We start from the raw sequence: 72,089 nt of genomic DNA on the forward strand, positions 1-72,089 counted from the left end.
CTTATCACCATGGAACATTACAGTGTAGGTTCATGCGTTTATTTGTTTATTGTCTGCCTCACCAGAACTTAAGCACCATAATAATGGCGAGGATTTTTGTCTGTTTTATTCTCACTATAATGCCAGTCCAATGTGCCTGGCAAACAGTAGGTATCAACAAATAGCAGTGGTAACGGCAAATGAGCTCAAAAATGAGTTCAGCAGAAAATGAGGAATTCTCTTCTTTGTATAAAACAGCCAAGTCACCAAGGTAGGAAATACAGGTAACAATAGGCAAGATAGGGATTTTTCAGAAAAAGACAGGTGAGTAAATTAGAAATTAGTCCTGTCTCCAGCCAGGATGAAATTAACCTAGTCTCAACAGCTCTCAATCTTGTCATTTTGCAAACAAGAAACAGCATGTGTCACAGTAGTTTGGGAAGGAAAAATATGAGGTTACTGAAAAAGTTTTGAACTTCTCAGAAAGAAATAATTTCATCAATTCGAGGTATTGTTAATACCTCATCTGACTGATGAGACAGATATTTGGATTCCATGAATTTAACCACTTGCTAATGTCACTTCTAGATTCTTCAAATGAGCTCCTCTGTTCTGTTTTCATCCTCCAGGTGTCATAAAAAAAATCTGCCCATTATGAAATAATCTTCTGGCTTCATTACCCCCCAAAGTCCCTGCTTTTTCTGTTGTTGTTTTTTGTTTTTTGTTTTTTTTGCGGTACGCAGGCCTCTCACTGTTGTGGCCTCTCCCGTTGCGGAGCACAGGCCCCGGACGCGCAGGCTCAGTGGCCATGGCTCACGGGCCCAGCCACTCTGCGGCATGTGGGATCCTCCCGGACCGGGGCACGAACCCGTGTCCCCCTGCATCGGCAGGCGGACTCTCAACCACTGCGCCACCAGGGAAGCCCCCTGCTTTGTTTTTATTTTTGTTTTGTTTCATTTTGTTTTCTCAAGCTCTGAAACTAGAAGTTGCCAGAAAGAATTGTGGAAAAACTGCAAGTTTTTAAACAGAGGATCAAAGTTGCTCAGAACCTAAAGAAGCAAAATGTTATACTCCTCCCTCCATGCCCCTCCCCCTGCTTGGCCTGCCCAGCTGAGTTCCTGGAGGCCCATCTGCTCTTAAGAAGACGTGAGTCCAGAGCTTAAGAGAACACACTCAACTCCTTACATCAGCTGGTTGATTGCATCCGATTCTCTGGATTCTTGGTTGAAAATACTGACCATCCTGCCTCCTAAAACTGAAGGTGTGAGCATAAACCAAACTCTTGGTGTAAGTGTGGACTCAGATATGCCACAATCAAATGATTTCTCCCGAAACCCAATTTCATAAAGTAAAAGCCTGATGAAAACCAGTGAAGACTGATACCATATTACTCTTGTCTCTCAAAAGCAGAGGTCTGAATGGGTTCCCCATGCAATCTACATTCAACAGATTCTTAGTGAGTTTCTGTTCTGTGCCAGGTACTGCTCTGGGAATGAAAGGGCACGTGGAGGCATTTCCTGCCTCTAAGACACGTAGAGTCGAGTAGGAATGATCAGACGTGTCTCCAGAGACCCTGGACACAGTTGTAAATTGGGAAGTGCCCTGAGAGTGATGGGATGTGGCAGGAGACCTGGGGACCCAGACATGACACCACTCCCAGCTAATTTTAAGTGTGGGCATTTCACAACCACAAGGAGAGTCTGTCTTCATTTGTAAAATGGAAATACTGATAGTACAGGGACCTCATCCAATTTCTGTGAGAAGTAGGTGGGATAATACATATGAAAAGCTTAGCTCGGTGCCTGCCCTGTAGCATGCATTTCATCAATGTCCGTGATTATTATTGGTATTACTGAGACATGGGGAAGAGAGGGCACGTCCAGACAGAGGGATTAGGTGAGATTCCCTTTAGCACAGGTGTAGTGTTTGAGCTGGATCTTAAAGAGTGAGTTAGATTTGGACTTAAGGATTTGGCAGACAGAACCAAGAACAGAGGGGGCCATGCTAGGGGATTAGTGAGCAGTTGACGATTTTCATTTTGTTGTTTTTTCTGTAGCAGAGACAGCATGAAGGAGAATGGGGGGAGAGAATTCACATTGGAGAGATAGGCTAGGGCAGATGATGAAGGATCTTGAATGCCAGGCTAAGGAATCTGGGCTTAATTTCAAGGACATTAAGGACATTTCTAAGATTCTAAGTTTTTGATAAAAGAAGGGGGGAAATTACCGTGTTCTTCAGAAAGATTAAGCTGAACATAATGGGTAAGAATTACGGAGGAGTAAGAGGTAATAATACATTTGAGCCAGGGAAGCCACTTGGGAACCTAGGTAGAGGTCTAGACAAAAAATGATACAGGGGGGCTTCCCTGGTGGCGCAGTGGTTGGGAGTCCGCCTGCCGATGCAGGGGACACGGGTTCGTGCCCTGGTCCGGGAAGATCCCACATGCCGCAGAGCGGCTGGGCCCGTGAGCCATGGCCACCGCTGAGCCTGCGCGTCCGGAGCCCGTGCTCCGCAACGGGAAAGGCCACAACATGAGAGGCCCGCGTACGCAAAAACAAACAAACAAACAAACAAAAAAATGATACAGGTATTCCTACATACCCCGTCCAAATAACCACAGCCACTGAGCTCAGATGGGGCCCAGAATCTGCTCCAGGCAACTATTGGTAATTGATCAGCTCTGGCTTGAGAGATAAAATGCATTACTACCCATCCCTGAACTAGAGCCACAATGGAAGAGGTGAGGGGGTTTTGCTGATTTCCATCTAGCAAACATATCCAGCTCTCAAACAGAAAGGGAGAAAAGGAGCGTCACTTTTTGACAACCTCTGTGGCATCCAATAGGAATAGTCTTCATAAGCTACAAAATGATAGCAAAGTCAATTTTTAACCATTAGAGACAGAGGACTTGGTTTTTGATTCATACACACCAACTGTTCGCTCCCAGGATTTTATGGGCAGGGCAATTCACAGCAATCAAACAGTTCCTTAGAAACTAGACATGTGAGTAGGGGAAGAGGAATTTGATTCAAAGTGGATTTTGATTTTCCACGGTACCCTTCTACTAGTAAAATCTGGTGGAAATTACAAATTGTAGAAATTCAACTCAGCGTCTCAATAACAGGATGTACCTGTAGATTTCGTAGAATTTGCAGCAGCATTCTCTTGACACCAGTTTGAGAGAAATAAGACTGTTTTCACAGAACCAACTGGGGCCAAATCTGAAGCAGCATTACATCAATACTGCTCATCCCCTCAATGATGGCAGGCACCAATCACGGCAGATACAGTCCACCATCTAACAAACACGGATTGGAGACTTCTGCGTTTGGGCCTCTCTTGCATTGATTGATTCTCTACTTGAGGGATTACCAATCTGACAGATATGTTTGCAGTTAGCTGGGAGCTTTTCTGATTCTCAACCCCCAAAATTAGATGGTGGGCTCTTTGAGAGCACGAACACTTTTAAATTCCTTTGTGTATCTCCCAGTACTCATTGAATTGAATTATACTAAAGAATGCTCCCCCAGAGTGCATGAACTATGGAATAAAGTAAATTGTGGGACCTCCAGTGGAGATTTCAGGTCCACACCTAAGAGATAAGGGGCAGAGAAAGGGCTGGGACACCACAGGCCTGAGAAGACCACCTCTTATGGAACCGCATAAGGCATACCCACTATGTAAACAACAGGTTCCCTGTACCACCTGTGGTCACCACACTGCCACTATCCAAGAAGGCAAAGGTTTTCTTCTCTTGGATTCTGACTCTGAGACCACAGCTCAGCACATCGCTCTGCTAGAGAAAGGAGGGTGTGAGATGAGAGAGCAAGGCTGCTTTCATGTGGTGCAGCTGGGTTAGGCAGGGCAGGCCTGGGCGGCTACGCGTCCCTGCAAACCCATCAGTCATTTCCCTTGTCAAGGGCCCACCTCCTTTTCTCTTTGAGTAGATCGTGAGCACCCTCTGAGCAGGGATATGCCCTCATTTCTTGGATTCCCCAGGTCCTATCACAGCACTTGTTTAACTATAGGTACTCAGTCAACATCTGTAGATGGATGACTTGACAGAAGTAAAATCCTTTTATCCAAGTCTCACCTTCTCTCTTTCTTGGACTTCCCTTGAAGATGTTAGACAAAATGAAATGGTAAAAAGGGCAGAAGCAGGAAAGAAAGGGGAGAAATCATGTGATTCTGAGCTAAATAGGTTTCCCTCTTGTCCCAATCTCACACAGAAAGCTGTGCTCAACATTTGAACGCATCTTCAAAGCGAATGCAGCTCCGGAAGGCATGAACAAGACATGGGCATTTGACTCAAGATTTTTGTGGAATGTTGGGGAAAAGGGTGAACATTGCAAAGCAAATCGCGAAGTGTTATCCTCCAGTGATTTTTAAAATCTCTTCTGAGCTCTCTATTATCCCCCCAAAGTTTCCCTTAATTTTTCACTCTATCCTAATCCCCTCTCTGCCGCTTTCTCTCAACCCTCCTTCCCCCTCATTCATCCACCGTTTCTTTTTTCTGTGGAGCAGTTTTTCTCACCCTTGGCTTCTCTATTGTGCATACTTATACCCATCCTTGCAAGGACGCCTTGGAGAACTAGCGTTTTAATACCCGAAAACAGTAATATGTGGATTCAGTAGAGAGCTCACCCTAGCAAAGTTCAGTCTCCAGGATGACCCCCTCCCATGAGGATCAGGGGCTAGCATCACCAGGTGGGACTCACCATCGCTCACTGTGGTCACTTATCTCTTTCTTCCTTACCCCGGCCTTCTCTTATTTCATCCTTTTTAATTTCTGCATTCGTTCTTTCATGACCCACTTTTTTTTTTTTTTTTGCGGTACGCGGGCCTCTCACTGTTGCGGCCTCTCCCGTTGCGGAGCACAGGCTCCGGAAGCGCAGGCTCAGCGGCCATGGCTCACAGGCCCAGCCGCTCCGCGGCGTGTGGGAATCTTCCCGGACCGGGGCACGAACCCGTGTCCCCTGCATCGGCAGGCGGACTCTCAACCACTGCGCCACCAGGGAAGCCCTCATGACCCACTTTTTAAATCTTTCTTTCATAGGAGAATCTGTGCCACTTGGGACTAGGGGCATTGTTGAAATGACCATTGACAAGCCATAATGGCGAGTGAAGGAAAAGTGAAAGAAGGTGATTGGTTTCTCACCGCCTCTTCCTCTTTCACCTGCTACTCCTTCACCCCCTCTTCCCCAATCTAGATTCTGATCAGTAGAAACAGTTTGTTATAAGCTCTTCATTAGTGGGAGGGAGGGAGAGATTGGAGAGCCAAGGCTTAGGACGCTCTTGATGATAAATGACAAAGACAAAGTTCCTGTCTTCAAAAACCAAACAGGAGAGTGGGAATGAGAGAACAACCAAGAGTGAACAACGAACCTCTATCCATTAATCGAGCTTTTTGGAGCTCGCCTAACCTCAGCCCCACACACCTGGATTGAATCATCTGCCATCGTCTTCCACCTCCCCTCCCCCCCCCGCCCCACCCCCCACCCCGCCGCCCTCTTTTTTTTTTTTTTTTTTTTTTTTTTTTTTTATGCGTTACGCGGGCCTCTCACTGTTGTGGCCTCTCCCGTTGCGGAGGACAGGCTCCGGACGCGCAGGCCCAGCGGCCATGGCTCACGGGCCCAGCCGCTCCGCGGCATGCGGGATCCTCCCAGACCGGGGCACGAACCCGTGTCCCCTGCATCGGCAGGCGGACTCTCAACCACTGCGCCACCAGGGAAGCCCCCGCCGCCCTCTTTATTTCACATTTACTAGCAACTTTGCCTGGGAGTGTTCAAGGGAAGGAAAAGATGAAACTCAAATCAATGAATTTCACTTCTGCCAAAGCTCACAACTTCCATCCTCTACCTCTTGCTTCCAAATACCAGGTATTAAAAACTGCATTTTGGGGGGGCTTCCCTCGTGGCGCAGTGGTTGAGAATTTTCCTGCTAATGCAGGGGACATGGGTTCGAGCCCTGGTCTGGGAGGATCCCACATGCCGCAGAGCAGCTAGGCCTGTGAGCCGCAACTACTGAGCCTGTGCGTCTGGAGCCTGTGCTCTGCAACAAGAGAGGCCGCGACAGTGAGAGGCCGGCGCACCGCGATGAAGAGTGGCCCCCGCTTGCCGCAACTAGAGGAAGCCCTCGCACAGAAACGAAGACCCAACACAGCAAAAATAAATAAATTTTTTTTAAAAACTGCATTTTTCCTTTGCAAGATATTCTGACATCAATCCTTCTGCCATTCCAATTTGCATCATCACCTCATTCGGGTCCTCATTATTTCATGCCCGAAGAGCATCTCAGCATCTCTGTCCCTCTAATCTCCCCTGCAACTTAAATCACTCCTGTACCAGCTCAGGCTAATTATGTCACTTGAATTATGTCCCACCCCTCTTTAGACATTATCAGTGGCTCAAGTCCAAACATCTCATTCTGTCCTTTGAGGTCCACCTCAGTCTAAATCCAACTGACATTTCTACCCTTGGCTCCCACCACCTGTCTACCTACCTCTGTTTCTATTTGGCCATAGACCAGGCCTTCCCACCTCAGTATCCACCTACCAAGGTGACAGCCATGCTTCAAGGACAATTCTTAGCCAGTCCAGATCATATCAACCCAGTAGTTTTCCCTTCCTGAATTTCTATTGCTCTTATCATGATCGTTACTATTTGTCACCTTTTACTGCTACAAAATTGTCACAAACCTCAGATAAGTCAGTGTGGGTCAGAAATGTGTTGTCTGATGCAATGAACAGTCCCTTCTGGGAAGTACCAAGTGTTTCTGATAATAGAATTGAGCAATTTCCTGAAAAATTGAGATTCAACTTGCACAGTTAACCATCTCTCCTGGGAGGAACTTAGTTACCTTTAACCAAATGTTCCTTTCTTGAACATAATCAGTGTTAACTAGCCACCTTTTCTTCCATAAAGAATCTCTACCAGGAAAGAAAACTTTGACCTGGATTGATTGGAAATTACCTCCTTGCAGTAGGCCTGAAACAAACCTTCAACACATGCTCACAAAGAATTTGTCTGAAGTTGCTTTAATAGATGCCAGTTATATTTTTATGGGTATGTATCTTTAAAAATAGCAGTTGGATACCCACGTGTGTTACACAGTGTGTTGGGTCACATGAGTTCAGCTTCCTAGAGGCCCATAACTTGGCATGAAGATCTTTAATCTGAGGTCCTCAAAGTGACCGAGAGTCTCCTGAAACGGCCTGCCAAATTCCTGGGGATGTGCTGATGTACATTTTTTCCAAGGGAAGAAATCAGAGATTCCATCAGATTCTCAAAAGCCTAATCACCCCTCCCCCCACCAAAGATTAACCACCAGACTAGAGGAAAAAAAGGCGTAGGAATAGTGGATGATAGAGTCAGTTTGTTACGGAACCAGGTTCATCTTACCCAACACAGCAAGACAAAAACGCTGGGACGCTGAGGTTTGAAGCAGAGAGGGATTATTCACAAGGCAGCCAGGCGAGGAGATGGAAAAACAAGTCTCAAATCCAGCTCCCCTAAGGCAAGGAGCCGGGGCATTTATGGGATGAAGACTAAAGGAGCAGGGTGATCTGAGGCGTAGGGAGCGTGGGGAAAGCTGATTGGGAAAAGGTGTGATGATGGTCGTTCTGCGCAGGCATAACTAAGCTACAGGCCTCTGCATGTTCAAAAGGTCACCACGTGGACACGTGCACCTGCCCAGTTGAAGGGTCAGTGGTCCTGTCTAGTCATAACCAGCTCAGCTTGAAATAGACACAGCTGACTCCAAACTCCTAAAAGACAACTTGGGCAAATATCTTATTGTTTAGGCTACATGATGCCACTTCAAGGACGTGCAAGTCTTAAAATGACCTTGATGAGTGAAGATGGGTGAAATGGATTTAACCCAGGGTTTCGAGGCTAAAGGATTAGAAAGTGTCTTTCCTTCTTAATCGTAAATCCACTAAGGGCAGCAGCTTTGCTCTATGGAGCCTCAGTACGAAATTTTACAAAATTCACGACAGAATGGATCTGCTTTCTCCTCCTCTCCTCCCATCTCGGCCTTGACACTGCGCTGTCAAGATCAGGAGACAAGACTGAAAGTTCAGCTCAGTGCAAACTGTAAAAGATAACCAAGTTATTTGTCTTACATGAGTCCATCTTAGCGCCAAGAGACACCTGGTCTTCTTATTTTGTTAGAAAAATTCAGGGGACTTTGTGATATATTTTTAAAGCTCTTCATTAATATGAATGTAAATATTTCATCATTGCAATCCATTAAATACTTAAAGATATTTTTTCTGCTGCTGTACTAGTGGACTAGGTGTTGCTTAGCTACTTGAACTTCAGCAACGTCTTGGTTCAGAGGTCAAGATGTTTCTGTGAAACTTTAAAATAATATTAAGAAGAAACCTGGATTGAATAACATGTCAAACAATTGAATCATTTAGCTAGATTTAGTGTTTAGAGCCCTACATTTTGAAAAGGTAAGGTAAAACATTTTTGGTTAGAAGCTCACAAAATGCTGGGGTTTTTTTCTATTTATGATGAGTAAGACTGAGGCTATTATGATGGTTGTTCTTACGGGATTTGAGAATGGATGAGTCCTTCCTAAGCAAGCCTGCTGCCCCAAGGAAATCACCAATACAGGAGCACGTGATGTTTGATCGGTCTACTGGGACCAATGATATTAGTCAGGGTAGGCTAAGCTGCTGTAACAAAAGACCCAACAAGAATGTGACTTGATGTACAAAAAAATCTACCACTTTCCTATACAGCAATTTGAGGTACATGTTCCAGGTCATAGGTAGCTGTGCTCCAGGCATTCAGAAACCCAGGTGGGGCACCCAACTTCCACGATTACTCTGGTCACAGCATTCCAGCCAGCTGGAAAGAAGGGAAGCCAGGCAGAGGTGCTAAACATCACTTCCGCTAACATTTCCTGGCAAGAACATCACCACAGAACCACACCTAGCTCCAGGAGGCTAGGGAATGTGTTCTAATCATTCGTCCAAGACGAAGGGAAGGATGATTTGGGGGACCTGCTGGCCGTCTCCATCCCACCAACTGTCATGGTGTGGTTGTCAACTTATTGGTCTCTAGTCTCTGTTCTGTAACTGGGGTTTTAATTTCATCACGTGTTTATGATATTATTCAGTTTAACGAATCCCCACATTTACATCATGTTGACTTGGCTCTGTGACTAAAAGAGTTTTAACATGGTTCTCCCAACGGGACTGACTTAAACAACATGTCCTAACATTTCAAAGTGAAAATGAAAAATTCCAACCTGAAATTTCTTAAAAATGGAGAAGTGAGCTTCCCAAGATAAAACAACTGATCATGTTTTTGAGCAGTGTGCAATTTCTACATTCTTCCTTTTTCCTCAGCATTCCAGTGCAGGATAAGATGTCAAATGTGAGCCTCTGATACGAGGCTCTAATTCAGCAACACCACTCATAAAAATTATAGTCATTTGGGCTTCCCTGGTGGCGCAGTGGTTGAGAGTCCACCTGCCGATGCAGGGGACACGGGTGTGTGCCCTGGTCCGGGAAGATCCCACATCCCACCTGCGGAGCGGCTGGGCCCGTGAGTCATGGCCGCTGAGCCTGTGCGTCCGGAGCCTGTGCTCCGCAACGGGAGAGGCCACAACAGTGAGAGGCCCGCGTACCGCAAAAAAAAAAAAAAAAAATTATAGTTATTTGACTAAAAAGACCCCCCAGACAACTACAGGAAGAAAACCTCCAGTTGAACTAATATGAAACCCATCTGCTAATTGGCGGTGGGGGTGGGAATAAAGTTTCTAAATTATAAAAAAGACCCCCCAAATCACTATTTCTGTTTTCATAGTTTGTATATTATTTTTAATAATAAAAAATGTAAAATAAAAGATGTTTAATCTATTTTGCTATTATTTTGTTACTAATAAAATGGATTTAACTCTTCTAATTATTGTGAGGAGGGGTTGAGGGAGGTTCTGTTGTAAAGCAAAAAAAATTACAATTCAAGTTTTGATTATTTTACATAGCAGTGAATTAATCTGTGAGACTAATGTTTGCTACTTACTTCAGTCCAAATGTACCTTATAAGTCCTGGTTAATATTTCTTTGATCCTCAAAAATTTGTAAATATATATCATTAAATTTAATTTTACTTTAACTTCATAGAAGAAAAAGAAACTGATATAAAACTGAAGGTTTTGAGGACCTCCCTGGTGGCACAGTGGTTAAGAATCCGCCTGCCAATGCAGGGGACACGGGTTCGAGCCCCGATCTGGGAAGATGCCACATGCTGTGGAGCAACTAAACCCGTGCGCCACAGCTACTGAGCCGGCGCTCTGGAGCCCGCAAGCCACAACTACTGAAGCCCACGCACCACAACTACTGAAGGCTGCGCGCCTAGAGCCCGTGCTCCGCAACAAGAGAAGCCACCGCAATGAGAAGCCCGCGCACCGCAATGAAGAGTAGCCCCCGCTTACCACAACTAGAGAAAGCCCGCACGCAGCAATAAAGACCCAACATAGCCAAAAATAAATAAATTTTTAAAAAATAATAAAAAAATAAAACTGAAGGTTTTAGTAAACTTTAGGTAACTGTTACTTTCCAAGAAGAAATATTAATTCCTAAGACCCTCTAGAGTTTAAAAACATATGAAGCACCTTAAAAGCTTGGAGGTCATTATGGTTTGTTTGCTCCTTCATTGCACGTGTGCTCATTCTCTGAGCTTGGCTGGACTGCACATTTTGGCCTCATTTTCCTTTTACGGCTTTACTCTTGAAGTGTGGGCACTAACCGTCCTCTTCTCCTTCCCTTTCTGAATAATTCAGCTAAAGCTTTCTGGTGGAGCAAAGGAGGGGAGACAACTGTGTGTCCAGTGGGAGGTGACACTGTAGCCCAGAGTTGGGGGGCGGTCACAGCCCAAAGAGGGTGAGGACGGTGTCTTTATGGGGAGACCATCCAAGATGAGGAGTCAGGGTCCAAGCAGAGCGGAGCAGGGGTCCCCACAGGGAGCAACCCAGTGGGGGGAGTCAGAACCTGATCAGGTGGGGGGGGTCCACAAAGACAGGCAGATACACTAGTGTTATCGGAGTCCACGCGGGGGGAGGGGGCTGACACCCAGTGCTGGTGGCAAGGTTGTCAGAGCTCACACAAGGGGAGGAGGTCATTCCCAAGGGGAACGACTTGGGATGGGGGTGCAGCACCCAAGCAGGGTCAGAAGGACATCCATGGGGGCGGGGGGGTGACCTGGTAAGAGCTGTCAGAGCCTGATCAGGCGAGGGGACCATTCCCTCGGAGTCTGGGGGTGGGCTCAGAACAGGGATTCAGAGCCTGAGCAGGCAGGATAGGGTACCTGTGTGGGGAAGGGGATGGCGGCAGAGATGAGAGACTGGTAACATACAGGGGGACTGATCAAATGTAAACAGACAAGGGCTAACGAAGCCGATTTCCCACCATCAGGGAAGAGAGTTACCAACACATACAGAAAAGGAAATAAACTAGAATTCAATCCTGTGGCGCTCAGGTGGAATTGGGATGTTGGGATGTATCAGTGTGAACTCATGGTTTCCAATATGTATAGATGGATACAGAAATATAGATATAAAGGGTGTGTGTGTGTGTGTGTGTACATGCATGTATTCCTTACCTCTGTCCCTAGCTCTGTTCATTGGGGGAGCCTAGGAGTAGTGCCACCCCAATAGCAATGAGCATATCTTGGCATCAAAACACTATTTCCCTCTGAAGGAACCTGGACTCTTTGGATTAATGGCTGATTCCAGGGCTGGGACAGAGAAAGTACAAGATGAGCCTGGAAAAATCTCCTTATGCTCCCAAAGCAAAGAAGTACAGAAAGAATGATGGGGATGTGTCAAAAGGACACAGAAGCCACCTTGAATGGACTCACAGTGGACAAACAGGAGACAGTTTGAGCACTGAAATAAATGACAGCGCTAGATTATAACCCAGTGAAAAAGATAGAAAATCCTCAGTCTGTACACACAAATAAATGAATAACTTGAAAGTCTGATGTGTAACACGATATTTACTTCTTATCACCAAGTTCTTATTTATTACAAAGAGGGTTAGGGTTAGGGTTATAGTGACTGTAAAGTGGGGGCCCCTGGGAGACACCACCTGGATCAAGGGATCAAAGTGAACATTGTCAATTCTGTATTTGGAACATCACAGTGGCAGCTACTCTTCCATGGTTTGTGGGGAGGAGTTATTTATATTAGACTTCCAATTTTTTTGTAAGTTTATTTCAAAACTATACGATGATCACTGTAGCCAGGCAAAGTCTCCAGCTTAATAACAGGGACAGCCCGGCAGATAACAGGAATTGCCACACTCATCACATGGTTGAAATGTTTCCAGCAATGAGCGTAAGCCTAAAAGATAATCCTGTCACATTTCGACAAAGTATTTCACTCCCGGAAAGAGATCAGTTCATGCTTTTCTCTGCAAACTCTGGTACTTAATCTGGAAACCACTCTTGGTCCATGTGCAGCCTTTCAAAGCCCTTTTCAGAGATCGTAATTACCTTTCTTAGAGAATATCAGGATGTTTTTAGAGAATTATCAACAACACATATTGGAACCATGAATTGCTTTGGCTTGCCTGGATGGTTCTTCCTTTTGTCAATATTTTCACTTGCTTTCTAATATCTTTTAAATTGTATTTTACTATAACTACATGATCACACGAATTTCCACTTAGCAAAACATAGTCAACCATTTCGTGAAAATCAGAAGATAGCTCTGATCTCTAACGGAAGGGACTTCCCTGGCAGTCCAGTGGCTAAGACTCTGCGCTCCCAATGCAGGGGGCCCAGGTTCGATCCCTAGTCAGGGAACTACATCCCACATGCCGCAACTAAGAGTTTGAATGCTGCAACTGAAGATCCCACACACGGCAACAAAAGTCCTGAGTACCCCCAACATCGAAAACCAAAGTCCACATTTTAGTAATGATCCTTGTTTTGGGGTCTTTTTTTCACAAATTTATTTATTTTTGGCTGCATTGGGTTTTCATTGATGCGCGCGGGCTTTCTCTAGTCGTGGCGAGCAGGGGCTACTCTTCATTGCGGTGCGCGGGCCTCTCATTGTGGTGGCTTCTCTTGTTGCGGAGCACGGGCTCTAGGCACGTGGGCTTCAGTAGTTGTGGTGCATGGACTTAGTTGCTCCGCGGCATGTGGGATCTTCCCGGACTAGGGCTCGAACACGTTGTCCCCTGCATTGGCAGGCGGATTCTTAACCACGGCACCACCAGGGAAGTCCCCAGTAATGATCTTTTAAGAGAAAGACACATCTGGTGGCAAAACATCTTATAAAATGACAACTCACATGCAGGAACCCAGAGCATCATGGTGAAATAATTATGGCTAGTACTGATTATAAATCTTGGGAGAGTATTCATGAGTTCTGAGTATGGAGACCCCACCCGGATGCCCACTAGACTTTTTAAAGGGATCCGTGGTCAGACAGCTTTAGGAAATTCCCGTCCAGGACCAAGACTGCTCCCCCACACTCCTGGCATGACCTTGCCCCCCATCTTGTGTGGCACCTGCCCACTCCTCCGGGAGCTGCAAGTCTGGGGAAGGACCTCAGTTTCACAGTGACACCAGTTTATGAAACTCTAGCTGAGACCACTGCCAAGAAGTGCTTACTCAACCCTCCTTCAACGGCAGGGGGAATCTCCCTCCCCTTTTCAGGGGGACGCTGAAGAAAGGATTCATACACGAACCCCAATCTTCTCACCAACCCCGGCCCACACCTCCCAGCAACTGAACTTGAAAAAAAAAAAAGCTGGTTAAAACCACTTCCTATATTTGAGACTAGAGAAGAGAGTGGTAGGCACGATTTCCTGACTGAACAAACCAGGCTAATACTTATATAGAGCAAGTGCTGACTGTCCTAGAGACGGATGGACCAGTGAGGATGACAACCTGGGCGGATTGATCCTCCCCCCAGCCTCCCAGCGCGATGCCAGCAAGAGGCTGAAAGGAAACCCAGCATTCTGCAGAGAAGTACCTTTTCTTCCTGGCCCTCACATCGGCAGCTGATCCCAGGGGCCCGGAGGATGGAGCCAGGCTTGCTGATGTGGGGATTCTTCGTATTCATCGTCGTACCTGGCTGCGTGACAGGTAAGGGGTCACTGGTGTCCTCGGAGTCCTGGGAAGGCTAAGGATGTCGACTCTCCCCAGCCACAGAATCCGAGAGGCACCTAAGTAGAAAGTACGGGGAAGGGGGTTGAATCCTGGGTTCTACCCCTATGTCCACAGCCCACCAGGGGCCCGTTTTATGCCTCAATTATCGCCGACCTATAAAGAGAACTTGGAACGGTGGGCTCTCTGTCGCTCAAAGTCTTTGACGGCTGATTCTGGGAAGAATAGGGTGATGTGATATTTGAATGTTAGCATACTAATAAGCAGAGTCCTCAAGAACTTGGATTTTCCACTGAATTCAGTTTTCCACCGCACCCACAAAGCTGTAAGATAATACTAAGAATCCACTAGGAGTCTAAGACCAGGTGAATGTCTGGCAGACTCACATATGAAACATTGGGATCATTTAAGATCTCAGAAGAGTTAAGCCTCAAGGATGTATACTTTGTTTTTTACTGTCTCGGGAAATAATACCTAGGAAGTTTCTTATATGTGTAACTTTATAGAAGTTTTTAAAAAATAAGCATATCACTTTCAGAACATTAATTCTTATGTTCTTATGTGTATATATGCATGTATGTATGTGTGTGGATATATACATATGTATATATATGAAAGTTTTGAATTCCTTTCATCCTTTCAAAAGGGTTTGTCAGGTTTTTTTTTAAGCAATAAGAAACCACCAACTTCTACCTCAAACCTCCTTCTTAATTGAGTGTGAACTTTCTAATAACATCTTCCCTTGCTTATGCAGGAAAACAGGTAAGATATCAGAGTCTATGATATTATATCCTTCGTTTCTAGATATATAATGGTGCTAAGTGGCCACAGAAAGATATGTTAAGAAGTGAGACAGGATGATGCATAAGGAGTCTTTTTTGCTCGTTTAGGGGAAATGACCGGGTCACTGGGCTGTGAACTGACCCAGGTGTAGGATCTTCTTTACTTTAAAGTGAAAAGTGGACATGATTTTAGGAAGGCTCATAATGAGATTTCCACCTCCACAGGGTCTCTGCAAAGTGGGAGGTCAAGCCAAGCCAGAACAGAAAAGTCTTTACAGTTAATCACGCCTCATCTCTGGGAAACACATTTCAAGTAAACGCGTGTTATTGCCAGCCGATGATGACTTATCTGAAGATTTGAATGGTCTTGTAGCAGTGAGGCCTCCTTCATACACTCACATCTTCAAAAATCTATCCAATACGTCTTGTTCCCCTTTTCAACACTGGAGGAAATACTAAAATGAACAAGACATAGCCTCACTCCTTAAGAGACATATAACCTAGTAAGGGGAAGAAAGGCATAGATATAATAACAGCAGTATGGGTGGAATGGGATAAGATCTAGGGGAGCAGGGGTATATCAGGGAAAGCTTCGTGAAAGCAGCAGCAAAAAGTGCCCTGAGGGGGCAGTGAATTTCCCTGAGTGGAGATTCCAGATAGAGAGGCCCACAGGAGCAAAGACACAGCAAAGCATCAGGGAACAGCCCCCAGCCTTGGACGGGGATGTGGGGTTGCTGGGGATTAAGACTGGAAAGGTAGGATGGCGTCAAATGAATGACCCAAGGCCTTCGTAACAAGTTTAAAAATTTAAAGTTCATTTGGGAGTCAATAAAAGACTACTAGAAAGTAAAAATGACCATTTATAGAGTACCTTCTATGTGCCAGACGTATAAGTCTTCTTTTCCTCTTCATAGCCCCTTTGCAAGGTGGATGTCACCAACCCATGAGATGAGGAAGACCTCAAAACTCAGAGGTCACACAGGCAGTGACAGAGCCAGGACTCAAGCCCAGTTTTCTCAGCCATGTGTTCTTTCTGGTCCCTGCAGACAGGGTCCGAGCTCTACAGAGATGATTCCGTAGAGAGAGTAGGTGCACAGACAGGGCGTGAAATGGTCCCATCCAGAGGCAAGTGAGGACTTGGTAGCTAAAGAGAATGATACGGGCTGAGTTTCTGGGATCCACATATGGCTTAGGAACCACTCCAGGGTGAGAAATAATCTCATCTCAGGCTTCTTCCTCCCAGGGGAACCCAGTCTTCAAATAAACAAATCTTTTTATTCCTCAGAAGGGAGAGGTTGCTAACGAAATCAATCAGACTGTCAACAGATGCAATTTCTAGCTGATTCATAAGGCAGATTTTCAGTCTGAAAATTTCCAAAGCCACCATTTAAAATTGTGATGGGTGACAGGGGATGTATTAGTCAACGTGAGTGTTTTGAGTCTCTGTATTACTGGGTCCTGGGATGTGGTTGAAAAGAGAATTCTCCTGATGTTGCCAACAGGCACGTTATTGAAGGTGCCTTTCTCAGCATTGTGGAAATTCTGAGAGTTTATCTATGCCTTGATCATCTTTCTTTCATTCTAGGAATTCTGTGATCAAATCTTCATGCCCTAGACTCAAAAAAAAAAAAAAAAAAACACAATGCGGAAACCCATTAAGATGATATTTTTGTCTAATTATCCCTTCTTGTAAAGATGACTGCCCACACTGGAATTTCCATCTTCACATGTATCATTAAAACACAAAATGTTTAACTCTGCATATTTAATCATTCAATTTCTCTAGATCCCAAGGTGTTATTACCACTGTTTCCTTGCTCATCTTTAAGATGTACTTTGGAGAAGATGTATATATATATATATATATATATATATATATATATATATATATATATATATATATATGGGGCTTTGGTAAATTAGGAAGTACCTCATGAAACAGTTGCTACTTTCTTTAAAAACAGCATGTCTTAAATAGGCAGTTCTGTTTATCACCCGTACATCTGCTCCTTTTGAGATCTGAGAGAATTAAGGCACCAAAAAGAGTTGACTTCACTGATGGACAGTCAGCTAGAGATGCTATAGAGGACAGCTGATGAGCTCTACAGCTCCTATCCTCAACTTCACTCATCCGAAAAGAAGACTTCTTAGCTTCTTTGGCTAAAGCCCTGAGTAGTCTGGAGGCTTCTGTGTTGTTTCTTGTTGAAGTCATTCCTATCATAGCGACAGTCACACTTAAGTCAGGCTAGCCCTCAACGTGGTGGTCATTCAAGTTCATTTTCCGCTCCCTTCATTTCCAATGATCAGTAGAAACTGTAAAAATAACAGAGTTCCTTTGGGAAGGGGGGCCATGTCACCTGAGGTCAGTGGATAGAAGAGTCAGGGATACTCAACTTCGCAGGGAACAGAAAGTGGTCCAAGGCACCTCCGAACGACCATCGTTGGAGGAGGTGAAGGGCGTGATTTTTGGCAAATTTCTATACCTCCCTGGGCCTCGGTTTCTCTGAAAAATGAAAAGGTTGATGGAGCTGATCCTGAGACTGACTTCTAGCTCTATCGCTCTATGTCAAGAATTCTGAACAGGAAATAAAATAAGCTCTGTCGAAAGGCCTTTTCAAGCCGGCGTACTTTTGGATGAAAAAGTTTCCAAACCGAAGACATACACAGCAGGGTCTGGGTTAAGAGACCTTTGCGGGCCCAAGTGCCGAGGCTGACGTATCATTGTAGGTTATTTCCAACTCCTGGAAGGTACCGTGCAGCACTCAGGCGAGGTTGTAAACGTCAAGGCAAAAACACTTCTCACTGCTGGGTGAGGCTCCTGCTATTCGCTTTTCGGGCATTTTTGCCCTCAAATGATTTCCTTGCTTCTCACAGGGGAGGACTTACATGAGTGGGGACCTCCTTCTCTTTATCCGAGGCCATTCCCTATGAGTAAAGGAAAGAGGACCTTAATTCAATCGATTGTTTCAAAAAGCTATAAGCCCTGCATCCCTGAAAGTGGTCAAGGCTTTCCAGCCACGTCAGGGGAGCCACAGAGGGGCGCGTATGCTGGCTGGGAAGATGGATGGGGCGGAATTCCAGTTGTTCTCTGCTGCCCTCCAATCTCTATGTTTTAACTTCCCCTCCTAGAAAGTGAAATTAGGGATATGTGTCTTTCATACTTTTCAAATGAAAGAGCACCCAGATGGCAAACCAGTAGATTCTTGGCTTTAGGAGAGGACCTTGGCTTTTGTTCATCATCTGCTCCCCTGCCCCAGACTTTAGGCGGCAGTGAGAATCAGAAAAGGAAGGAGACTTGAGTGGAAAGGTGACAGAGGCTGGGTGGGGGATGCCGCTGAAAAGGTAAAACTTTGGGAACTTCCCTGGTGGTGCAGTGGTTAAGACTCTGCACTTCCAACGCAGGGGTCACAGGCTCGATCCCTGGTCAGGGAACTAAGATCCCACATGCTGCGTGGCAAGGCCAAAAAAAAAAGGTAAAACTTTGAACTGTGGGTTTATTCGTGTTTGGTGAATGTCCAACAGCCAAACAGAGTAAAGAGTTCCTCTATCCTTTTCCTCTCCATTAACCCCTGGGCTCCCTTTCTCTGCAAGTGTTTAAGCAGAGCCTAAATGAAAATTTGTCAAAAGTGGTGTAGAGATTTCCCAAGCCAGGCAGGAATGGCCTCTGATCCCTTTGGACTTAGAACCTAGGATTCCTCCTCTCCAGGCTAACAATGTGTGTCACCTTGGTACCAGTCATGGCCCACCCAGGGGCCCTCTGAAGCCACTGGGGGTATCTAAACTTCCAGACACTCTCCTCTCTTGTTCTTCACCCAGGCAGGTATCAGGGGAAGAGAGATTGGAGACCCTTAATGAGCTCCCTCATCCCCTCTTTGGCCACCCTTTCTAGTAATTTCTTCAGGAAGTTCTGCTTCAGTGGAGTCAGCCGCTGCCCCAAGTATTATCCAGGGGGCAAAAAAAATGGTCCATAGAACCTCACCACATAAAGACAGACCTCATTTGTCACTCCTATACATACATCCTGAATCTCCCAACAGGAAGAACAAAGTGATAGCAAGACTCCATCTGGCTTAATCTTTCTTGAGTGGTGAGTCCTTGAGCAAATTTGATGAGTGCTGTTAACTGTCTCCTTAGAAAACTGTACATATGCACAAAATTTTGAGGATAATATTTAGGGTTGTAGCCTCCCTATCAACCAGGGTCTCCAGGAAGGACCTCCAATGAGGTTCTTTAATATCTGAACAGCTATAGTTGTGAGCACAGAGGATGAGACACAGGAAGTTATGTTCCCTGGTAAGGGAGCTATAGTTGGCTTGGCAAAAGCAACCTAAAAGGCCCTGGGTGCCTAGACAAGATAGTAAGAAAAAGGTACCAAGGACACAAGGCAAGCAGGAAAAGTGAAGAGCCAGGACTAGAATCCAGGCTTCCCAAATTCCAGTCCAATATTCCCCTTAGGTCTTCACGTCGACTCTCAGTGACATCCATCCATCCATCTTTCCATCCATTGATCCATCCATCTTTCCATCCATCCATCCATTCATGCGTTAGGATTACCAAGATGGAAAAGGTCTTTGCTCTTAAACTGCTTCTGGCTTAAGACTGGAGATAAAACATCTGCTGAGCAACTCCCACCTTGAAGACTTGCCAGTGGAGGCAGCAGTGTTTGCCAGTGAGTCAACAGCCATCACTGAATCCCTCCCCCTCTCAGGCTTTCAAATAAGTCACCCATTTAGGGGAAAACAATAATAGAATCATCTCTAGGTATTTTCCACTTTAAGATTACTCAGGAAGTTTTTGGCTGTTTGACTTGTTTGGAGGTTACTCTGGGATTTGCCTCCATCAGGGAGAAAACACAAGTCCAACTGGGAAATGTATTTAGAGCAGTGGTTCCTAGCACAAACTGCACATTACGTGTGCGTCTGGGAAACTTTAACAAATGATGCCCAAGCCTCACCCAAGACCAATTAAGACCAATTAGGTCAGACTCTCTGGGGATGAGAATTGGACATAAAGATAACATTATTTTTAAGCTCCTCAAATGATTCGAGATGCGGTTAGGATTGAAATCCACAGAATAATGATTCCATGGTTGGTCCAATTCCATTGTTTTATTTCTATTCACTAGGAATAGGTGCCCTAGCACAGTATTTCCCGAAGTTTAATCTATTACAGATCACCTAGGGGCTTGTTGTGAGGTAGATTCTGACTCAGGATGTCAGGGGTGGGGGCTGAGATTCTGGTTCAGGCTCCCTGTGAGGCCCATGTTGCTAATGCCCTAACCCCATTTTGAGTAGCAAGGCTGTCACAGGAGAGAAGAAATGTGTGCTGTGTCCACCCCACACAGAACTTGCAAGTAAAATGGGAAAACCAGTCTGGGAAAGACACAAGATCAAATATTACAAAGTGGTATGTAGCAAAGTTGACACATGCCACAGCGACCAAAGCAGGGTAAGGTGCTTCACGGGGCGTTCAGAAAGGCTGCTTGGAGAAGGTGGCTCTAAGCTTGTGCTTGTGAATCTCAGAAGACGCTGGAGGGTGGTGTTTCCTAATGATGTTGCTACAGTTGTATACGTGGGTCATGCTCCTTGAGTAACAACTGAAAATTGAGGTGTTAATGAGAGCAACGAAACAAATGACGCATATTTCAAATATTGAGTTGGCCAAAATGTTTGTTTGGGGTTTTCCGTAAGATGGTACGGAAAAATCTGAACGAACTTTTTCATATTTTGTGTTGGCTGCATGCAAGATGAGGCTCAAATGGCTAATGATGATCTGATAAAAACTAGTACTTTTGCTCCGACAAGAAGCACCTGTGTTCTCCTCCTCTCATTTTGATCCTCTAGTGTCTACACACCTTGCTGGGGTCTGGTAGACTTCATTCCCACAATGGGTCACTGAATCAGCATCACCAGGACCACATGACACCTCTGGGTAACAGTCAAGAAGTCCAGGGTCTTATTCCCCTACATCCAAATTGTGCCCTGACCTAGCCCTGGCCAACGGCACACCACAAGGCCAGAGCTCTGGGACCTCCATCCTGACCGCCCACGTGACACTTTGCCCCCACCCACCCTGGCCACGCGGCTTTCCATCAGCCATGGTGCCTGCACTCTGAACCCAGCGTCAGGTACCCAGGAGGATTTCAGGCAGCAGAAACACTAAGGCACCAAAGTGTGGATGCCATGGGTGGGGGGTGACCAGAAGCTCACAAGGGACCAAGTAAGGTGAACAGCCTGGGTCAGACTAGTCAGACCTGCTTCTTGGGTTGCTTTCCCCCCCTTTTCCAATCATTCTGGATGCAGTGAAAGGCCAGGCTGGCATCAGGAGGCTAGGAACAGTTAAATAATTTTTCCCAAAAGAAGAAGAAGAAGAAGAAGAAGAAAGCAGGTTTCTAAAGAATAAAAAGTAAGTGCTAAGGAGGCGACTGGTTCCTTTAAAAGAAAGAGCGTGGAAAGCCCGCTGGTCTTCAGGAGGCCCTCTTGAGAGAGAAAGCTGAGTGGTGGGCGAAGCTGTGAACTGGAGAACAGACGGCTAGCTGGGGCAGGCCTGGCACAAACCCTGATCCCAGTACCCACTTTTTCCTTTGAGGCTTATTTGCCTTCAGCCTTGTTGCAGGAAACTTTTTTTTTTTTTTTTTTTTGGCTATGCCGCGTGGCTTGTGGAATCTTCGTTCCCCGACCCGGGACTGAACCCGGGGCCACGGCAGCGAAGGCACCGAGTCCTAACCACTGGACCACCAGGGAACTCCCCAAGAAACATTTTAAACACGAATGATAATAACAAGAGCTAATATTCACAGCCTACATGCTCTCTTACAGGCATTATGTGAAAACGTAGTGTTCCTTCCAATAATCCTGAAAATCAGGTCGGCCTTGCTCTCACCCCCATTTTGCATCTGGTAAACTGAGGCTCACAAAAGTGAGTAAGTTAGCCCATGGAACACAACCGGGGTGGGGAGCGAGGATGTGAACCAGGCTGGAGTGGTGCAGAGCCCTCTTTCTTGATGATTCTCCTGAACCCACGTTAGTAAACAAGTTTACTTTCACTTTTTTAAAAGTGGAAGAGTCCGCTCTGAAGAGGTCCCGCTGCTGCTGTGGTTGTGCGTAAGTGAACGAGCCTGTTCCTACAGACTCCGACCCCAGATGCCCAGCAGCGATCCCTCCATCTCCTCTAGGAGCTGACCTCTTTGGGCACACAGAGCCCCTGCAGACTTAAATTCTCTGAATCCCGCTCTCCCCCTCCTTCTATGCCCCAAACAGCAGCTCGGGGTGTCTTTCCTGCATTTGACTGTGCTTGAAAGAAAGCACTCGAGTCGAGCCACGTCTGCCCCAGACGCCCACGAAACAGAGGAAATTCTGAGCACCTCCGGGCATGAGTCAACCCCACCACGTTCAGGAATCTCTGCCCACAGAATCACCCACTCTTTTCTGTTTGGGCCCAAAATAGATACCTCCTTCAGAAGTCTTGCTTCTTTTTGTATCCTCAGCAATAAGAAAACAAAGGTGAGGATAGGTGTGCCTCTGAGGCATGATGGTGGGAATCTTCTCTGCTGTGAAGTTTTTCAGAGTGAAAACAGTGCTGCCAAGGTAGACAGACAGGATGGGTGTGACAGGTGGAGGAGGGACACAGGAGGATGGATGGGGACAGTCTCACCTGTGGCATCACCTTCAGGCACTGCTTCATTCCTTTGTTGATTCATTCATTCGGCAAATATTTATTGAGCAACTACTATGTGTCAGATACAGGGTTAGGAGATGAATGTAACCCAGTCCTTGGCCTCCAGGAACACACCATCCAGCAGGAGAGAAATATATCGCACAGATAATGCCAACATAAGCTGAGATCTAAAATGCAAATACAAAGAAAGAGTGGATGGAACACACAGACAAATGTTTGTTCCTATACGAGTCCCCGTACCTCTTTTTTTTTTTTTTTTAATTTATTTATTTATTTTTTTTCGGCTGTGTTGGGTCTTCGTTTCTGTGCGAGGGCTTTCTCTAGTTGTGACGAGCGGGGGCCACTCTTCATCGCGGTGCGTGGGCCTCTCACTATCGCGGCCTCTCTCGTTGCAGAGCACAGGCTCCAGATGCGCAGGCTCAGTAGCTGTGGCGCACGGGCTTAGTTGCTCCGCGGCACGTGGGATCTTCCCAGACCAGGGCTCGAACCCGTGTCCCCAACATTGGCAGGCAGATTCTCAACCACTGCGCCACCAGGGAAGCCCTCCCTGTACCTATTGAATCAAGAACTGCCTCACCTTTACACTAACATTTGGGACAGAAAGGAGGGCTGAGAGCATTACTTGGTCATTATCAACTACTGAAGTTATTAAAATCAAACACCACAGATTTTGAATTTATAACAACATAGAGGATGTGCAGAAGCTTTCTTTTGCTCGAGAAAGTCCCTGACCGAGAAAGTGGGAACATTTCAGGTGGGAGTAGTTACATTCCTTGAAGAAGAAACTAATGGCTCCCACAGCCCCCAGGTATTGCAGAAGTACCATTTATACACAGTGCTGACCGATGGCACGTCCTCAGCGGAGTGTGAACCATTCCCCAATTCTAAACGCCCAGGAAGGACCTTCCTCTCCAAGGAAGAGATGAAGGGAACCTAGTCAGTCCGGTTACCTTATATACTTAAAAGCAAAGCAACAGTGTTTCTTTAAAACATATATATATATAGTATGTGTTTATGTGTATACATGTTTGTGTATGTATACACATACATATATATACTATGTATATATACATATAAGTGTATATATGTACGTGTGTGTACATATACACACACATGTATATAATATGTGTATATATGTGTGTGTGTGGATAACTACATATACATAGTTTCATGAAATGAGGTCCTTGGAGCAAATTGGCTCATCTCCTCAGAGAAAGATCATGATACCAAATAAAGGGCAGAGGAATCATTTCTAAGTTTTGCTTGAAATCCCCGAAGGCTAAGTTGACGTCAGCTTCTTCCTGCCTCGGGGCTCTGTGAGTTTCCCGGGAGTTTCGGGGGAGGCTGCGCATCTGGCATCTTTCCTGGTTGCGGCCGGGGCTGTCACGGGGTCCCCGGCTGATGAAACCCGCCAGAGCCTGCACACCCAGCTGAATGTGGTATCCGTTTCCGGTCCCTGTGGTGGTGACACCTCTGTTCAGAGCCTGATTTAGAATAAAAGGATCTTTGTGAAGAGAAAACTCCTTATTTTAAGTGGAAAGCAAAACAAACAACTACAAAAAAAAAATTACAAACCCCAAAACCTTTTAAAAATAAAAGGGCAGTTTCCGCTGACACCCTGCTGACACCCAGGAGAGCACAGTACCGCAAAGGGTGAGCATTTCGGCTCTGATGTGCAAATGGGTCGTTGTTTATCTCACTTTTGGCTTTCAACGCCTTTCACTGGCCATCAAGTTTCACTTTCCCTCTTCCCAGGGTTTCGTTAACCTCACTCCTCTAGCCTGAGTTTGCAGTGGGCTTGTGCAGAGGGTCTGCGAGCAGAGCTGTCAGGACACCTCAGCCTCCCGCCCTCCTCCTCCTGGGAGAGTAAGTGTGTGCGCTGCACCTGTTACCTCACAGAAGCCTCACAATGACCCTGTGAGTCAGGTACCACCATGATCATTCCCATTTTACAGATGAGGAGACTGAAGTTGTGAAGCAGTCATTCCTGCGCCCAAGAAAGTGATGGAGGCGGGCTACCGGCTCCATCCCTGTACAAAGGAAGCACACAGTCAACAGGTCTCATTAACTCCCGTGGGCTTCTTAGGGTAAGCCTTCCAGGTCTCATTTTAAGTCACTCTTTGATCCATCCCCAAATTAATTCTCCTGAAAACAACTTTCGTGATGCCTTTCCGCAGATCAAAGAGCTCAAATCATTCCCCGCTGCCTGTGGGGCACACTTCCTCTGCCTGGCATCCCATATTCTTTCTGACCTGGACCATCTGCATGTCTTCTGCACATCAGGCCCCCCAGCTCCAGGCACCCCAGCCCGCAGGTCTCCTATTCTGCAACCGTAGCTTCCTCACCTATGATTTCAAAGCCTAGGGGCATCCTCGCCTCTTATAATCTTCCACGTCTCGTCGGCCTATTTGGAATTCTTCCCAACTGGAAAGCATCTTGGGAGAGCAGAAAGGGCTCATGAACTTGGGATTCTGCAGGCTTGGATTCAGATCCTGGTTTGGACTTGTGTGACTCTACTTTCCTTTAAAACAATCGCTGGGTACCATTCTCTGCAGGCTCCAGCAGGGTGGGGGCATCTGATGGACACGGTGTGGCAAGCACTGTGTAAAGAAATGGCGGGTAGCTTGGGAGTGCAGCGGAATGCCCAAAACCAAAGAGACAGGTCCAGGAGGCTTCCCAGAGAAATGTGACAGCAAGGGAGGCCTGCAGGACAAGCAGAAGTCAAGAAGGTGGAAGCGAAGTCGTGAGCAAGGTTAACGACAAAAGACAGAGCATAGTCCACCAGGCTGGAGAGCTCAGGCGGGGGGCAGAGGTGGAGGCTGTTGAGGCTGGGCTGTGAGCTATGTCATGGAGCCTTGCCAAGTACAGGGGCTTCGACTGTATCCTGGGAGGAATGGGTACCACAGAGCGGTGTGGGCAAGGGAAGGATGCAGTCTGGGCTTTAGAGCATTGGCTCTGGCATCCGTGCGTATGACAGCAGGCGGGACAGGGGGAGGGGGTGCAGCCTCGGGGGGCGCTGAGTGACCTAGTGGGGAGCTGGTCATGGGCAGGTTCTTCTAACCTCCATGGGCTTCAGTTGCTGTGGGTATAAAGTGGGATGCGGCGGCCTGCCTACAGTAACCAGGATATAGTAGGTGCTCAGTAAACATGGCTTGCTGGGCTTCCAATCTGCACAGCTAAGGCCCAGAGCACCTCTCCACAGGGCTGTCTCACAGACTTCTCAAACTCAGTACAGCCAGAGCTGTGGCCCCAGGCCTGGTCTTCCTCCTCTATTTCCCATTTTAGTGAAAGACACTACTATCCACCCAGCTGCCCAGGAACCCTGGGCAAATTCCTTATTCCTTTCCCTTGGCTGGCACTCCCTATGAAGCTCCAGTCCCTGTAGAGTCCATCCCGAATGATCTCTGCATGTTAGCACCCAGCATCTGCTCTTCAAGCTCCAGCACCCACCCCACCCCAAGATGCCCACAATGGCCTTCCCACCACGCGGGACACATGTGGGACAGGGCGGGGGACGGTCAGAGCATACAGTGGCCACACGAACAGGATGCAGCCGAGACACAGGGAGGAAACTGTGGATGAACGGGGTCATGTGAGGCTGCGGATCCAAACGCTGGCCTCACACCGACCAGCTGTGCGACTCCGCGAAGGTCACTGACCCTGTCGGGGCCTCACCGCCATCGTGTATGACACAGAGCCAGTAGGAATGACTATGTAATAATTAATCATATTTAAATGTTTCTTATTTATAACTATATTAATCATACTGTAGTACTTTGTATATCAATTTATTATACATTTAATATTTTAATTATAATAATGTACTATATAATAATCATTGTATTAATTGTCATGAATATTCCTAACAGCCTACTTCATAGGGGGCTGTGAGGACCAGAGAGGTCCATATATGTACCCCGATCAGTGCCCGGTGTGCAATGTCTCACACACCTTGGACAGAGTGGGCACTGTCTAAGCATGCGAGGAGATGGATAGGGAGGGTCTCTAAGCCCCTTTCTGTCCCGACATTCTATGGCTTAATAAACACCCTATAGCGGAGTGAAAAGTCATCCCTTCAGCCCTGTGCTGACCGAGCCATTCAGCCCCCCAGCGGCCGGCAAGCTCCCCTACCTGCATCCGGTCCATTTGTAAGCAGAACTGAAGGTTTCAGTTCACACTATGGAAGGAAGTCTATCTAGTTCACGCTACAATTACCACATCCTTGGCGAGTCCCATCTGTCCTTTTCAGCGCAAAGCAATGCCCAGTGAATCATGGGAACAGGTCTTAAGTGCCCATGCCCTTGGAAAGCGCTGCCACCTGGGGTTTAAATTCTATATGAAGCCCGACACAAATGCCCCTTGCCGGACCATCACCTGTGGTCGTCAAGCCTGAGGTGTCTGTTGAAAGGAACAGCACCCACCTACGGCACCGAGCAGAGGGCCGGATTTCGGTGCTACCTAAGAATTTAGGGAAGGCAGGAATGGTGCAGAGCTGGCCCTTTAAAGGGCACTCTGGGGAACACGGAGCCTGTTTCCTTCAGTGGCGGCTGAGGGAGGACAGCCCAGGCTGAGTCCACAGACTGAATTCATCAAAAGCCTTTCAGTTGAGGCTGCTTTTCTGAGGCCAGTCCCCGGAGTACCGGGGAGGGCTTTGGGTCTCATTTAATCGACGATCTTAACATAACCTCTTCCCGACCCTGTGTCACCCACTCCATCATCCGCCCACTCTGACACATCCTCATCCTTCTTCTGTTTATGGGGCAGCGCCTGCCGACATGCAGATTTGGGAAATACGTTCAGGCTGCTGTTTGTCTACCCTGAACCCGACTTAGGCGAGTCACGGTGGACAAGCAGATAAGGGCTGCCCCCAAAGCACCAAGAACCCCAGAACCTTAATCAGCACCTTCCCCTCCGGGCAGTCTGTGGCCTCCATTTCCATGTCTGGATTGACATTCTCCATGCAAGGGTCTGATCCCCAACCAAAATGCACGGTGATGTCTTAGTCCGTGCAGGCTGCTCTAACAGAATACCAAAGCCTTGGGGGGCTCAGAACAACAGAACTTCATTCCTCACTTATTCCTGGAGGCTGGGATCTGAGATCAGGGGGCTGGCGTGGTGGGGTTTGGGGGAGGGCCGTTGTGTCCCCACATGGTGGGAAGCAGAGCGGATGCCAGCTCTCTCATGACTCCTACAGGGGCACAAACTCACCCCTGAGGCTCCACCCTCATGGCCTCATCTCACCTCAAGGCCCTACCTTCTAACACCATCACGCTGGACAGTAAGGATTCGGCATACGAATTTGGGGGGGCAGGGGGGCCTCAAACATTGAATCCAAACAGCACACATATGTGTCCTGTTTAAAACTGAGTGTGATTCTTGAGAGCAGGCGTGAAGAAGAGTGTCCCAGAGTTAGGGGGATGGCAGGCATCTCCGGGAGGTGGAGTGGAGGCGGCAGGTGTGGGTTCCTGCTGACAACACCTGACCCGGGTCCTCCCAGGCTCTGTACACGTGGATTTGGGGTGCCTGCCACACTTAGGGTCCGTGTCAGTGTGGCCAGCTGCTGTTAGAGACCTGAATGGGTGGGACAGTGGGTGGGATTCACCAACGTAGCACATTTCTACTAAAAACATTATTTCGTCCTAAGAAATGGGTTTCAAAGATTTGAAGGAAAACTGCTTTTCGATTTCAGAGAAAAAACACGGGTGTATTTCTATCCCCCTTGTTTTTCTTATCTGACAACCTTTAATTTTCATCAGGTTGACATTCTGCAGTAAACTTGTGGTTAACCCTTTCAAGTACAGAAGTTTGTTATCAGCTAAGGCTCCCAGGGGCAAAACACAACCACCCCCAAAATTTCATTCACAGAAGCATCTGAGACCCCGAAACATGAGAGCTTTGATTCAGGGACAGCTTTCTAGGAGGAATATTGTCGGTTCTCAGTCTCCTTTTTTCCCTTCCAAGGGAAAGAGAAAATAACTAGATTCCCACCCATCTCCCCCACCTTCTTTTTTCTTGGTAATAAGTGTTGATTAAGGAAGAAGATGTTCTCCAGAAGGATCTTACCCCATGAGTCACTCATTCTTGGGTAGTGGAAATTCTGACTCTTTGGCCTGGGAGGCCCAGCCGGGTCTCAGAAACTGTGGGTCAGACACACAGAACTCACAGATGAAGGATGCTAATTACTGCAGAATGAGCCCAGTTGCACTGAGATCTTCCCCTTCAGAGTACACAGCCTCCCCTCTTATTCTTACCCAGGGAATCAGACACCTTTTCTTTGATGCCATTAAATTGCCTTAACCCGTCCCTCCAGCCCTGAGCACAAACAAACTTGGCTCTGCCACGTTCCCCTCAGCATTTATGCTGAACAAAGATGGATACGTGTCTGAATTAACTGATTAATAGACCATAATATCGACCCAATTGCCAATACACTCAAGCATTCATTCAGTGCCTACGGCTGCCCACGTTGAAGAAAGAGTTTAAATAAATAGTAGGTGACATGGACAGCCAACAACAACCAGAAATGACTGGAAGTTTTCAAATTAAACCATGGGGAGCTAGTCGGCAGTGACCAGGAAGTTGACCATGTTTTATTAGATGTGAAGGCCATTGTGAATATAGGTGAGAGGAAGGAAACGAGTGCAGAATTCTCATAAATCGTCCTTAGAAGATGATGTCAAAAGAAACTCCATTTCCTTGCTCTGACACAATCAAGCTTTAAGTAATTAACGTTTTAGATAATTTTTTTTCCAACTCACGAAGGAACCTTACATATTTTATCATTTGGTCCTAAAAACAACACTGCTCGAGAGATAATAGCAACAATCAAGACTTGTGGGACATTTTGCAGATATCAAGGTCCTTTCACTTACATTATTTCCACAGATACATTTCTGTCATTCACAGCCTTGCCATTCACACTCCAGCAAACATTCCACTTATAGTCCCCTGAACCTGGCATTCCCCCTGCCAGGGTGACATATTCTGCTGAACCTGCCAGGTGAACCCTATTCACCCTTCAAACGAGGTACAGCCAGGAGCAGCCTTCCTCCTTACCTGGCTCACAGGCCAGGAAGGATTCCACCCCCCCATCAGGGACACCATGCCAGGAGGCCCAGAAAACCAATCAGCATGGCAAAGGCAGTGACCTGGAGTATCTAAGAAGCTCCTATGGTCACAAGCTCCTTAATGGCTCTGAGGAATCTGCCATCTGCTATTTGATTGGCAGACTCAGTCCCCAAAGCAAAGCAAGGAAATGCTGTCAATCCCTCCCGACAGGAGGGAGTCCAGTGTTTGACAAACCCACTTCCCAGATTAAAGGAAAAAGATGGGGGGGGGGCAGTTGTGGTACCCAGTGGTGAATCACGGAGGCAGAGAATACCTCACCTGCAGGCATTTACCGTGACACTAGCGCATCAGCTCTGTGCTCTGGGACCCTAGGATGCTTGGCTTGACGATATTTTAAAAGACATATCGGAGGCGGCGAGACACGGGAGGTGGAGGGAAAGGATAAGATGCTACTGCTCTGGCGGGTCTGCAGCTGGGAGGGCTGCAGGAGAGTGGTGAACGTTACAGAAGAGAGGGGGCGTATGCGAGGCTCCGCAGAGGTCTAAGCAAGGACTCTTGAGAAGGGTTTGGACCTGACGGCAAAGGAAAGTGGAATTTAAGGGAGATGCTGAAGTGTCACATCACAGGAATGTCAGGGTCACCAAGAGAAACAAGGACAAGCAAAGGAACAGAGGATTGTCTGTGTGTTTGTTGTTAACTTTTTTTTATGTATAAAGTTTTTATTTTGTGATTTCCTCAGGATACATTTCCAGATATAGGATGCATGGGTAAAAGACTGTGAAGATTTTGATAACTATGTATTGAAGCTCTGTATTGTAATGGTTAAGATGTTGGGCTTTGGAGTTTAGAATGAGCTGGGTTCAAATTCTAGTTCTGCTTTATCTTGGACCAGCTACTGTAAATCTGTGTTTTTAACTTTTTATTTTGAGATAATTATAGACTCACATGCAGTTGTAAATAATAATATCGAGAGATCCAATAGAGCCTTCATTCAATTTACCTCCAAATTATAGCATGATATCACAACCAGGAAATTGACCTCGCTACAATCCATCAGTCTTACTCAGATCTCACCAATTTTATATGCTCTCATCCGTGCATGTGTGTCTTTGGTTCTACACAACTGTCCCACATGTGTAGATTCATGTGACCATCACCAGAGCCAAGATACACAGCAGTTCTCTTCACAAGGATCCTTCCCGCTGCCCTATCATGGCCACAGCCACAGGCCTCCTTCCTCCCTAATCCCTGGCAGACACTAAGCTGCTCTCCATCTCTATAATTTTGTCATTTTTAAGACTGCAAAATAAATGGAATCACACAATATGTAACCTTTGAAACTGGCTTTTTTTCACTCAACTTAATTCCCTTTCTGCACGTAATTCTCTTATGATCCATCTTTCTGCACATAATTCCCTTGAGATCCAGCTTTCTGCACACAATTCCCTTGTGATCCATCTTTCTGCATTCCTTAGCTGGCATTATCCTGTAAAAAAAAGGTGTTTCTTCCCTACCCACCCCATGCCACACTTCTTTAGTATCACTCTCGATTGCTCTCTTTTAAAATTATTTCATTATTTTATTACTCCCACCATTGATTCTCTTGGGTTTACTAGACACACTACCGTATAATCTGCAAGCAGAGATAGCTTTATTTCTTTTCTTTCCAGTTTTTATGCCCCTACATTCTTTCATCTGATTGAATTGACTAAAACCCCAATGGCAATGTTAAGTAGAAGAAGAAATAGTATCTTCACCTAGAAGCTTTGAACAGAGTTGAAGTACCAGAGGATGGCCAGATGGAAAGGCGGAAGGCATTCCGTCTAGACTAGAGCTCAGGGCTAGAGGTAGGAATTTAGAAGAGGCAGTACAGCATCCTGTCAAGACCATGGCTCGGAAGCCTAGATGAGCCTCCAGCTCCATCCCTGTGGGTCCTCTAGCTGGGCGACCTCGCTGGGTAACCTCAGGCAATTCTCCAAACCTCGTTGTGCCTTGATGTCTCATTTGTAAAATGGCAGTAATCATGATAATGTCCACTTCATAGTACAGTTGTCAGGATCAGATTAGTTCATATGTGTGAGGGCTTGTTACTGTTACTTAAAAATGAATTAATAGAAATTGAGCTATTTGTAATGAGGTGGATGGACCTAGAGTCTGTCATACAGAGTGAAGTAAGTCAGAAAGAGAAAAACAAATACCGTATGCTAACACATATATATGGAATTTAAGAAAAAAAAATGTCATGAAGAACCTAGGGGTAAGACAGGAATAAAGACGCAGACCTACTAGAGAATGCACTTGAGGATATGGGGAGGGGGAAGGGTAAGCTGTGACAAAGCGAAAGAGTGGCATAGACATATATACACTACCAAACGTAAGGTAGATAGCTAGTGGGAAGCAGCCGCATAGCACAGGGAGATCAGCTCAGTGCTTTGTGACCACCTAGAGGGGTGGGATAGGGAGGGTGGGAGGGAGGGAGACACAAGAGGGAAGAGATATGGGAACATATGTATATGTATAACTGATTCACTTTGTTATAAAGCAGAAACTAATACACCATTGTAAAGCAGTTATACCCCAATAAAGATGTAAAAAAAAAAAAGAATTAATAAACATGTACTCAAACTTTCTCAGTTTTAATTTCTAATATGGCAAACAATGATGGACATAACCCACAAAAACAAAAGCTTTGCTGGGGGGGGCGGTCCTCAGTAATTTTTGAGAGTATAAAGGGGTCCTGATACCAAAAGGTTTGAGAATCACTGCCTTCGTCATACTGGTGGTTAAAATTTGAAATACTTCCAAGCTTGTTGGTAAACACCTGCTGCTTTGAACCTGTCAAATGACCCTCCCTACTCATTCCCCTGGCTCCTCCCACATATCAGCACTGAAGGGTTACTGTGTGGCAGACAGGGCTCCAGGACCCTCGGCTTCATCCTCATTGGCATCCTTGGTTCCTGACCCTGCTACCCTGCTTGTTCAACATTTTGAATCTTACTCCTACAGAGAAACCAACTGCATCGCCCTCTGAGCTTTTACGGCGACCTGAGGTCCATGCAAACCTTTTCTCCACACTCTGTCCTCTTCTTCCTTGCTTCTTCCTGAGACATTTATGTTTTCTATTTGAAAGAATTTCCTGGAAGTAAAAGTGAGATTTTTTTTTTTAAAGGTAGACATGAGGGCAACGATAGTGGGCTTTCTTGTGATTCTGATCCCATTACCTTGAGCTGTGTGACCTGGGCGATTGACTGAATCTCTCTGAAACTCAATCTCCTGCTGTACAGAGTGGGGTGACAACATGTCCCTTTGAGGGTTGTAGTGAGCATGGAAGGTGATCTCTACAAGTGAGCAGCACACAGGCAGGGCTCAGATGTGAGTTACTATTATATAAATAGCCCCAAATGGGGGACCTGAGCTCTCTGACTTCAAAGATAATGATCTGAATTAAACCACAACATCTCACAAACACTTCCCAGTAACCCAGATACTTTAGACATAGCTCTAACTCCTAGCTAGAGAGAACCTTCCATAGCAGGGTGAGAAGCATACTCGTTTCTGAAGATAATGATGAGAAAGCACTGAACTGGGAGTCAGGGCTCCGTTCTACTCCCAGGTTTGCCACAATTGGAGGAACGGCACTCAGCCTGTTTCCTTATCAACAAAAGGGGAGATTAACCTAAATCATCTTTGGGGTTTCTCCCAGCTCTCAGATCCTGAGATCCTATTGAGAGGAATAGTCAACAAGTCCTATAATATTTTATTTTGAACCCAAAACACCCGCTTTCTATAAGGCTCAGACTGCTGGGTGGATTTCCCAAGGAATTTGGAGACTTGTCTTTGACATTAGGTATATCTTGGGCTTCTTCTCAGATCTGACACAGAAGATGAATGTCTTTAGGTCAAAAACTACACAATTTCTTTATCCAGTGCCCCAAACTCTTGATGGACTCCTATGTCCCTTGCATAAAGCTTAGTAAATCATCATCTATACGTTTCTGTGCTTAGTGATTTATTCTAATGTTCATCCCCGATCCCTATTGTATAGACGGCCAAGCAGAAGGACACAAAGATGAAGCCATGCACTCAGTGCTGGCTGGGCTGTACGGGTAAACAAAACTTGACCTTGATTCATCCACAGAGCAAAGAATCTTATCTCAGACCCTGTCCACATCCTTTTGAAGCCCCTTCCTTTTCCTTATCTTTCACGTTACACAGGCCACAAGGGCCAGATCAGTGCTCTCTCATTTTGAACAACATCAGAAAAGAATTTTTTTAAAAAATCACCTTGCCCACAGCCATTTTCACCCACCCACCTTTCCTCCAGCCAGGGGAGCTCTCACTGCACCCTTTTAGATGCTTTGCCTGGAAACGAAGTGTTCTGTAAGCAGATTCAGCCCCGCCTGAGGGCCCCGCTCTCGGTCCCCTTGGGGAGGCAGGCCCTCCAGAGGGGGCAGAAGAGGGGGGAAGACGGGCAGCCACTGCTGGGTGCTGAGTGCGGCTACAGCCCCTGCAGCATTGGGGCGCTTGAGAGAAATAGTTTCAGCCTCCACACTCACCCCACTGTGCCCAAATGTGCATTTGACAAGCCCCCCAAGCCACGTGTACACACATTAAAGTTTGAGAAGCTCTGCTGTGAACAAGTGAAGCAGAGTCCTACCAGCTGTAGGAAACCAACTTCCCAGCTCAAAGGACCGACTGCCTTCCAGGTGTTGATATTTCTGGTTAACTCGAGGAACACAAAAACATATCAGCACAAAATTTACCTTAGTTCTGTTCCCTTCTAAAAACAAAACAGCAAGACACCAAGGGGTAGCTTTATTTAGGGGAGTGGAGTTGAGGTCATATGCTAAATGAGAGAAAGGGTGTCAGCATTCCAGATCCAATCAGGAAGCCCTGGTCTGCATCTCTTATCTCAGTGAGTGACAGGCCACTTAGAGGAAGAGAAGGGAGTGCCTTGTTTCACCAAGTTTCTCATCTTTTATTGGAAACCCAAGCAGTAGAAGCTGTACGACTGTCCTTCTGGGAACAGTGGCGGAAAGGAGAGAGCAGACGCCTGGGAGACAGAAAAGCTGGTCTGAATCCCTAAATCTGTTGCTGTGTAACCTACGAATGCCTAATCTTTCCCTCCCTAGCATGGGCCTGGTGAGATGGAGGAGATGAGCCTCTAGCAATTCAGTGGAGGGAAAACAAAAGGCAAAACAACACAGAAAAAAAGGCGAAGCTTGTCCCAGGGTCCGTCACCCTCAGCCACCTTCCTCCCAGACCTGTGCGGTGACACAGCCCAGAGCAAGGTGGCTCTCAATTACTGTCGCTAATGTCGGCTGAAGAAGTCAAAGGCAGCCATGAATTCCTGCATTTCAGTTGAGCCGGGAATTCCTGGAGGCCGCAAGCCTACAAATATCCCAAGGGAGGATGCACCTGGGACAGTGTTTCAGGGACAGGGATGGAGGCTGGGTGGGCACAGGGGGTGGGACATATGAGGTCCTGCCTGTGTCTTTCCAGTTACCATTCTTAGCAAAAATTTGAAATAAGATGTGAAACACTTTCAACATCGGAAGAGCTCAGTTTAACTCTCAATGCAAGGCCTTCGGGAAAATCCCTTGGGATTTTTCAGGATGAATGATAATTACTGGCTCTCTTTCCCCTCTGCCTATATAAAAGGTAGGAGGCAAGACCACATCAATGTTCCTCGGAGCCCATGGTAGGACCCCTCCAGGGTCCCCAGTGTCCCAGCTCTGAGCATTCACCCCAAGTCCCAACACGAGGCTAGTAGTCTCAACTTTTTCCTCCAATCTGCAGGCAGCACACCCTTTCAAAACTCTCAGAAGAGAAAATGACATCCAATCTGGAAATGCACCAATACTTAAAAATGACAGAGAGAAAAACATTTCCCTTCCCACCTTCCAAAAAATATTCTGCATTTGCCTCCTGAGCTGGGAGAATGGGCCAGAGCTGAGAGGAGAGAATAATTTCTGTTAGAAAGTCAGAGCCTCTGGTGGAAGCAAGAAATAGATCTGGAAAGGTGGGTGCAGGAGTAAAGGCAGAAACAGCCCCTGTTTGCTGAATTTCGAGAAATTTTAGAGCTTTTGGAGTAAAACTAGAGAATGAGGGCAGCTGCCACGCTGTGTGAAAATTTGTAAGTGATAATATGGGGAAGGAGGCTGTAAAGACATTTTGCTGGGTCACATAAACAGAACTGCCCTTCAATGTTCCTCTGCAACATTTCAGGAGAGATAAAGTGTTTTCATCCTTTTTTTTTAAGATGTTGTACTGCTGTTTCTTTTACGACACCGCCCTGAGAAGGGCTTTTAAAAATCCCAGATTTATTCCTGTTAAAAGAAACACCGCCCGCACCCCACGTCTACATTTCCTGCATGCTCCCCTGCCCCCAACACACACACTTCCTTCAGGTGATACTTGGAACACTCTTCACGTGGTTCCAGGGAAAAGGGTTATAGTCAAGTTCTTTACTAGTTCTTAGCTATAGACCAGGGAGGTTTCAGTGCTTCTAGATTCCAGGAAAGATGCTTTTATAAAAGGCAAGTCTGTGGGAGTAAGAAGTTCTGGAAATTTCTCTTGTACCCGCACGACCTCCTCAGATGCTCAGGCTAATTTATGATGGTCCTGGAAATTCCCATGGCCTAATTTAGAAAAGCACATCATCATGTAAATAGTTTTTAAGGACACAAAGTTGCCCCGAAGGCAATCTGTCTGCCTTCCTTTCAAATTTCTGTGTTTAGAAACTCTCTTGGTTTGTGGTTGAGTCGTCAGATTCCAAATTCGGCTGAGGTCAATCCTTGATTATTTGTGCTAGTGGATAATCACGAGAATTGCACAATATACTTCTTAATGATTTTTTTGAAGTAAAATTACATGTGGTGAAATGCACAGATCTGAAGTATACAATTTGACGAGTCTGGGCTGTTAACCAAAATTTCAGAAACGGAGACCTGATTGAAATAAAAAGGTGTTACTTGGGGTTTGTTAGGAATGCCCCAGTGACACAGATTCAAGAAGACCTTGAATTGTTTCCCCAGCTACAAAATAAGGGACACTTATAAAGGCAAAACCCCACAAGGTTACAGTTAGTGACATGAGTTGCCTATCAAGAATTATAATTGGAGCTGGCAAGCAGTAAGGGTGCTTATTGAGTAAGAATTGGTTGGGGTCTGAAATGGTTGCATAATTTCAAGGGGAGACCTTGAGACCATAAGGTTGCAGCTGCGGGCAGATATTGTTTTGAAAGTGGCTGGTGGTGTCCTTAAGTTTGATGCAGTTCAGAGAAAATTCAAGTTCTCAGTGGTGCAGGGACATGTCTGAGACCAGGTCCTCAATGGCCCCCAGACTTGAACTGTGACAAGTCCATTATAATTTCAATTTGTCAGCAGGGCAAAGATGTACACTCATATTTCCATCCCCCTACTGTCCCCTTCCAGTCAATCCCCACCCACCACAAGCAACCACTACTTTGACTTCTTTCTGCATACTAGTTTTGTCTTTTCGTAAACTTCATATAAATGGAATCAAACAGTGTGTGTATTTTGTGTCTGTCTTCTTTTGTTCAACATAATGTTTTTGAGATTATTCAAAGCTACTATAAATGTTTTGCTTAAGTCTTTTTGTAGATATGTGCTTTCACTCCTCTTAGATAAATACCAAGGAGTGGAACGGCTGGATCATAGGGCAGGTATATATTTAACTTCATTTTAAAAACTTTGAGTTTGGGCATTATTTTACACTCCCAACAGTAATGGAAGTGAGTTCCAGTAGCTCCTTGCCAACATTTGGTGTTGTCAGTCTTTTATCCATTTTACCCATTCTAATGGACTATTTCATGGTGGTTTCCAATTTGCTTTTTCTTGATATCTAATGATGTCTTCTGCACATTTTCAAGTGCTTATTGATAATCAGATATCTTCTTTGGAGAAGTGACCATTCAAGTCTTTGCCCATTTACTTATTGGGTTGTTTGACTTTTAGTATTGATTTGTAGTTCTTTGTATAATGTGGACACAAGTCTTTTTGTCAGATATATGTGTTGCAAAGATTTTTCTCCCAGTCTACCTGCAGCATTCATTTTTTCATGTTCTTAATGCCTTAGGAAGAGCAGAAGTTTTACATTTACTATTATTTTATGGTTAGTGCTTTTTGTGTCTTCCCTAGGAAATCTTTGCCTATCCCTAGCTTGCAAAGCTATTCGCCTTTATGTTCTTTTAGAAACGTAATAGTTTTATCTTTTATGTTTACATCTATAATGTATGGATTTGGTGTATGGATGGATCTTTTATGTTTAAATATACAATAAAATTAATTTTTGTATGTGGAGTAAAGTTCTTTTTTCCCTATACAATTATCACTTGTTCCAGAAGCATTTGTTGAGATTTTCCCTTCCCTCATTGAATTGCCATGGTGTGTTTGCAAAAAATCACCTGAATATACCTATGTGAGTCTATTTCTGGATTTTCTATTCTGTTCCATTATTCTATTTGTCTATCTTTTATCAATATGTACTGTCCTGGTCACTGAAGCTTTATAGAAAGTCTTGATATCAGATGACATGAATTCTCCAAATTTGTACATCATTTTAAGATTGTCTTAAAAGTCTAGGTCTTTGTGTCTTGCCAAATTTCTGCCAAAAAGTGTGTTGGATTTTTTTTATTGTAATTGCATTGAGTTTATTGATCAATTTAAGATAAGTTGACATCTTTAAAAAAAAAAAAGAATCTCCCAATCCATAAATATTGTGCATTTCTCCAGTTATATAATTCTTTATGTTAGCAGTGTTTCAGAACTTTCAGTTTAAAGGCCTTGTGAGTTTTCAGTAAATTTATTCCTCAGTATGTTATGTCTTTTCTTTTTTTTTTTTTTTGTTATTTTTTTTTGTTATGTCTTTTCATACTATTGTAAATGGGATTGTTTTAAAATTTTTAATTTTCTAATTGGTTGCTCACAGTATAACCACAAGTGATGTTTGTATATTGAGATCGCTAAATTTGATAAGTTCTCATAGTTATTTTGGAGATTTCTCAGTAATTTCATGTAACCAACCAAGTCATCTGTGACTATTGTTTCTTACTTTGAAATCTACTCTCTGATATAAATATAGCCACACCTGGCAACAGGCAACAAACAGATGCCTGTTTTTGTAAATAAAATTTGGTATAACTATTCTTCTCTCAGTCTCCACAGCAGAGAGTTGGTTCTAAGTCACAGGGTCCTGCCCTGTTCATATTCAGCCCAGCTGCTGGATTAAAAACCCGAAGAGTATCCTCACACACACTTCTGCCCCCCTCCTCTCTAGAGCCCCATCCCACAAATTCCACCCATGCCAGCAGCCTAGGGCTCTGATTTTTTCCCTCTTCAGGTCAGTGAGGCCACCACTCTGCTGGCTCCACTTTGTTGCTACCTGGCAGGAAAGTGCCCCAGGAGGAAAGCCATGGCAATGGTGGGCTCACTTCATGTGCTTCCTTCCTCTCAAATAATGCTGTGCTGCACTGCCGTTGCTAAATGCCTGCAAACTCTTGTTCACATATTTTGTCTGGTTTTAAAGTTGCTTTCAGCAGGAAGATAAATTTTGTCATGGTCGGAAGCAGAAGTCCTCATGGGCTGTTTTTCTTTTTCCCTTCAATTATTTTATCTAGCTCAGGGAATGTCCATTGTGTGCTTGTAAGTTGTTCTTTTTAAATAGGCTTTACTTTTTAGAACAGCTTTAGGTTCACAGTAAAATTGAGCAGAAGGTACAGAGATTTCCCATATACTCCTGACATCACACATGCACAGCCTCCCCCATTGTCACATTATCAACATCCCCCACCAGATTGTACGTTTGTCACCATTGATAAACCTACACTGATGCATCATCGTTGCCTAAAGTCCATAGTTTACATTAGGGTTCACTCTTGGTGTTGTATATTCTATGGGTTTGGACTAATAGGTATCCATCATTATGGTGTCCTACAGAGTAATTTCACTGCCCTAAAAATCCTCTGTGCTCCACATAGTCATCCCTTCCTCTTCCCTACCCCCTGGCAACCTACCAATTCTTTTTACGACCTTCATAGTTTTTCCTTTTCTAGAATGTCATATAGTTGGACTCATACAGTGTATAGCCTTTTAAGATTGTCTTCTTTCACTTAGTAATATGCATTAAAGTTTCCTCTATGTCTTTTCATGGCTTGAGAATTCATTTCTTTTTAGCATTGAGTAACATCCCATTGTCTGAATGTACCACAGTTTATTTATCCACTCATTTACTGAGGGACATCTAAGATTGCTTCCAAATTTTGACAATTATTAATAAAGCTGCTAGAAACATCCGTGTGCAGGTTTTTTTGTGGACTCAGCTTTTCAACTCCTTTGGGTAAATACCAAGAAGCATGATGGCGGGATGGTACATTAGGAGTATGTTTAGTTTTGTAAGAAACTGCCAAAACTGTCTTCCAAAGTGTCTGTACCATTTTGCTTTCCCATCCGCAATGTACGAGGGATTCTGTTGCATCACATCCTCACCAGCATTAGGTGTTCTGAATTTTGGTCATTCTAAAGGTGTGCCGTGGCATCTTATTGTTGTTTTAATTTGCATTTCCCTGATGACATGATGTGGAACATCTTTTCATATACTTATTTGCCATCTGTATATCTTCTTTGGTGAGGTGTCTGTTCAGGACTTTGGCCCATTTTTTTCAATCGGGGTTCTTATTGTTGAGTTTTAAGAGTTCTTTGTATATTTTGGATAACAGCCCTTTATCACATAAATATTTTCTCCCAGTCTGTGGCTTGTCTTTCCATTCTCGTGACAGTGTCTCTTAAGAGCAGAAATTTTTTTTTCCGTTAAATCAGAATTTATTTTTTTTAAAGCATATGGTAACAAGAAAATAACACAAAAACAAACACCCTACTCCTTTTTTTTGTTTGTTTTCTTTTACTTTTTTTTTTTTACTGAAGTATAGTTTATTTACAATGTTGTGCCAATCTCTGGAAATTTTTTTATTTTAATGGGGTCCAGATTCTCAATCCTTTTCTTCATGGACCGTGCCTTTGGTGTTGCATCTAAAAAGTTGTCACCAAACCCAAGGTCATCTAGATTTTCTCCTATATTATCTTCAAGGAGTTTTATAGTTTTGTGTTTTACTTTTAGGTCTGTGATCCATTTTGAGTTAATTTTTGTGAGGGACATAAGATGTGTGTTTAGATTTTTTTTTTGCATGTGGAATGTCCAGTTGTTCTAGCACCATTTGTTGAAAAGACTATCTTTGCTCCATTGTATTGCCTTTGCCCCTTTGTCAAAGATCAGTTGGTCTATTTCTGGACTCTCTATTCTGTTCCACTGATCTATCTGTCTATCCTTTCACCAATACCACACTGTCTTGATTAATGTAACTTTATAGTAAGTCTTGAAGTCAGGTAGTATGTCCTCCAACTTTGCTCCTTTCAGTCAATATTGTGTTAGCTATTCTGAGTCTTTTGTCTCTTCATATAAACTTAGATTCAGTTTGTTGTCATCCACCAATTAAGTTGCTGGGCATTTTATTGGGATTGCCTTGAATCTATAGATCAAGTTGGGAAGAACTAACATACTGACAATATTGAATCTTCCTATCCATGAACATGGAATATCTCTCCATTTATTTAGCTCTTCATTGATTTATTTCATCAGAGTTTTATAGTTTTTCCTCATGTAATCTTGTACATATTTTTTTTCTCTTTACTTATACCGAAGTACTTCATTTTTTGGGTGCTTATGTAAATGGTATTGTGCTTCTAATTTCAATTTCCTCTTGGTCATTGCTGGTATTTAGCAAAGTGGTTGACTTTTGTATATTAGCTTTGTATCTTGTAACCCTGCTGTAATCACTTATTAGTATGAGGAGGTTTTATTTTTGGTCTATTCTTTCAGATTTTCTACATAGATAACATGTCTTCTACAAACAAAGACAGTTTTATTTCTTCCATCCCAATCTGGATACCTTTTGTTTCCTTTTCTTTTCTAACTGTATTAGCTAGGACTTCCAATATGATGCTGAAAAGCAGTGGTAACAGGGAACATCCTTGCCTTCTTCCTTCATTTGGCTTTTCTGATTATTACACACATCTTGTTTTAGCAACAGATTTACCTTCCGATACTTAAATTGTTCGTTGGTATTGATGTATGATAAGTGCCAGCGAATGGTACTGATGACATGGGCTGTAGGGAGAGATGAACTTTTGCAGGAGTTAAGGGTTAAGGTAAAACTCAGCCCAGTCTCTATCTGGACATTTTCTTTTTCTGGACAGGAAAAAAAGGGAGCGGAACTAGTACCTATTCTTCTTTTTCTTTTTCTTTTTAAATTAATTTTATTGAAGTACAGTTGATTGACAGTGTTGTGATCATTGCTGCCGTACAGCAAAGTGGTTCAGTTATACATACATATATACATTCTTTTTCATGTTCTTTTCCATTATGGTTTATCACAGGATATTGAATATAGTTCCCTGTGTCATACAGTAGGATCTTGTTGTTTATCCATTCTATATATGATAGTTTGCAACTGACTAGCATCTATTCTATGCCTATTACGTGCCAGGTGCTCTGCAAGTTACCTTAATATGTTATTTCATGTAATATTTAAAAGAAATCAGTAAAATAATTATTATACCCATTTTACAAAAAAGGAAGCCAAGTCTTAGATACGTAAAAACAATAAAGCTGTATAGCTAGTAAGCTGGTAGAACTACAATTTAGAAACCTATCCTTCTCCTCTTTCCACCATGCTGTGTTTCTTGCCTTATGATTATTATAATTCCTGGAATTTACATTATTTTACATGTTCCTCTACAACTGCTGGCCCAGTGAGCTATTCAAACTGCTTTTGTGTAGTCCCTTCTTGGTTAGAGGTGGGACAAGCTGTCCAGGTTCACCTCACCTTCTTTTTTTTTTTTTTGCGATACACGGGACTCTCACTGTTGTGGCCTCTCCCATTGCGGAGCACAGGCTCCGGACACGCAGGCTCAGCAGCCATGGCTCATGGGCCCAGCCGCTACGCGGCATGTGGGATCTTCCCGGACAGGGGCACGAACCCGTGTCCCCTGCGTCAGCAGGCGGACTCTCAACCACTGCGCCACTAGGGAAGCCCCTCACCTCACCTTCTTAAGGGTGTCAGGAGGGTCCCGCATCTTGGTTGGGGGTAGTCTCCAGGATGACAAGATGCTGGGCGGACTGTGAGGGCTCAGAGAAGCTCCATTCCGCCCTGAGTGATTAACAGACGATCGGCAGATGGTCCTCTGCCAGCAGCGAGTGCAGCAACCTGCCCGGACCCTGTGCCCGTTTGCTGGGTGGCAAGGCCAGATGTGGGAGCCCTGGCTGCCTCCCTTTTTTCTGTTTCCTGTGGTCCTTCCTGTCCGCTTCCTTTATCCAGCCTGTGACCTTTTCCTGAAAAATCTCATCTCTTGAAGCAGGAGAATTTGTTGCGAGATATACAATGGAATCATTGCTCTGATGAGACCAGCACCTTTTCCTCCCATAATAGTTGGGTGTTCAACTATTCAAGTGTCTTTAGTGGGAAGCCAGTGACTATTGTGGGGGGCTAGGGAGGGTCAGGTCTTCGTGGTGTGAGAAGGAATTTGGTAAACTTAGAGGTGGGTAGGTGGGTGAGAAACATACATTTCCTACCCACCAGACATTGAGTGAAGCACTTTACAAATATTTCTTCAAAGATAAACAACCTTACAGAATCATTAATTACAGAAAGTCGGACAATCTTTATTTCCTTCAAAGTATTTCTCACAGACACATCTCATCCCTCAATTAAATCAATGTGGTTCGTCCCTCCCTTTGCTCATGTCCCTTGTGCCCCCTCATTCTACACTTGCTCAGCAGGAGGCATATTCAGAATAAAACCTCATTCGTTTCTATTCATTTAGTTTGAAAGACACTGTAATTTGGAGATGAACTTGGCTGAAGTTAAATTTTGAACCATCTCTGATATGAAGGTTTCTAAAGAAACTTCAACAGCCTTAGTTTCTCTCCAGGAAACAGTGGGGTACATACAAACCCCTTAAATCGAGCGAAGGAACGTGTGATTCGATCATACGCCCATGTTTGGAAGCTCCTGGACTCCGAAGGTGCCTTTTTGTCTTGGCAGATGCTTGTCTTGAAGACCCACCGAGTCTCAGAAACGCCATGTTCAAGGTCCTCAGGTATGAGGTGGGCACCATGATAAACTGTGACTGCAAGAAAGGCTTCCGCAGAAGGTCGCCCTTCATGCGCTGCACAGGAAACTCCAGCCACTCTGCCTGGGAAAACAGATGCCACTGTGACAGCACCTGTAAGTGTTCCCATTTGTAACCCCGGAGGGAAGGAGAAAAACCGTAGCAAAGAGGGAGACAGGGCTTCAACTATTATTCGCACGGCCCTACAGACAAAAACTGGCCGCGCCATCTACGTGGAAACTAATGTTGGTGGTTCCCAGAATAGTCATTCACTGAACAGATATTGAATGAGTGTCTCCTAGTTCCAAGGCCTGTTCCAGATACTTGGGGATATGACAGACCCAGCCCTCAAGGAACCTATACTTCGGGTGGAGGGAGGGAGGACAGACGTTACACTAATAATTACTAAACAACTAAAAATAATTCTAGTTCACAATGATGTGAATGTAGCTCATGCCACTGAACTGTACACTTAAAAATGGTTACTATGGTGCATTTTATGTTATGCATATTTTATCACAGTTTTTTAATTGAGGTATAGTTGATTTACAATGTTGTGTTAGTTTCAGGTGTACAGCAAAGTGATTCAGTTTTGTGTATACACACACTTTTTCAGATGCTTTTCCATTATAGATTATTACAAGATATTGAATATAGTTCCCTGTGCTTTACAGTAAATTCTTGTTATTCACCTATTTTATATATAGTAGTGTGTATCTGTGAATCCCATACTCCTAATATATCCCTCCCACACTTCTTCCCTTTGGAAACCATATGTTTGTTTTCTATGTCTGTGAGTCTGTTTCTGTCTTGTAGATAAGTTTATAAGCACTATTGATTAGATTCCATACATAAAAGATATCATATGATATTTGTCTTTCTCTGACTGACTTATTTCACTTAGTATGATAATCTGTAGATCCATCCATGTTGCTGCAAATGGCATTATTTCATTCTTTTTTTTGAATGAGTAGTATTCCACTATACACACACACACACATACTACATCTTCTTTATCCATTCATCTGTCAGTGACATGTTGCTTCCATGTCTTGGCTATTGTAAATAGTGCTGCTATGAACATTGGGGTGTATGTATCTTTTTGAATTAGAGTTTTCGTCTTTTCTGGATATATACCCAGGAGTGGGATTGCTGCATCATATGGTAGCTCTATTTTTAGTTTTTTAAGGACATCCGTACTGTTCTCCATAGTGGCTGCACCATTGTCATTGCTTTAGGAGGGCCTCTCTCTAACTTTTAAATGAACTGCCTTGGGAAACAGAGGAGTGGGCGGGCTGTTGAATTAATAGCTCCTCTCGCTACCACACTCACCCCCACGTACACTGTTGATGGGGTTGATGGCCAGAATGGTGTCCCTTTTGGAGAGACACACAGACACAAACAATTCCACCAGAAAAATCTCAGCTCCTTCAGAAACTCGTTGTAGGCCATTGACATCATGTACAGGAAACCTGACTGACAGGCCAGTGCTGCACTGGCCAGGAACAGGCCCCCTGAGAGCCCCCCAAGGGCAGGGTGTGTGGGGATCATCTTTATAATCCCAGTATCCCCCGATATTGCCTGGCACATCACAGACCCTAGAAAGACTCTCTTTTTGAGCAAATGAATACATGAAGAGTGTGTTCTCTTTTAAACTTTTGTGAAGCTATCTTCTTCATTCCATCCATACTCTCTAGCCTCCCCTAAGACTCCAGGAAAACAAGTTACTCCTGGACTCAAAGATGAAGAAAAGACCACAGAAATGCAGAGCCAAATGCAGCCCACAGGCCAAGCTAACCTTCCAGGTAAGAGGGGACCCATTCTCTTGCAGGTACAGGATGTGTGCCCCAGAGGAGGAGGATCTGTCCTGCTGTCCTCTTTCCTAAGGATGTCATGTGGACGAGAACTATTGTGCAGCGTTTGCAGGCTGTTTGCTCAGCATTTCAAGCCACTCTTACAGCACCCAACCTGGGCTCTGGGTTGCCTCCGGGTTTGGGAACTGGCCAAAAAGAACTCAATTCAATTCACTTCATTTCAATTCAATTCAAAAAGCATGTTTGGGGACAAACTGTGCCAGGCACTGCGGCCAGACAATACAAACCTGAGTAGACGGTCATCCCTGCCCTCAAAGAGATGCTGTGTTTTCCCCTTAAGTACAAGGCAGTGAACTCCAAGCAAAGCAATTTACTTCCAGACATTCCTTACAGGACAGAGTTGTGAAGTGGGCGGTGCCACACTGGTGCCTGTGGAAGCTGCGGACAAACACCTCCTAGCTAATAGGATGTGGCCTAGCGAGTTGCTGCCCCAACTTCCCAAAATTAATAATGTTGGGGCTTCCCTGGTGGCACAGCGGTTGAGAGTCCGCCTGCCGATGCAGGGGACACGGGTTCGTGCCCCGGTCCGGGAAGATCCCGCATGCCGTGGAGCGGCTGGGCCCGTGAGCCATGGCCGCTGAGCCTGCGCGTCCAGAGCCTGTGCTCCGCAACAGGAGAGGCCACAGCAGTGAGAGGCCCCGCGTACCGCAAAAAAAAAAAAAAAAAAAAAAAAAGATGTTGAAGTCAAGCCATAACATCAGGAAGAAAGAGAGTCCATTAGGAAAACCTGAGCCTTGTGGGGGACCAGCTGACCTTACAAGACCCCATGGTCCTATGCTAATTTTATAACCTTACGAAGAACTTTACGACATTGTATATAATCTCATTTGAACCTCAGAAGCCAGTGAATCAGGGAGCAGGAAATATTACTTCAATTCACTGAATAAACTGAGACAGAGACATTTAAAGACTTGGCTAAACTCACATAATAGGACTGAAATAAGGCCTTGGGTCTCCTGAATTAGAACAGGGATCTTGCTACTGATTATTTAAACTAGTCTGAATTTATTTTCAGCTTCTATTAATTAAAAAGACTAAAACCCAATGACTAATCCAAGGACTACTCTGCAACATGCTGTTTCCAGCCCTTTTCACTCTGACTTTGTGCTGGAACAAGGTTTCCGAACACATTTAGTTATTTGTTTCTCTCTGTTTCTCCCGCATCACCTTCCACAATTATTGAAAGTTTTCTAAAGAGCTCAAAGTTTACTGTCCTTACTCAAGAGATAACCAGCTGGCTCTGGCTAAGGGATACTTCACAGATTGTCTTAATGTGGAGGTTTTCACTTGAAAGAAGCAAACCCAATTCAAATGGGTTCAGACGGTTATGAATTTTACTGACTGTAAAGGCAATCTGATTCTGAGACTGAAACACACGTTCAGTCATGATTTGCAAGGTGCTGCACTGAGCAGACCACCCTGGACGGGACCACTCGGCCTCCTGCTGCAGAGGGTTACAGAGGGCACGGGGGAAGGTTATATGGGTCCTTGGGGTTGTGGAAGGTCAGAGCATATATGCAGTTTCACACTTCTGGGCTTAGAGGGACCTGTGGTCCATATGTCCAGATTTGGCGGGGGCAGGGGTTGGATTCTGGGATTAAATCAGAGCAGGACATGATCTCTGAGGTTAAAAGTCAGCCAGGCTTGGGTTTTAGTTGGGTGAGTGGAAAGTTACTGGGCATGGGAGTTTTCAGAGCCCTTAAAAGGGCCCACTTGGGTCAAGCTTCAGGCATGGCTTGATCAGGGATCAGGCTCCATTTCTCCAAGATCATCTCAGTGTTCCCCTCCTCCTGGCTTTGGATTTGTCCCCAGTCCTTCCGCCGTGGCCCCAAGATGACCACCAGCTGCAACTCACTTAGCAGTAGGGATCCAGACGGTCTCCACACTTCATTGGCCCAGATTGGCTTGAGCCTGCCTTTATCCCTAAACTGAGACCACCGTTCACACACCTGTCTACTTATCAAATCTCTCACCATCAGCAGAAGTAATTGCTCGTCTCTCTGCGTTCCGAGAGCAAGCGTCTGTCTCTTGGCTGTCATCCTCACCACGTTCTGCCTGTATGTGCTTCCTTTCCAGATCCACTGTCTGCTCCTTGCAGGGGGACTGGGTCTTTATGTCTTTTCACAACGTGTCTAGCAAAGGTCCTAACACATAGATGTTATCAATACTTACTGGAAGGAAGGAAGGAAGGGAGGGAGGGAGGAAGGGGACAAAGAAAAGAGTAAGAACCATGGTCCAGTCTCTAGGAAGAGGCAACCTGGACTCACAATGTCTCCCCAGCTTTGCCTTTGGAATTTCCTTTCCCTCTTCCAGGTCACTGCAAGGAGCCTCCACCATGGGAACATGAACGTGAACCTTTGAAGAGAATTTACCATTTCATGGCGGGGCAGACAGTTTACTACCAGTGCACTCAGGGATTCAGGGCCCTACAGGGAGGCCCTAGCAAGAGCACCTGCAAGATGATCCATGGGAACATGAGGTGGACCCAGCCCAAGCTTGGGTGCATAAGTGAAAGGGAGAACAGTCAGTTTCCAGGTATGGAGATGCCCCCGCCAGGTCCACCACCTTGCTGCTTCTGTCAGGCGGACCAGCCTGGAATCCCTGACCCACCTGCTACGTGACCTTGGGCAAGTCTCTTCCTCTCTTGGGGCCTCTGTTTTTTCTCATTCTAGAAAATAGACTAGATAAACTCCAAGGTCTTCATCACCTGAGTTCCCCTGTACCCTGATGGGGATAAATAGCAGGAGATAGAAGAGGAAGAAAGGTCTTCCGAAGCCCCCTGGGTGCTACCTCACTGGCGATCCTGCTGCCCCCTTTTCTAGCTGATCCTGAAATTTTCCTTCTGACTCTAAGCTACCAAAACTTCCTCTTTCAAAAAGGAAAGTCCACATGCCATGCACACATTTCCAACTTGCTGATACATAATGTAAATCCATTATTTGTGCCATGCCACACCATTAGCATGCCCCCTCCTCTTGTGTGAGTCCCACCTGAGCTTTGCCAAAGTGCAGACGTGCAGGGAAGGGAATTTTTCAAGCACAAACACACATGCACACGCATGCACGCTCTTTCATACACGCAGACAAGCCACCTACGTTGAGGTCTTCTGCTATTTTCATTCTGAAATAGTCTTACTATTTCTACAATCAAAAGTCGCTTCCATTTGACCCTAAGTGTTAGTGGTTTCTTCGCTCACCCCCGCTTCCCAGACCCCATGTCTCCCTCTTGGATCTTCTGGGAGGCTGCTGTGCTTCTTTCCCATAGCCTGACCCCCATGAGCCAGCCACACTGCACGCCAGGCGTGTCCACGAGCAACGGGGAACCTGTCACAGAGAAAAGCTCTCCTTTTGTGCATTTCTACTTCGTTTAATGGTTTGATGGTATTTGTATTATGATGACCCGTTTCCAAGCCACAGAAGGAAACCAGAGCTGCGTAGGCAGCGTGGGGAGAAAGTTGCTGAGTTCTGTAGAAAGCCAGGGTCAGGATCACAAAATTCCCTCCCTCCTGCTCTGCTGTGGCCACCAAGCCACTTCGCTGTGACCCTAATGGGGAACCGAGAACTGAGATTCACACCTCAGCTAGTGCATCTGGGGTCAGCTAAGGAGGCCAGGGAGGGGGTGGACATGAGACCTCCACTCCCCACCTTCTGTTCCACAAGCATCCTTACTCTCTCCTCCAGGTGATGAAGAGCCTCAGGAGAGCACGGATGCTCCCCCTGGCAGTGAAACGTCTTTTCCCTTAACAACGAGGATGGCAGGTACCACAGGTACGGCTGGAGTTTCTTGGAAGATAAAAGGTTGGCTATTAAACCATGATGCAGGATAAGGGGAGGAGTTGGCCTGGAGCTGCCTGTAGGTGGTAGAGATGATCACACACCTGCGTGCAACCTCCCGGTCCTCAAACACCACCAGTGTCACAGGAGAAACAAGATGAGGGCGGCGCCTCGAGGCAGAAGAACGATATGTTCAAATGTTGGCCCCAGGTTCCCCTGGTCTCTCCTAGCTCTCCAGTGGTTTCCGAGCCCCCAGCCCCAAGAAGCCTGGACTCTCCCAGCCCTGTGCAGCCCCACGACCAGCAGTGACTAGCACCCTTCTCTCTCTTTTGCACAGATTTCCAAACACCCACAGAAGTGGCTGCGACCATGGATATGTTCATATTTACAACCGAGTATCAGATCGCAGGTGGGTAGTGACAAACGTGCACCAGACAGAGACCAGGGGACGCTTGCTTGGTGGGTTGGTGAGTTGCTTGGTTAGTTACTATAAACTAGCTCTTTACACTATATAATGTTTATAAAAGTCAAAGACGAATCCAGATAGTAACATGACTCGGAATCACAGGCACTGGTTGTAGTGAGTTAGGAGTGAGGTCTCAAACCAGCCTCAACCAGTGCCTCCCAACCAGATCCTAGAGGACAAAATACCCGGCATCTGCGTGTGAGGGGAGGCCAGGGTGCGGGGATGTGGTGGAACCAGCGGAAGAGAGAAGCATGCCACCAACACTCCAGGTGTTTCCTGGTGGGAGGCAAAAACGGGCTTTGAGAAAAAAACAAAACAAAGACCAAAACCGAGCTCTTAGAAACAGAGCAGAATGCTGGTGACCAGGGGCTGGGGGTGGGGTAAATGGGGAGGCGGGTGTCAGAGGGCACAGACTTCCAGTGAGAAGTGGAGCAAGTATGGAGATCGAACGTAGAGCATGGTGATCACAGCTAACGATGCTGTATTGTAGACTTGAAAGTTGCTAAGAGTAAATCTGAAATGTTCTTGGCCCAAAAAAGAAATGGTAATTACAATACATTTTGCAATGTATAAGTGTATCAAAGCAATACATTGCACACCTTAAACTTAGACAATGTTACATGTCAATTATTCTCATAAGGGGAGGGGGTGAGTGGAGCAAAACAGGCTTTGAGGCACGTCTAAGACACATAGACAGATGGACGTATGGATAACTTGACAGCTTCAGGACCACAGGAAAGAAGCATCTGGGAAACAACACTTTCAGGAGATGCTAAGTGTTTATCATGCATCTTTATATTTCAACATTTCTTTTACCCATCGCGGGCCTCACTCACGGCCTCTTTAACTGAGGCCGGGGACTCTGAACCTTTCTGAAGAGGGTGCCTGTCAGCTGCTCCCCACAGAAAGAGTGGAGCCCCCTGAGGAAAGGTTTGTGCCCTTCCAGTCCACACCCCCAGGCCCTGGTCCTGGAGCCTCCAGGGAAACTCTGCCGGGAGTGAGCCGCGTTCTGAAAAGGGGCGGCAAAAACCGCAGCGCTCGCCTCTCGGCGAGCCCTTTGCTGGGGGTGGGGACGGATACAAGGGGACGGGCTCTCTCAGCCCCGGGGCCCCCTTCCCTGACCTGCCTCTCCGTCCACAGTGGCCGGCTGCATCCTACTGCTCATCAGCATCTTCCTCCTGACCGGCCTCACCTGGCAGCAGAAATGGTGAGTCCCGGGTGGGCAAGGAAGCCCCGCCCACGCTGGGGGGAGGGGGAGCGCCGCGCAGAAAAGCACCGGGGCAGGGACCCGTTCCCCCCCAGCCCACCCCCGTCCTCCCTGACCACCAGGGGTTTGGGGAGCAGCAGAGGGAGAACTGGCCAGTGCACGCCTTCCCAGAGTCGACCCACAGAATTACAGCCACAGGGAAATGGGAAAGCCAAGGAAGCGAACATCCACTGAGCGCCTACTGTATGCCAGGGTCCATGCTTATCTTGCGAACATTATGGCAACCTGAAACCTTTGCTACAAGCTCTGGCAGGTTAAGCAACGTGGACAAGGTTGCACAGCAGAGGCCCAAACTGCAACCTCTGTCTAGTGCCCAGGACCTATTTGCCCCTGTCACCTGGCAGCAGAGAACCAAGGGCAGCGTCAGCCCTGGTCCTCTCCTGCGCTCCTCACCCCCCAATGCAGACGCTCACACCAGAGCCCCCTAGGCCGGGAACCTGACCCACGCGACCCCACGTGTGGACTTACTTGCATTAACTCTCCCGGCTGCAGAGGAGAACAACCCGGTGAGATTTTAAAAATACCAATGCTTGGGTGGGCCCTAGACATCAGTACTTTAATTTTTAATTGAGATAAAATTCTTCGTTTTAACCATTTTAAAGTGTGTCATTCAGTGGTTTTCAGCACTGTTGCGTATACACCACCAGTATCTAATTCCAGAACATTCCATCACCCCAAAAAGAAACCCCACATTTCCCAATTCTCCACCCCCCCCCCCCCATTCCCTGGCCACCACTGATCTACGTTCCATCTCTATGGATTTGCCTGTTCTGGACATTTCATGTGAATGGGACCACAATGTACGTACTGTGTGCCCTGTTGTTACTGGGATGTTAGTACTTTTTAAAAGCTCCTCAGTCGCATCTAATACATACACATCCAGTTTAGATAACCCCGAGCTGGACCCGTGGTTCTGAAACATGAGTGCATCAGAATCTCCCAGGGGGGCTTGTTTTTTTAAATTGAAGTACAGTTGATTTACGGTGTTTCAGGTTTACAGCAAAGTGATTCAGATATATATAAATACACATATATATGCTTTTTCAGATTCTTTTCCATTATAGGTTATCACAAGATACCGAATATAATTCTCTGTGCTACACAGTAGGTTTTCATTGTTTATCTATTCTATATATAGTATCTGTTAATCCCAAATTCCTAATTCCCTGTGGGCTTCTTAAAGCAGAGCCTGCCAAGCCTACCCCCAAAGTCCCTGATTCAGCAGGTCTGGGGTAGGGCCTGAAAATTTACGTCTAACAAATGCCCAGGTGATGCCAATGCTGCTGGTCCAGGGACCAAACTTTGAGACCCACTGCACTAACAGTGTTAAGAATCAAGAGCGTGAAATCATTTCTCTCTCTCTCTCTCTCTCTCTCTCTCTCTCTCTCACACACACACACACACACACACAGTGTCAGTCTCTCCCTCCCTTTAGACAGAGGACTATGGAGACCTAGCTTGTCACTCTCCCCACCTCCCAGGGCATCCCCTACCCCCTCCTCACCGGGTGCACTCTGCCAACCCTGATATAAACCCCCCAGAAGACCCTGAGAAGACAGAGAGTCACCCCCCCACCCCCCGCCAAGAACCAAAGCCCTCCGACCCCCCAGCCTGCCTAGCCAGAGAGAAATCATCAGATTCCTTCCATTCTTATCTTGATCGTCAGGCCCACGATAAACTCCTGGTTTTCCTTCTGTCAATTAAAAAGCACAAATGATTGCAACGCAAAGGAGAAGCCCTCTAGGGTTGCCATGTTAGGAATTATTCGCATACCTGGCAACCTACCAATCCCTCTACGTGTTAGCCAATTCCTGAGGCGTTTTTATAGGATTCTGTGAGATGATGCAGGTAAATTGCCCAAGACGCTATTTTTACTGCACAGACAGATCCTCTCCTTCCCTCACTGACAGGACCTAATACCTATCAAGGATCTTTGTATTTGGTAGCTTAAAGACCCAAACCTTCGGACACAAAGGGATGAAGCTATTTGGGAGTGGGAAAGGTTTGGACTTGATGTTGTGAAACCAAGAACTGCCTGAAACTATATGAGTTTCCAAGATCTCCCAGAATTGCAATCTTCCAGGAGACCTAAACAGACACCTCAAACTGACCCAGAGAGCTGGTCCAAAAGCCTTCCTAGAATTGAATTTCATCTGATGGTGCCCTCTTGTGGCCAAACAGAAATACTACATTTGATTTTTAAAATTTTTTAAAGCAATTACTGGGAGCTGACTTACCCCAGCTCCTGAGAGCCAAAAGCTAGATGTTCTGGAATTTTGAGAACTGCTTTTAAGCATAGCCATTGTTAAAAATTAAATTATATAAACTTACAGTTAAATAAATTATATTAAAAACAAAGTCAGGGACTTCCCTGGTGGCACAGTGGCTAAGAATCCACCTGTCAACGCAGGGGACACGGGTTTGATCCCTGGTCCGAGAAGATCCCATATGCCGCAAGGCAACTAAGCCTGTGCGCCACAACTACTGAGCCTGCGCTCTACAGCCCGCGAGCCACACCTGCTGAAGCCCGCATGCCACAACTACTGAAGCCCACGAGCCACAGCTACTGAACCCGCGAGCCTAGAGCCTGTGCTCCACAACAAGAGAAGCCACCGCAATGAGAAGCCCGCGCAAAGCAACGAAGACCCAATGCAGCCAAAAATGAATAAATAAATAAATTTATTAAAAGAGAAAACAAAGTTAATAAGTACTCAAAATTAATCACTTTCTAATTGTTTTACTGCATTTTACTACTTTATTCTCAGGGTTATTTGCATCTGTGTATCTGTATCGAGGAAATACTATCTATATGATGGTTTTATACTGCACGTCTCTCCCCAACTCTGTATTCAAGGTAGCTTGAAACTGGGAGTGGTGGGAGTTTTTACACCATGGAAACAGGCAGCCTTTTTCAGACAGCTGGTTGTTAAACATTTGCCAACACACCAGTTCTTGGAGCCTTGCCCCATGGGAGCTCTGAGCAAATTAGGAAGTAACCAGATGTTCCCATGGGCTGAGGAAGGGCTGGGGAAGTCTAGGATTGTACTGTCTGATAGGGTTGCCACTAGCCACGTGTGGATATTTAAGTTTAAACTGAAATAAATTAAATGCAATTAAAAATTCGGTCTACGCGTTGCACCAGCCACATTTCAGGTGTCTGATAGCCACACGTGGCCACATTATTGGACAACATAGATACAAAACATTCCCATCACCACAGAAAGTTCTTATGGTACAGCACCAGCTAGAAAACTAGGAGTTTTCAATTCATGAAAACCCCTTAGCACAGCGAATTGGTTTTATTATTCCTTTTGGGCAGCTGTTGTCTTCCGTATAATTCCAAAAAATTTTGATAGGATATCTCCTACGTAGATGCTGCTCAAAGGGTACAAACTTGCAGTTAGAAGATGAATAAGTTCTGGGGAATCTAATGCACAGCAGAGGTGATTATAATCAACAACATTGTATTATATACTTAAAAGTTGCTAAGAGACTAGATCTTAAATGTTCTCACCATCAAGAAGAAATGACAGTTATGTGATATGATGGAAGTGTTAGTTTTAACACCACAGTGTTCATTACACCTCAATATATAAATGTATCAAATCAATACACGGTACACCTTAAACTTCCACGATGTTCTATGTCAATTATATCTCAATTTTAAAATGACTATGAGAATATCTCCTATGTACCAGGCACTTGCCAGGGGCCTAAGGATGAATACGAATGGCCCCTGCTCTCAGGAGCTTACAGATCAGTGGAGGAGAAGGGGAAAAAAATTGAGACTTTAAATGTAATTTGTTAAAGCCTAAGGTTGAGGTGTTACAGGAACGAAGAGAAAAGAACCTAATCCTCTATGGGGACACCCAGAAGGCTTTCAGAGCTGATACCAGTGGCCAGATAAAGAACGGCAGGAGGGCTTCCCTGGTGGCGCAGTGGTTGAGAGTCTGCCTGCCGATGCAGGGGTCACAGGTTCATGCCCTGGTCCGGGAAGATCCCACATGCCGCGGAGCGGCTGGGCCCGTGAGCCATGGCCGCTAAGCCTGCGTGTCCGGAGCCTGTGCTCCGCAACGGGAGAGGCCACAACAGTGAGAGGCCCGCGTACTGCAAAAAAAAGAAAAAAAAGAACGGCAGGAGAAGCTGCAAGTCAGAGGGGCAGGAGGAGAAGTAAGGCAGCCTGAAGGGCATGAGGACGTCTGGGAGGATCTAGCAGTTCTGAACACTGGGGTGTAAAGTGCACGGGGCAGTGGTGACAGTGGTGCTGTGGGAATGGCCAGGGACCAAGGCCTGGAAGATCAGGCCAGACTGAGGAGCTCGGGCCCGATCCTGAGGACGACAGCGAGCCACAGAAGCTCGATTATGCGATAAATGGTAGCACTGGCCCTCTGAACAGTCTGGCCGCAATAGAGGCTAGAGTTACAGTGGGTAATGGTGGTGGCAGTTTGATTATGTTACGATGGAATAAATCCACACAGGGGATGAGGAGAGCATGAACTAGGTCAGTGGACATAAGTTAAAAAGGAGGAAAAGGACTTCCCTGGTGGCGCAGTGGTTAAGAATCCTGCCAATGCAGGGGACATGGGTTCGAGCCCTGGTCTGGTCTGGGAAGATCCCACATGCCGTGGAGCAACTAAGCCCGTGCGCCACAACTACTGAGCCTGCACTCTACAGCCCGCGAGCCACAACTACTGAAGCCCACGCGCCTAGAGCCCGTGCTCCACAGCAAGAGAAGCCACTGCAGTGAGAAGCCCGCACACCACAATGAAGAGTAGCCCCCGCTCACCGCAACTAGAGAAAGCCCATGTTCGCTGCAACTAGAGACAGCCCACGCACAGCAATGAAGACCCAACACAGCCAAAAATAAATAAATTAAAAATAAATTTTAAAAAAAAAGTAGAAAAAAATCGAGAAATACGTGAGTCAAGTTAGCAGGATTTGGTGGCTGATCAGAAGTGAGGGTTAAGGAAGAGGGTTGACTTGGGGATGACACCAGATGTTAGAGTGTTACGGGGGACTGTTGTCACTACACACTAGGATGACGTGTAACGTGAGGGTCATGTACCCCGTGGGGAGTAGCCCTGGAGCAGACCCCCTCCTGTAGCCCCTTCCCTAAGACCCACCCAGCCTCCACACCTGTAATGATCTGAGTCCCAGGCTCTTTCTCAGCCCCACTCACCGCACAATGATTGGATCATCACGCTGTGAGGACCACAGGGCTGCCAGTCTTGATCTCTAGAGGGGTGGTCAGCATGTGGGAAGGTCACAGTATCCCGGGGTGGGATTTAAAGTTAGCGGGTCAATGGGGGCTTCTGTTGAATGCTCCACCCACATCAGTTTAGGGTGCAGACCACATTCTTCTTGGTGCGGCATTACACCCATGACTATGACTTGTTATATCACTACAGGAAGAAGAATAGAAGGACAATCTAGAAAACCAAGGGCAGTAAGAAGCCAAGAAGAACCCGCAGATGTCATGGACCACAATCAAAATCAAGGCAGCTGAACACTCATCCAAGAGGCATCTCCTGATCCCATGGGTTCTGGAAAGCTCTGAAGTCACATCACAGGACACCAGGCACCTGCAACCCCATCGTGAAGCCAGCTCTGTAGTATCAACGAGCGAGCTTGACCTGCATGTAGGCAGCAAGTCCAAGGTCACTGGAGGAACAGGGAGGAAAAACCAGAACCCTTGGTCCCATTTTCATGTGTATGTGTTCATTAAAGCATGACCGGCATGGAACTCTATGCCATGTATAATACAAAGAAGAGTAGCCTCATGCTAAGTTCATCGCAACTTCCCAGTTTAGAAATCCCAAGGAAAACCCTAGCACTAATGTAAATAGACACACACGCTCTCTACCCTATGTAACTGGACCTTGTTCCTCGGTCCACGTAGGTCCTTTCCCAGCCTCTGGTTGACTACCCCATTCTCCTGATCACATCCTTTAATGAATGCCCCCTAAGAACTCTGGACTGGTAACTAGGAATGCTTTGGACCTTAGCTCAGTGCTCTAAACTAGCCCCCCTCCACTGAACCTTCAATTCTGAGTTTCTAAAGAACAGAGTCCATGGGGGAATAGTCTTTGGGTAATACCAAAAGAGGACAACCAAGCCCTTGGAACTGTAGAGCTTCAATATTTGAAAAGATTTCACTGGAGTTAATGTCGGGAGAAGGGGGATAAGCTAGATCCTAGGTAATGGATTATTCCGGTCAAAAAGCTTCAGCTGTACATGACTAATGGGCCACTTCAAGAGTTAGTTTCTCTTGGATTGCTATAAATGATACTCTGTGTTTGGCCAGCACGAATTTGATGTTTACAGACAGACACACAATGTGCAAATGTGTACATTTTCAAACAAGTGTCATAAAAACACTGATAAGGGAGCAATACATTCAATGTTTATGGAAGGAAAGAAAGAAGGAAGTCAGGGTGGGGTGGGGTGGGAGGGAGAGCATGTAATTATGGACAAGGTCACACCAGTGATCCTCAAACTGTTAGCACAACGTTGAGCAAATCAAAACCACCTGGAGGCCTTGTTAAAACATAGAAGGGGGGACTTCTCTGTGCGCAGTGGTTAAGAATCCGCCTGCCAATGTAGGAGACATGGGTTTGATCCCTGGTCCGGGATGATCCCACATGCCGTGTAGCAACTAAGCCCGTGCACCACAACTACCGAGCCTGCGCTCTAGAGCCCGTGAGTCACAACTACGGAGGCAGCGTGCCACAATTACTGAAGCCCGCGCACCTAGAGCCCGTGCTCCACAACAAGAGAAGCCACCACAATGAGAAGCCCACGCACCACAAGGAAGAGTAGCCCCGCTCTCTGAAACTAGAAAAAGCCCACGTGCAGCAACGAAGACCCAACGCAGCCAAAAATAAAAAACAAAACAGAAAACACAGAAGGCTGGGCCCACCTCCAGAGTTTCTGAGTTAGCAGGTCTGGGGTGGGGCCTGAGACTTTACATTTCTAACAGGTTACAAGTGATGCTGATGATGCTGGTCCAGGGCCACACTTTGAGAACCACGGGGTTTATGCCTCCCACCCTCAACTCTCACTGGAAAAGTCAGCCTCAGGGGCTGAGATTTCAGTGCAGATTCAGACTTTTGCCAAAAATCTCAATTCTCAATCAGTTGACTTAGATGTCCAGGTTAAACAAAATCACATAATGAAGATTAATGAAAAATTTAAATCAGCAGCCAGTTTTCATTTCTGAAAGGGCAGGAAAATGTTATGGAAAAAATGGGCAGGAGTCAGCAGGTCCATATCTAGATTAAAGAACCATTTTCTGTCCTTTCTGTGACCAACCAAGTACCATCAGGTTCCATCATCAACATCCCCCAAGTATATGTTTTCTGGGGAAACTAATGTTAAGACGAATATAAGACCAGAAAAAAAAATTTTTTAATCTTATTTATCTTACTTGAATAAAACTGGATTATCATTACTCATTTTGGGGGAGGGAGGTCCATGAGATCAAAATTTTTTTCATAATACAGTTGACCCTTGAACAACACAGGTTTGAACTGCATGAGTCCACTTACATGTGGATTTTTTTGTGTGTGGTGTGGTACGTGGGCCTCTCACTGTTGTGGCCTCTCCCGTTGCGGAGCACAGGCTCCGGACGCGCAGGCTCAGTGGCCATGGCTCACGGGCCCAGCCGCTCCGCGGCATGTGGGATCTTCCTGGACCGGGGCACGAACCCGTGTCCCCTGCATCGGCAGGCAGACTCTCAACCACTGTGCCACCAGGGAAGCCCTATGTGGATTTTTTTTTAAAGTAAATTCTACAGTGCTACACAATCCCTGGTTGGTTGAATCCGCAGATGCAGAATCAGGGATACAGAGGAACCACAGATACATAGGAACCACGGATACGGAAGGCCAACTATAACTTACACGTGGATTTTTTACTGCACAGAGGGTCATTGCTCCCAACTCCAGTGTTGTTCAAGGGTCAGCTGTGATTAAGATGTTATTTACCTTTTTCACTCTCATTCTCTTACAAATGTATGGTGGAGTTTTCCAGAAGCTACATGATATGTGATGATGTCATCGCTCTGGTGTTAACACATAATGAGTTTACTACTGCTGTTTATAGAAGAATTAATAAGTAATATTTTTAAAATTTCCTGGTTTTAGTGTCTAAGTGTGATAAGTATCACTAGATGTAACTACATAACAAAAAGTTTTGAGGAGCCTCAATACTTTTTAATAATATGAAGAGGTCCAGACAGATGGCTAACAAGCACATCATCATTGGTCATTTCAGAAATGCAAATCAGATATATATGTATATATATATGTATATATATATATGTATGTATAATGGAATATTACTCAGCCATAGAAAAGAATAAAATAATGCCCTTTGCAGCAACATGGATGAACCTAGAGATTATAATACTGAGTGAAGTAAGACAGACAGAGAAAGACAAATATCATATGATATCTCTTACATGTGGAATCTAAAAAAAATATATGATACAAATGAATTTATTTACAAAACAGAAACAGACTCACAGACATAGAAAACAAACTGATGGTTACCAAAACGGGGTGGGGGGAGGAATAAATTAGGAGCTTGGGATTAAAATATACACACTACTATATATAAAATAGATAACCAACAAGGACCTACTGTATAGAACAGGAAACTATAGTCAATAACTTGTAATAACCTATAATGGAAGAGAATGTAAAAAAAGAATATATATATATATAACTGAATCACTTTGCTGTACACCTGAAACACACAACACTGTAAATCAACTATATTTCAATAAAAATTTTTTTAAAAAGAAATGCAAATCAAAACCATGGTGAGACACCACTTCATAACTGTTAAGATGACTTTAAGGGAAAAAAAAAGAGGAGATAACAAATGTTGACAAGGATGTGGAGAAATAGGAACCCTCATACGTTGCTGGAGGGAATGTAAAATGGTGCAGCCATTGTGGTGGTTGTTCCTCAAAAAGTTAAAGAATTACCAGATGGCCCTGCACTTCCACTCCTGGGCATGTTCCATAGGAAGGAAGAAAACCCGTGTCCGCACAGAAGCTTGTATACGACTGCTTATCACAGCCAAACAGTGAAGAGATGGAAAAAACCCAAAAGGCCTACCAACGGAGGAATGGATAAGCAAACCATGGTCTCTCCACACACTGCAATATGACTCTGCCACAGAAAGGAATCAAGTCCTGATAAAGCCTACAGCATAGATGAGCCTAAAGAACATTATACCAAGTGAAAGAAGCCAGACACAAAAGGTCACATGTTGTATGATTCCTTTTGTGTGAAATGTCCAGAATAGGCAGCTCCAAAGAGACAGAAAGCAAATGAGCAGTTTCCAGGCCTGGGGTAAGAAGAAAAGCCTGAACAAACTGAACACCAGTGACTCTTCTCAGATCTTCAGTCACAGGGCAAAGCTCTGCCCCCAAAGTGAAGTGACAGACAGGTGGATGCAAAGAATCAACGGCCCCCTGGAGCAGACACTGGGGCAGGGAAACCGAAATCCATGACTGCTGGAGGCTCGGTGTGCACAAGTCTGGGAGGTATAAACTCCAGGGGTGGGCTTCCCTGGTGGCGCAGTGGTTGGGAATCCGCCTGCCGATCCAGGAGACACGGGTTCAAGCCCTGGTCTGGGAGGATCCCACATGCTGCGGAGCAGCTAAGCCAGTACGCAACAACTACTGAGCCTGTGCTCTGGAGCCCGTGTGCCACAGCTACTGAAGCCCATGTGCCTAGAGCCCGTGCTCTGCAACGAGAGAGGCCATCGCAGTGAGAAGCCCGTGCACTGCAACGAAGAGTAGCCCCCGCTCACCGCAACTAGAGAAAGCCCGTGCACAGCAACAAAAGACCCAACACAGCCTAAATAAATAAATAAACTCCAGGGGTCCAGTCATAGGAGGCCCTACGTCTCCATGAGTTTTACCTCCCGGGGGTGAACCAGGTCCTCATGGTGATGGTCAGAGAAACCCCCCTCATGCTTGCAGCAGGGGGAGGGGGCAAAGGAACCAATTTTGAAATATACCAGACACTCTGCTCTCCTTGAGGAGGGCTGTCCCCGGGAGAAACTACTTCCCTAACTATCTTGGGTTTTATCTAAGCCTAACACACCAGAGGGAAGGGAAATGCCCAGTTCTGACCTGCTCTACCTTGCACACAGGAGAAGCGAAATATCAACTCCAGATTCCTGGATTCCTATCCAGGCTTTCTATCCCACCTGAGGGGTTGGGGGAGAAGCACAGCCCCAGGCTCACTAAGGAGACTTAACCCCTAATTGTAAGACAATTGTAAGATAATTGTAAAACAATCCCTCCCCCACACCTCACCATCACATCAGTATGGCTCCTGTATGATAACGGGGAAACACAGCCCAAAGACCCATACATCTTAGACATTATTGAAGAAAAAGTCTCTAGGGAAACGCAGAGAAAACCCAGGGAAAGCCAGGGAGATAAAAACAATGACACCATAGGCAATTTCAGCCTCCACAGGTATAGTAAATGCTAAACACAGCCTAATTCCTAGGCAAACACAAAGCCTCACACCATAAGACCTACTTACCTCAGTTCCTTTTACCTAGTACATCACGTCCAGCTTTCAATAAAAAATTACAAGGCATGCTAGGGAGTTCCCTGGTGGTCCAGTGGTTAGGACTCGGCGATTTCATTGCCAAGGGCCTAGGCTCAATCCCTGGTCAGGGAACTAAGATACTGCAAGCCGCGCAGCCCAGCAAAAAAAAAAAAAGAAAGAAAGAAATTACAAGGCATGCTAAAAGGCATAAAATGCAGCCTGAAGAGACAGAGCCAGCATCAGAACCAAATTCAGATATGGCAGAGATGTCAGACTGGGAATTTAAAACAACTATGGAAAATAAATTATTCTGACAGAGATTGCTATGACCCCTAAATCCAGTCTTTCCTTGGTAATGAAAGCCCAGGTTTTAGTGGAACACAGCCCTCCCCCAGCTGAGGATTACGTTTGCCAGCCTCCCCGGCAGCTAAATGGGCCACGTGACTAAGTTCTGACTCGTGAGACATGAGTGAGGTAAAGTGAGCAGTTTCTAAGGTGTCCTTGAAGAGAACAGGTGTGCCTTGCCCTTCCTCCCCTCTTCCACTGGCTGGCAGGTGATCTTCGTAGTGGGAGCTAGAACAAGCAGCGGAATTAAAAACTACACATTAAGTTTAACAGGGAAATAAAACCAAAGGAGCCTGGATGTCTGACATGGAGGGGCCCCGCCAGAGCTGTTTACTCTTGCACTGGACATAAGTCAGAAATACCCTCCCCTAGAGATAGATTGGGAGTTTGGGATTGACATGTACACACACTACTGTATTAAAATAGATAACCAACAAGGACCTGCTGTACAGCACAGGGAACTCTGCTCAATATTCTGTAACAACCCAAATGGGAAATGAATTTGAAAAAGAATAGATATATGTGTATGTATAACAATCACTTTGCTGTACACCTGAAACTAACACAACACTGTTAATCAACTATACTCCAATATAAAATAAAAAGTTTTTCAAAAAAATAAAATGCAGATGTGATATTTATAACAGTTATAACTACCAAAAAAAAAAAAAAAAGAAAGAAATACCCTTCCCTTTAGGCCACTGTGACCTTTGCCCTCATTAGAGCAGCTGTATCAACATCCCATAACAATCATCCACCCTACATGCACCTCCCCCAAATTTGGCTTAGACAGTCATAACAGTATCAAAATATTTTCAGTGGAAAATGGGACAAGAATTAGCATAGGACTTTTTTTTTAATATTCCTCTTTTATTTTTTAACATCTTTATTGGAGTATAATTGCTTTACAATGGTGTGTTGGTTTCTGCTGTTATCACAAAGTGAATCAGCTATACATATACATATACAAGCATATGACATTTAAGCAGACTTTCAAGTAAGTACATGTTTTCTGTTCCACAAATGTTATCTAAAAAAATTCTCCCTCCAGGAGGTGAACAAGTGTATCAGAGAAAATGGCATCAATTTTCCGCACTAATTTGACTACTCCCTTACTCATCTTCAGAGAATGACTGTAGTTAATTTAAGGTGTCCCTGAAGGCTTTCCAAAAATATGGGCTCACATGGGGATGTTCCTAGCAGACGGTGCTTTCCAGCTAGTCAGGAATCAGAAAGAGACAGCTGCTGAGATTTTGAAAGCCAATCCCTTTGTAATTCCATTCCTCCTCTGAAGGAGTGCCGTGCAAAACCCATGACCTCTTCTTCTACAATAAGTTATCCTAGTTATATGATGTTATCCTACTGATACGAGGGTAGGTTAAGAGAATATTCCATCTGGAAAAAAAAAAAAAAAGGCTAATAACTACCTTCAAGCAGTCACGCAAGGCGGGTGGCTATGTGTTTTCCATTAGCAGACTCGGGAAGAGAAAATCTGGCTTAAGATCTTCAGATTACCTTGATAGAATAGACCCTAATAAGAGAAGGTATAAAGTGTTTTAAATCTTCAGTGGAATAAATGCTTTAGAGCCAAGTGATTAATTGTGCAGGTAAATACCATTAATCAGCAAAGAAGTAAAAGATGCAGCAGCAGATATGTGATGACTTCCTGTCCTTCCACACCCTGTTCTCGACTGTCAGGGGCTGGGTCTTTGCAAATTACACTTCCCAGATGCTCTTGCCCCAGCCATGGGCTAGGTGGCCAGTGGGAAGTCCTAAGAAGAGTTTGGAAGGCAGATGAAAAAAGAGAAGCCATAAACCTTCCTTTCTGCTTTTAGCAGCATCTACATCAGCGAGAGATGGCTGTAGGCTCCAGCAGCCTTGGTAAAGAGAACAGTGGTTGACTGCCACTATAGGCTCCAAATTTTTTTGCAGTTACAACAGCATTGATTTCTATGGCAGCAACAGTTTCCTCCAGAATCAGCCATGAGTATATTCCCAGATATCCAACATCCCTTATTTTAGGGAAATGCAAATTAACACTACAATGGGATGCCACCTCACACCCATCAGGATGGCTATTATCAAAAAAACAGAAAAATGGGACTTCCCTGGTGGTGCAGTGGTTAAGAATCCACCTGCCACTGCAAGGGACATGGGTTCATGGGTTCCCTGGTCTGGGGAGATCCCACATGCTGCGGAGCAACGAAGCCCGTGCGCCACAACTATGGAGCCTGCGCTCTAGAGCCTGTGAGCCACAACTACTGAGCATGCACGCCACAACTACTGAAGTCCGTGTGCGCCCTAGAGCCCATGCTCCACAACAAGAGAAGCCATGGCAATGAGAGGCCCATGCACCACAACGAAGAGTAGTCCCGGCTTGACGCAACTAGAGAAAGCCCGCGTGCAGCGACAAAGACCCAATGCAGGCAAAAAATTTTTTAAATTAAAAAAAAAAAAAAAGAACAAGTGGTGGCAAAAATGTGGAGAAATTGTGCACTGTTGGTGGGAATGTGAAATGGTGCAGCCACTACAGAAAACAGTATGGAGTTTCAAAAGACTAAAAAATAGAACTACATATGATCCAGTAATCCCACTTCTGGGTATATACCCAAAGAACTGAAAGCAGGGTCTCAAGAAGATATGTGTACACCCGCGTTCATGGCAGCGTTATTCATAATAGCTAAAACATGGAAGCAACCTAAGTGTCCATCAACAGATGAGTGGATAAATAAGGTGTGGTCTATATACACGATGGAATATTATGCAGCCTTAAAAAATGAAGAAAATTTTGCAATACGCAACAACACGGATGAATCTTGAGGGCATTGTGCTAATGAAATAAGCCAATCACAAAACACAAATACTGTCTGATTCCACTAATATGAGGTACTTAGAGTAGTCAGAATCAGAGACATGAAGTAGAATGGGGGTTGTCAGGGCTGCAGGGAGTAGGGAACGGTGAGTTACTGTTCAACAGGTACAAAATTTCAATTTTGCAAGATGAAAAGAGTTCTGAAGATGGATGGTGGTGATGGTCGCGGAACATTCTGAATGTACTTAATGCTGCAAACTGTACACTTAAAAATGGGTAAAACGGTGCATTTTGTGTTATATGTTTTTAACCACAATTTTTAAAGAGTATTTACTGCTTGATTCCATTTATTTTATATAAATTTCTGTAAAATGCAAACTAATATACAGTGACAGAAAGCAGGTTGTCAGGGGAGGGGCAGGGAGGGGCAGAGTGAGGATTACAAAGGGGCATTTGTGTGATTGTGGTTTTACAGGTGCAGACATGTCAAAACATATCAAATTGTATGCTTCATATATGTGCAGTTTCAATTAATCCCCCAATAAAATACTTTCTAAAGAATTCACCTCTGTCTGAAATTCCTGGCAGGGTTCTGGGTTTTTGGGGTGTTGGGGTAGGGGACTGGTCTCTGACTGAAATGTCTTCTGGCCTCACGAGCCAGTAGGTTCAGACCAAGCCAGGCTGTTGGTGATAACCCATAGTTCCTTGCTCTTGCTCTACCTGCTAGTGTAGGACTTTAGCCCTGCACACACCCATGGGCACACACCCAACACTCACAGTCTCATACACACACACACACACACACACACACACACACACACACACACACCCCGTCTCACTCAGACACCTTTGGGATCTGGTTGTCAGGACTGTATTTGCTCTAAAACAAGTTCCGTGTGCCCTGGAGTCTCACCAAGTCCTCCGTGAATCCTGTACCCTCAGCTCATGCCTATAGCTTTTCCTGCCATCAGGTTCTCACTCACGGCCAAGGGGCCAGACCAACGGGACAGTCTCAGACAGACACAAGGATGTCCTCCCTTCCTTCCTCGCTATGCTTGTCCCCTGGGCTCACTTCTCCAAAACTGCAAATAGATTCCTGCATCCTGTCCCTATAGGTTCACCAGACACACCCAGAGACATGTGAATTTCAGTGAGCGGGACATCCAGTCCACGTAGATCAAGACGACAGTGTTGAAACCTCTGTTAGGGCCCTTGGATTTTGAGTTTTCCATATATTTGTTTTACAACTACGTAGCACCACTCTCTAGGGAAAACCTGCAGACAGACGGCTCCATAGACGTTGTGATAGGGTGATATGTAAAGTACGATGTTTTGGCAGAGCTAGAGATTAAGGCACCAAACTCTCCTCTGTGCCCCTGCAACCACCTACACTCGTACTCATGAAAACAAAGTCACCAGATGTTAATCTGCTGTTCAAAGAACACTCCATCAAGTGTGGGACAAAACAGGTGGGGGATTGCAGGACAACCGGGAGAACTGGTTTCCTTCCCTACGCACACTCTCCCCGGTCCTCCTCGAGGTGAAGGAAGAGAAGGGGTGCGGTCTAGCTCAGCGCCTCTACCTTCCCTTGCTCCGCGCTCTGCGGAGGGGGGTAGGTTCTGATACAGGCACCCCATTAAATTGGGACACCCATGAACCTAGGGGCCAACCGTAGAGTGACAGAGACGTTTATTAGCGTGATCCTGGTGATATTTTCATAATGTATACTTGTATCAAACATCAAGTTGTACATCCTAAGTGTATATAATTTTTATATGTCAAAGATATCTCAATAAAGCTGTTTAAAAAAAAAATAGCCTAGGGAAGGCTGGCTGTTTTGAGAGTAGGCGGGAACACAAATACTGCACCCTTAGACGTGGGAAAAGCCAGAGAGAGCTTCCAGAGGTGGTCTAAGCTCTGAGCTCCCCTCGGGGAGAACGTGGCCTGAACAGAGTCCAAATGTCTCCAGGTGCCCATGTGGGGACCAGAGGGGGCTGCAGGCAAGGACCGCACACTCTCCAGGCCTCAGCGAGGAAGGAGCCTGGGTGCAGGGAGGGAGTTGAGGCCAAGAATGTCAGCGGATCTCCTGCCAGGACTTGATGGCACCCAAGGACCTGCAGGATGTCACCCTCAGGGCCTGGAACAGGACACCCTCACTTACCACTTGGAGACATCGGGGTAGAAATGGAAGAGAGATGTCCCCCCTCCATAGAAGTGGGTAATGGAATCCTGGGATAGAATTTAAAACAAAACTATGAGTTAATAATTGACCTGAGAGCTTACGGAAGTGGACAGAGGGGAAGCATGGAGTGGGCGAGACAGGATGGAATGCACCTGGTAGGTCAGAGGTTTAGAATCAGAAATTATTGTCTCTACTTCTAAAATGCTTCTGCCACCCGGGTCCTGTGAGGGCAGCTGTCTGCTCACTCTACCTGGAGGAATCAGATGGCATCTTTGCTCCCCAAAAGTACATCTGTGGGGTTTGTGGGCTTTTCCTTTCCTCTTCTCCCGTGGTTCCCTCCCTAGAGATGTCTCAGTCATTTTAAATGGACAAACCATGTGCTGGGACCCGTAGAGACAAAAATATTAGAAAATAAATAAACTGCAAGTACAGTGGGTCACACTGTGCCTCTAATGGGTACAAGTGCTCACAAATATTCAGTGCTCCACCATGCAGGAGGTTCCCTCGACCACCCTCTTAAACTCAGGCACGGCTCTGTGCCTTGCTTTGGCCAATAAATAAGAGAGGAGTTGTGGACTGAAGTTTTAAGAGACAGCTGTATTATCTGAAGACTATTCAAAAATATGTAATTTGTTGTGTTTTATTTTCTCGTTATTTCATTTTTATACCTGAAAAAAGAGATAAAGGCTATGGCCCAATCTGCTCTCAATGACCCTTAAAACCAAATCTCCCCATGAAGTCATGTAGGATCTGATGCAAGTACAAACCCAAGCATGATTTCTTTCATAAACTCAGGAGTCCCATAATAACTAGCATGAAATTACTTTAAAATATGGCTCTGACCTTCCAGATTAGGTCCAGGCTCAAGAAATCAGAGGTTAACGGCATGTTGCTGTGGATTAAAATGAAGGAAATAAGCATGAACCCTAACTGGGCACAGAAAGTGTCCTATTTATAAGCTTTGCCCATGAAAACCCAAGTCAGCTAGACATCATTAAAATGCCGAATAATAATTACTACTATTATTACTAAGAGTAATAATGATGACTAATAGTAATAATAATGAGCTGCTGAAAGAGGTCAGGCCCTAGGCTAGGACCCTACCTGGAATCTCACTGTACCCCAAACAACCCCACTTCTGTTCCCACCTTGCAGATGAGAAAAGGGAGGCAGAGGGAGACTCGTGTGCAGGAAAACTCAAACTCCAGCAGCCTGACTTCAAGCTCTATAGGCTCCGCAGAGCACCATAGCACTAGGGCATCTCAATATGCCACCCAGCACTTCCCCTGGAGCAGAGCCCTAGCAGAACCATCACGGGGTCCACTTCAATAATAGGAGTGTTTCCTCAGGGCCCTAATGATTATTTCAGTTCCTATTCTTGCTATCTGGATTAAGTTTTCTACAATTAATCTGGATCCTATGTGAATGAAAAGAGAAACATATTCTTGTTAGTTCTTCCAGGTGGTCTTGGAAACAATCTTTCCGACTTCGCAGACTGATTTGAGGAATTGCAACCGAACATTCATCAGGAAAGAACACGCCTGGTTGAGAGTATATTTCTTTACCCACTGCCAGAATCTGAGCCTTGTTCCCTCTACTTTCTCAGGTGGAAAGGAAGGTTAAATCTTGCTCTCCATGGCTCATAAGGAATCCAAGATAACTCTTGCTTGCATGGATCCCTGGACCTCTCATCAAAGATGAAGGTGAAGTTTTTCAAAACTGCAAGAAAGTTCTATATTTCATGGACACCTATCAGTCATCACATTTTCTTTATCATTTCACCCCCAGTATAAATGTGTGTATATATTTATTTATTGACAAATGCATACACTTTGGCTTTTTCTTGTTTGGGATGACTTGAAATAAAGTCGGTGTTCATCTGAGTCACCCAGTGTATTTCACCAGAGATGTTGTCCTTCTTGATCCTGTGGAGACACACCTTTCCTGGAAGAGTTTATTTATGGAGAGTTAAACTTGGGAATGACGAAGGAGGTAGCATGGCAGAGGGACTATTCAATAAACAAAGCTAGAAAAAGTGGGTTTTCCATATAAAAAAAAATGAAATTAGATCTCTATTTCATAGCACACAAATAAGTTAACTCCAGATGGATTAAGTAAGGACTTAGTGGTCAAAAGCTGAACTTTAAACTTTTTATAAGAAAATAAAGATTAATATCTTTCTGACTTTGAGGAAGGAATTTCTTATTTTTTTTTATTTTTATTTTTTGGCCACACTGCAAAGCATGCGGAATCTTAGTTCCCTGACCAAGGATTGAACCCACGCCCCCTGCACTGGAAGCATGGAGTCTTAACCATTGGACCACCAGGTAAGTCCCCGAAGAATTTCTTTAAAAGACAAAAACAAAAAAACCCAAAAAAACCTCTCGTAACCATAAAGAAAAAAAAATTTAATTGATAAATTTTATCATATTAAAATTCAAATTTTCATCTCTTGTTCATCTGTTTTGATCTTCTGCAAACAGTGACAGTTTTACTTCTTCCTTTCCAATTTGGATTCCTTTTCTTTCTTTATTTTATCTGATTGCTGTGGCTAGGGCTTCCAATAGTATGTTTAATAAAAGTGGTGAGAGTGGGCATCCTTGTCTTGTTCCTGATCTTAGAGGAATGCTTTCAGCTTTTCACAGTTGAGTATGATGTTAGTTGTGTGTTTGTCGTATATGGCCTTTATTATGTTGAGGTATGTTCCCTCTATACTCATTTTGTTGAAAGTTTTTTGCAATATCTTCTTTTTTTAATATAAATTTATTTATTTATTTTTGGCTGTGTTGGGTCTTTGTTGCTGCACGCGGGCTTTCTCTAGTTGCAGTGAGCGGGGGCTACTCTTCGTTGTGGTGCACGGGCTTCTCATTGCGGTGGCATCTCTTGTTGTGGTGCACGGGCTTTAGGCGCGTGGGCTTCAGTAGTTGTGGCTCGCGGGCTTAGTTGCTCTGTGGCATGTGCGATCTTCCCGGACCAGGACTCAAACCCGTGTCCCCTGCGTTGGCAGGCAGATTCTTAACCACTGCGCCACCAGAGAAACCCTGCAATGTCTTCTTGATTAATTTATCCTGTTAGTATATGATGTCCCTCTTTATCCTAGGATTATTCTTTATTTAATATTCTTTATCCCTGGTAATGTTCTTTGTTCAAAGTGTACTTTGAATTAATATAGCCCCAGTTTTCTTTTGATTAGTATTAACATAGCATATCTTTTTCCATTGTTTTACCTTATTTCTTTTTATATTTAAACTGGGTTTCTTTTTTTTTTTTTTTTGCGGTACGCGGGCCTCTCACTGTTGTGGCCTCTCCCGTTGCGGAGCACAGGCTCCGGACGCGCAGGCTCAGCGGCCATGGCTCACGGGCCCAGCTGCTCCGCGGCATGTGGGATCTTCCCGGACCGGGGCCCACACCCGTGTCCCCTGCATCGGCAGGCGGACTCTCAACCACTGCACCACCAGGGAAGCCCTAAACTGGGTTTCTTATGGTATATAGTTGGTTTTGCTTTTTAAATCCAATCTGACAATCTCTCTAATTTATTGGGTTACTTAAACCATTTATATTTAATTGTTGATATGGTTGAGTTTAAATCTATCATCTTGCTATGTGTTTTCTATTTGTCCCGTTTATTCCTTGTTACTTTTTTTTCTCATTTCCTGGGATTTTTTGATTATTTTTTTATGATTCCATTCCATTCCACTGTTGTTTATTATCTATACCTTTTGTGTGTGTGTGGTTGCTCTAAAGAATATACATTTTCTACTTGTCATAGTCTATCTTTAAATAATTTAGCACTTCACTTTACGTGTAATAATCTTTCAGCAGTACATTCCCAATTCCTCTCTCCCATCCTTTTTGCTATTGTTGAAATGCATTTTACTTCTACATATGTTATAATTCCCATAGTACATTGTTACTGTTTTTGCTTTAGAGAGTCAATTATCCATTTAAGAGATTAAAAATAAGAAAAAACTTTTAAATATTTGCCCACATTTTTACCATTTCCAGTACTCTTCATTCCTTTGTGTAGATACAGACTTCTTTCTAGTCTCATATTCCTTCTGCCTGAATAATTTACTTTGACATTTCCTGTAGTGAAGGTCTATGGGTGATACATTCTCTTGGCATCTATTTGCCAAAAAAAAAAAAAAACCACTATTTTTCTTTCATTTGTGTGAGAGATTTTCACTGAGTCTAAAGTTCTAGGTTGACGTTTTCTTCTTTCAGTTTTTTTTTTGACCATGACACGTGTCTTGTGGGATCTTAGTTCCCCCACCAGGGATTGAACCCATGCCCCCTTTAGTGGAAGTGCGGTGTCCTAACAACTGGACTGCCAGGGAATCCCTTCTTTCAGTTTCTTAATGATGTCACTCTATCATCTTCTGGTTTGCACAGTGCCTGATGTGAAGTCTTCAGAATGTAATATCTTCCTTATGGATTATTTCATTATTTCATTCTGGCTGTCTTTAAGATTTTCCACCTTATCACTGATTTTCAGCAGTCTGACAATGATGTGCTAATTGTGTTTTTATTTGTATTTATCTTGACCAGGGTGCTTTGAGATTCCTGGATCTGGAATTTGTTGTTTTTCATGCACTTTGGGAAAATCTCAGCTTTTATCTCTTCTATCTTCCTGTCTCTCATCCTTCTAGGACTCAGTAACACATATGTTAGACCATTTCATATCATCCCAAAGCTCTTGGATGCTGGTATGTTTTGTCCTCCCTTTTCACTCATGTTTCAGTGTGGACAATTTCTATTGTCCTTTCCTCAAGTTAACTGATTCTTCCCTCTGCTAATAAGCATGTTGAAGGAATTCTTCATGTCTGATATCATGGTCTTATTCGTCTGCTAGGGCAGGCCTTATCTCCAAATTCAGCCACATTGGGGGTTAGGGCTACAACATATGAATTTGGGGGGAAGGAGGGAAGGTCACAATTTAGTCCATAAAGAAATGGTGTTCATTTCC

The 72,089-nt window shown here is 45.1% G+C and overlaps 1 protein-coding gene across 1 annotated transcript; it reads left to right on the plus strand.

Annotated features, from left to right (window-relative positions):
- Window positions 1–13,813: 13,813 nt before the first annotated feature.
- Window positions 13,814–57,627, plus strand: IL2RA (interleukin 2 receptor subunit alpha). Its single transcript, XM_032622193.1, has 8 exons — window positions 13,814–14,090; window positions 43,758–43,940; window positions 45,522–45,629; window positions 48,012–48,233; window positions 49,379–49,465; window positions 49,809–49,880; window positions 51,078–51,144; window positions 56,613–57,627. Exons 1-8 carry the CDS (start codon window positions 14,027–14,029, stop codon window positions 56,635–56,637), a joined length of 828 nt encoding a protein of 275 aa, XP_032478084.1. The 5' UTR covers window positions 13,814–14,026; the 3' UTR covers window positions 56,638–57,627.
- The last annotated feature ends 14,462 nt before the right edge of the window (window positions 57,628–72,089 follow it).

Source organism: Phocoena sinus, chromosome 2, assembly GCF_008692025.1.
Source record: "Phocoena sinus isolate mPhoSin1 chromosome 2, mPhoSin1.pri, whole genome shotgun sequence".
NCBI lineage: Eukaryota > Metazoa > Chordata > Mammalia > Artiodactyla > Phocoenidae > Phocoena > Phocoena sinus.

Excerpts from the sequence above, each read along its gene's own strand:
- IL2RA (XM_032622193.1), top strand. The coding sequence starts at position 14,027 with ATGGAGCCAGGCTTGCTGATGTGGGGATTCTTCGTATTCATCGTCGTA. Across the intron at positions 14,091-43,757 it reads CGTACCTGGCTGCGTGACAG|ATGCTTGTCTTGAAGACCCA; the intron begins GTAAGGGGTCAC and ends TTGTCTTGGCAG. Across the intron at positions 45,630-48,011 it reads AGGCCAAGCTAACCTTCCAG|GTCACTGCAAGGAGCCTCCA; the intron begins GTAAGAGGGGAC and ends TCCCTCTTCCAG.